Source organism: Haliotis rubra, unplaced genomic scaffold, assembly GCF_003918875.1.
Source record: "Haliotis rubra isolate DU_JTF1 unplaced genomic scaffold, ASM391887v1 Scf1230, whole genome shotgun sequence".
NCBI lineage: Eukaryota > Metazoa > Mollusca > Gastropoda > Lepetellida > Haliotidae > Haliotis > Haliotis rubra.
The window spans coordinates 715-72803 of NW_025765149.1; the positions used below are offsets into that span (position 1 = coordinate 715).

General features: G+C 42.1%; 3 protein-coding genes and 1 long non-coding RNA gene across 4 annotated transcripts; all 4 read right to left on the reverse strand.

Annotated features, from left to right (window-relative positions):
* Positions 1–13717: 13717 nt before the first annotated feature.
* Positions 13718–35522, reverse strand: LOC124266124 (hemicentin-1-like). The gene is made up of 6 exons (XM_046700937.1): positions 35221–35522; positions 34196–34472; positions 33343–33621; positions 17914–18195; positions 16984–17526; positions 13718–13866 (listed from the first exon to the last, which is right to left on the reverse strand). Exons 2-6 carry the CDS (start codon positions 34260–34262, stop codon positions 13718–13720), a joined length of 1320 nt encoding a protein of 439 aa, XP_046556893.1. The 5' UTR covers positions 34263–34472; positions 35221–35522.
* LOC124266123 lies at positions 30108–31660 on the reverse strand. The gene is made up of 4 exons (XR_006895637.1): positions 31622–31660; positions 31323–31341; positions 31151–31182; positions 30108–30670 (listed from the first exon to the last, which is right to left on the reverse strand). It is a non-coding gene; the product is annotated as an uncharacterized LOC124266123 (long non-coding RNA).
* A 5580-nt stretch (positions 35523–41102) lies between the features above and the next one.
* Positions 41103–45862, reverse strand: LOC124266122. Its single transcript, XM_046700936.1, has 4 exons — positions 45737–45862; positions 43701–43980; positions 42624–42773; positions 41103–42001 (listed from the first exon to the last, which is right to left on the reverse strand). The coding sequence occupies exons 2-4, from the start codon at positions 43903–43905 to the stop codon at positions 41685–41687; spliced, it is 672 nt and encodes a 223-aa protein (XP_046556892.1). The 5' UTR covers positions 43906–43980; positions 45737–45862; the 3' UTR covers positions 41103–41684.
* Positions 45863–48192: 2330 nt separating this feature from the next.
* LOC124266125 lies at positions 48193–50123 on the reverse strand. The gene is made up of 4 exons (XM_046700938.1): positions 49935–50123; positions 49310–49437; positions 49128–49209; positions 48193–48216 (listed from the first exon to the last, which is right to left on the reverse strand). Exons 1-4 carry the CDS (start codon positions 50121–50123, stop codon positions 48193–48195), a joined length of 423 nt encoding a protein of 140 aa, XP_046556894.1.
* Between the last annotated feature and the right edge of the window lie 21966 nt (positions 50124–72089).

The window sequence follows — 72089 nt, forward strand, 5'->3', positions numbered from 1 at the left end:
CGTAAGTTTAGGTTTTCGTATAGCATAACAGTAATAATTGATAGACCATTTCGCGATTTACCCTTATTGACGCTGAGCTTATACGATCCTGTATGCTTTGTTGCGTACGCGTCCTACATGCCGCCACGGAGAGTTACACCTGATTCTAATACCACCGGACACACATCTTAGGACCGAATGGTAGCCGGACTTCATCTTCGTCCACCTGTGCAGATAATGAGAATAGTCGCCATCAGCACGGCAAATGGGACACTTGTCTTGTACATGTTTCTTCGTCACACCATGCCCTGAAACCTTTGCTTGAACGTGTTTGAGTGAATAATAACCTAGCAAATCCGCCACGGCATTATGTATTCAGCGTGAGAACGTTACTATTGGAATCGGTATCCATCATAGGCGATCGGCATATGGCGGGTACGCCACAACATACCGTTAGATATGAACACATTATGGTGCCATGTCAGAGAATATCCCGCCGAAACAAAACCTCTGCTAACGCAACATGTTCCGGAGGCCTATACTGAATGGAACGTCACACGTCAGAATTGAGGAAATACTTCGTTCCCATGAGGATAAGATAAACATTTATGGAAATCTGAGACAGGAGGTCGTTCCGTCGCGCTTTTGGGTTGACGAAATGATTTCGTTTTGAAAGTGAATGCATACGCCATTAATATATGTGGAGTTGAACTACAGATGTAACTGGAAAGTTCAGTGCAGCCCCAGTCCATAGCGCAACGTCTCTTTGTTGTGGTGGATAACAAACTTCGGTATAACGATCGGCCTAAGCAGAGGCCAAGGTTTGGTAAGGTGCTTGGTTATGTGTGTATGCGTTCGTGCGTACAGCACGAGTATGCGGTGGAAATGGAAAGCGGAAAACGCACCTTTAACATTTGCAATGTCAATGCCATGCGGTTCGTTTTGTAGCAGAACAGTGAACGGAAATGAACACCTGTCCGGGTGAAGATAAGGATAGAATAGGTCTTCACTAACCAATGTTTATTGAAAGAGGCGTCTAACGGAATCGGGTGGTCAGGCTCGCTGACTCTGTTAACAGCCGTCATCGCATCCCAGCGCTGCGCAGATCGTCATTATACTGACCACCGATTCTACAACGTTTCGAGATTTAATGCTGCAAGTAAGAATAGGCGGATTTCATACAGCAAGATTATAGACCCCGTTCCACAAAACAATCTTAGCGCAAAGGTAGTGGTAAACTTATGCTTGTAAGAGGTGACTAACCGATCTCAATCGTCAGGCTTGGTTGACACATATTATCTTATCCCGTGTTCGAGCCATGCTTTACGCACGGATTGTCTGTCCAGGACTGATTATTAACAACAGACAGCCATATGGCTGGAATATTATTGAGTGCGGCGTTAAACAACAAACTAACCAATCTACAAATATCAGCCCAACTCAACCCTTTCCCAGATGAATCAGCTGGGCTGCATGTACGCGTTCTAATATTAGCAATGAATCCACGTTGTGCTGGGATTCGCGTTTATGTTCTCACCCAGAACTGTCGGTATCGAATGAATGAATGAATGAATGAACAATGAAATGGAAATAATAACAGTGAATGGATGGATGGATGGATGGATGGATGGATGGATCTCTATTTCCTCCAATAACTTTGGGGGAGTGACACATTCGTTACTCTGTTAACACAACATACTTACAGAAGTATTATAAAGAAAAATGAAGCTTTAGAAAGCCACATACTTACATGATTCTGGTGAGCATTAAGTCGCTGTATGTGGATCACTGTCTATAGATAGAGCAGTGATCTCAGGCTCTAGGAGCTTATAACACGTGATACACATCCAATGAATTTAGCCCGCGCCTACATTCTGGTACCAACTTAGTAAATGCCAATTTTGACTTTCATCTGCATTAATCGTCAGATGCTATATCAGCAACAGATGCTCATGGAGAATGTTTCTTTGCATCAGCTAAAGCTGTACAATATATTAGTTAGTGTTTCTTTATCATCATTGAACTCTTTATTGCTAATAATAAATGCTGGTGGCGTTTCTGGAAACATTCCAATTTTAAAAGTGCATACTCAGGTCTGGTAGAGATATATTATATAATACTCATATTCCAAAGTCTGCGGAACAAGTTTAATATGGATTCTAGCAGAATCTGGTTCAAATTCCAGGCGATCTTGCAGGAATGTGTGCCATCGAGTGTTTCATGTTCTGTTATCTTGGCTGCATAGTTTTGTTCCACGCCTCTTGGATGGAAACTGCTGGCAAAAGTGATCAATTGTATTCCATAATTCATATTTCTTGGTTACATTGGAGGAAGATCATGTGTTACAGTCTCTCAAATATTGAAAGTTTGGCAAAGAGAGATTTGTGACATTAGGTAAGATAATTAGTACAGTTTTACGTCTCTCGTTAGGTTTTATCAACCTCGCTCCCCTGGACGCTTTTAAACCCCACTCCAACGGCGACATGCTACAATCCTATAATATGCCAGTGGTTAACACATCAATGGGCTCTAACTAAACCACCATTAGTTGTCCATCTTTGGCTATATACAGCCGCTGAGTACCAGACAGGACCTTGTACATGACAGTCTTCGTTGGAACGGGAACCAGAAGGTGGTAAATTCCCAATGTTCCTTGGAGAACTGGAACCCATAACTGATAACCATATAGATTACCTCCCTTTAGGACAATACTACGTGTCCCGGGACATAGAAAGATATGGTTGTAGCTCTTGTTCTATTGAAGGTGACAATAGGGGAATATGATGACGATATCGTTTCCTGTTGTGTGATCGGCAGTGCCTCGAATAACTCAAACATCTTCTGCGATTGCGTATGGTTGTGGAAATGGGAATAGTTTCTTTGTCTGCTTTACTGTGTCCAATGTCAATAATAGGTTGTACTATAGATGAGGTTTTACACAAGAGGCAACAACGTGAGAACATCATGGAAAGCGAATATTGATGTGGGAGGGTGGGTGGATGAATCTACTCAACCATCCATACACCCTACTACGAAGCTGCTTGTCCATCGTAAATATCAACGAAAAATGCCACTGCAAAGAAGTCACTCGAGGCCATGACGGATGACATATTCAGTATCTTTTACTTTTATTTACTGTGCACCCGGTGCGCCCCTCGTTATGCAAGAATGTCGTCGGATAGCGCCATCTTCGTAACTCCTCAACATATTTCTTCTGATTGATCCTGTTTTGCTCTTCACCAGCAGTCCATGAAACACGAGATATATTTTCTCATGCTAACTTTGTAGCTGGATCTTCAACGGCCTGTAATGGGCCTCGATGCCATGGAAGCCCGTCCGTCACGTTGAAGGCTCGTATGGGTACAGTGTGAAGCCCATTTCCGATGTCCCCCGCCGTGATATTGCTGGAATTGCTAAAAGCGGCTTAAAAATCCTACTCACTCCACGGTTTGTAAGCGAGGTCGTACGCATCTGGCCTGCTGCAGTAAGGTTGTTGCCATGTAGTGGTGACATACTGTACACCGGAGAGTCCTCCAGAGTCTGAACTTGGGGAACTACTGAAATTGACAACGTGGAATTTGTTTCTGGGTATAGTCAAGACTGGTGTTCCTTATAGTTCCATCGTTATATATGCGTCTTCTGTATCATCGTGCTAACGGCATCCCGGTGCATGGATCGATCCACCCACTGATGTCTACTTCTGCTTGAGGGATCCTTGTTTTGGCCCAATGCCATTCCATGTTGATTCCCCACTGTTAGACTTCAAACCACACAATATTACATAGCAGACAAAAGTGCTAGAACACTGCAATGTCAGCAGGGTTTTAATGTAAACTCAGGGCAAAAGAAACGCTGGTTTTATAAACATTGACAATAAATTCTTAATCCACACCTACCTTCATGGCGAGATACATTGTAAAAAGCATTCTCCCAAACGTAACGGTCATTTCTTCTTTGGCCTCGTATTGAATCTCGCATCACGACTTTCGGGTGAAATGTGGGTTTTCGGGGTTTTCGAGAAAAAATGCATAAGGGAAATTCTGCAAGGATCGGTGATAAAATCATGCCCAGAATCCTTCCTAGCATTGAATGGTTTGGATTTCACCAACAAGAATGTCACGTTTGACGTCTGAGCAGCGAGAGAGAGCGATAGGGATGTTGTATGATGGGGCAAAACTCAGGCCAGAGTTGCACAAATCATGTGTTGCCACAAAACCACAATTGAGAGGGATGATGAAACGTCTCAGATATTGGTCGGACATCAGACAGACCATGAAGTGGAAGACCACGGGTAACCATGGCCAACGAAGACCGCCATTCTTCGTCTGCTGCACCTCCGTGACAGGTTCCTCATCAGACGTCATCAGCACGAGATGCTATACAACACCCCCGTCAGCAGGAGGACAGTGTATCCGACGTCTCCGCCATTTTGGTTTGAGAGCTTACCAACCCTTTAGGGGAATGACCTTGACCCGGGCAAATATCCACTCAACAGATTGAGGTGGGCTCGCATTGTGCAACGCTGGCAAAGACAAACATTGGGACAGAGTGTTTTCGGATGAAAGCAGGTTCCAGCTTTTACAGTGCTGACGGCCGAGTGCGAGTTTACCGGCGTAGAGGCGAACGAACGTCACGTTGCTGCGTCCAAGAAGTGCATCCTCGTGGCGGCGGAAGTGTGATGATTTGGGGCAGCGCATTTGTGGTGGTACTAAGACCGACCTGGTGGTTACAAATGGTACCCTCAACGCTGAATTGCCACATTAACCAGGTCTTGACCCAAGAACGCTATTCCAACAGGATAACGCCACTCCACACACTCTGCACGTGTTACCAGAGAGTATTTCAATGTCAACAACATACAAGTTCTTCCGTGTCCAGCCAGATCCCCTGACATGAATCCCATAGAACACCTCTGGGACCATCTTTGGAGACGGATTCTGGGCAACGTCAGCAACGTCCACATGATACAGACGTTGACGCAGGCACCGCAAAACAGCGGCGCTCACATCACTCCAGCCATTGTGAGGGGACTGGGTAACGTCTGTACGACATCGCGTCAGGGACTGCATACTTGCTATAGGTAGACATACTCGCTATTGATGATGGAATGCGTGACTTTAACTAATTTGTGTAATGGTAACATGAAATGGAAGTGAACGAATTATGGACAATCCAACACATGTTGTTAATGAATGCTCACTATTCCTTACAATGTCATCATGTGGTTGTTAAAGTCGGTCAACCTGATGTTAATTGTTGTGTTCGTGAAATACAATGATATCTGCTGACATACCTTGTGCATATGTTTTATTAGATGGTGCACCAGAAGCCAGCATTTCTTTGCCCCTCAGTTTATTTCTAGTTATTACCTTGTTTTAATAAGTATGCGGGAAATTTTGGGGCTTTTGATTAGTTTACTTTATGAGTAAAGGTGGTAGGATAAGTCCATGTTAGTGTTTCTTCTTTGGTTTTAACCCAAACTTTGTTTCTCACTGGTTTCTTCACTGTGAGTATCTCTTCAAATATCGTGCACGTGATACACGCAACACGTAAGAGATCAGCTACCACTGTGAGACATAGATCTTTGAAACAGGATTTTTACGTACGTAACATATGAAATCGTCAGCCAATATCTGTGTTTAGAATATTATTAAACTTGTAATGAACAGTGCTTTGGCTTCTTCATAGTTCAACTTTACATTTGTACAGGAAAGCGTTATCTCCTTGCATTTTATATGCGAATGTGAAAAACAGATAACTGGTGTGCATATCACCAATAAAACAAATCTGAAGTAGTATGAATGTCTACATTGGTAAAACGATCAGGAAATACAACTATATCCAGATAAAAGAGTGTACTTTGATAATTAAACGTCATAGAGCCTTTCTGCGAGCAAACATGTTGTATACACATAACGTACAGATGATAAAATGTTTTATCTTTTAAACAAATAGTGACAGTAGCCAATGTTACCGTGTGTACGGTTCTAGAACATGTGCTTCAAAGGTCACAGAATCTAATGTTCAAAGGCCATTCGTGGAGAAAGTAGCATGTTCACAGAATATGGAAATTTTAACCATAAATTGTATAATATTGTACACTTATCCTACTCACGGTATGCACCCTCCCTTCTTCTTCGACCCATATTTGGAAACGTGCTGTATTGTTGTTGAATCAAATCTTCGGCCTCTGTACCACATGACCTCTGCCCCACTCCGATAGCATGAACTGTCAATCATCTCTATAAGCGTGCAGATCGTTCAAATAATGACGTGACGTCCCTTTGAGCTCCTGTGAAATCAGTGATGTGGTGCAGGTAAGGTAATCCATCGCGTGAGATAAGTATACAATATACAATTTATGGGTAAAATTTCCAAATTTAAACTTATCCTATCTCACGGTATTCATTATCCCACGGTTGGATGGTGGTCCGCAGATTACCCTGTGTCAACTCTACAACCGTGAGGTTGTATAACACAAGGAGACCTGGAGAAAGCACCAACTCCTGACATGCTAACTCCGAACTTGTGATGGGTTGCTTCTAAGCGATAACCCTTGGCTTACACAGCACAAAACCTCTAGGGTGTGGGCGATCCCGAATTAATGACAAGCAAAAGGACAGTTTGGCAAGTAGGCCCTGCCTCTCCGCGATTTGTCAGATGACCCCAGTGAACTAAAGTCGAAGACCTTAATCTGACAGCCCCTGCTTCGAAACTATCCCCCACATACACACGCTGGAAGGCGACGAAAGGAGAACAGCCCGGTTGCTCAACTCGTTTAACGTTCAGTACCAACTCTAACTTATCTAAGGTGAAAGCACCTAGGAGCAGAACGCTTCGAAAATCATGTGGATAATTCGCTTATATGATTGCTCAGAGAGTAGAGGTCAACAAGTGGAGTGTCGACAACATCAGCATGTAGTACAAGACTGGCCTCACAGTCTATCGAGTCATGGGTATGACAGTACTAACACGCCCTAGTTCCAGCTAGGTGAGGTGATCTATGCCCAAATATAATCCATACCAACAAGACAGATAGGATCAATATCTTTCATTGATATAGAGAATGCAAGACTGACACGAAGGTAGGAACTGCATCTTATCTGCGTTTACGAGCGACGACAACTGCTGTGCCAGAACCAATAGACCTTCCACGTCAGAGACAGAGATCCCAAAGGTATTGTGAGGCGAAGACCGTGTCCAATCTCCAAAAACAACCCTCCATGATGGCGTGAAAGGAGCAGTTTCTGTGTAGCACCATCGTAGAGGTCAAGGCTCTCGTCTTATGAGGGTTGGCCATAGTAGGAGGAGGAAGGTCAGCATAGGCGTGGGCACGAAGGATGGCGGATCGTATCCAGAATGCCAGTGAGTGAGTGAGTTTGGTTTTACGCCGCTTTAAGCAATATTCAAGCAATATCACGGCTGGGGACACCAGAAATGAGCTTCACACATTGTACCCATGTGGGGAATCGAACCCGGGTCTTCGGCTTGACGAGCGAACGCTTTAACCATCAGGCTACCCCACCGCCCCGCCAGAATGCTAGTGTGGTACCAGATACCTCTGTAGATGAGGCAGTTAACAGAGGTATAAACAGTGTCTTGCGTAACCTACGACGGTTCTACACGCATAGCTAAAAGACAGTCCGTAGAGTCCGGACAGGACATAGGGAGAGATCCCCAATGTCGTCAGGACCCATAATAGTATACAGCGGCAGAAAGGCGAATAGTCTGTCCGGGCTGTCCAGGCAATTGGTTTTTGGGGACAAAATCCCACCTCAAACCAGGGAAGACTTTGGCATGACTGGTCCTCCCGAAGTGCAACCGGGGTGACATTCAGTCCGTGAAGCTTCAGATATGTGGGCAGCAGTCGCAAGAGCCAGGAGAAGAAGAAAGTCTTAAACGTGACATGCTTGAACCATGAGTCCTTCTCCGCCAGAGGTTCATATTCCTCTGACGTGAGATGATTAACAACAAACGAAAGGTCCCAGGTTGGTGGCCCTAACTTCAGGGATTGATCAGCAACTTAAGTTTGAGGAGAGACTGGAGCTCAGGGGCAGTTGACACCTTCACACCCATAGCCAGCGCAATAACTGTGTTAAGTGCGGCCAGGTAGAACCCTTCAATTTCTTGGAAGTTCTAGGATGCTGGAGGTACTCCGCAACAATCTGCGGCGATGCTGTAGTGGGAGATACAATACCCTTCGCCTTGCAGTACGCTTCAAAATTCTTCCATTTGTCATCATACAGTGACGCTGCTACGAGTAATCTGTATTAACAGGACTCAGTGAAGCGTCGTAAATATTCCTGAATATTAAGCTGGTATTAATGCCAAACCAAGTGGCTGTAGAGCTGATATCAACGTCGAAGGGTAGATTCAATGAATCGAATCATTCATCAAAGGTGAAGATCGGAAGGTAGATCACGGAGGAATCTTCAAGATCCGGGATCATCAATCCCAGCCGTAATTTAGAGGCCTGCACTACTGACATAGCTACTACTACCTCTATACAACCAGCAGAAACGACCCACTCTCTGGAAGTGCCAGACTGGATGAAAGCGTTGATACATAAGAGAGCGGCACATTGGAGTAAAGCGGCGCTCTGAATACGAGCGACGCACTAGTAGATAACATGGGATTGAATGAAAGCAGTGCCTTGAGACAAAGCGCTGTGCTTTGCTGAGGCGGCGCATTGGTTATTACAGACGAGCCAATCAAAACCTGAGGTGCGCCCTGAAGCGTCGAACTGAATAAAAGCACCGCATTGGACTGAACACTCTGTCTGTACACCTAGGCACCGCAGAAGCAGGAAGGCTAACTAACCCCAAACGAAGCTGAACATCGGTAGAAACTGTAGATTGAGATATCAACGCCAAAATTGTTGAAGGTAAACTCACAGTAGAAAAAGTCACTGTAGGTAATGTAGTTTGCGAACTAGCAAACAAAGTCCCGTAGACAGTAGGCGCGTAAAGGTAATCAGATGCTTCGGTGAATGCTGACAGTTCGGCGAACACTGTCGGATTGCGAATACTGTTGGAGCGGCGATCTAGTATGGTTCGGCTACCAGGATCAGTTCTGAGATCTAAGTTGGTTCGACGATCTGGATCGAAAGGTCATCTGTTACGGTACTGTGATCCGGTTCGGTCAAGTGATCTAAAGCACTGAATCAACCGGGACTGGTGCAGTCGTTTAAAACGCCGTACCATACAGTAAGCGTGTACTGACTAAAAAGCTGATCCAATGGAAAGCAGCGCACTTGGCTAATGAGTTGGACCGAACGAGAGAGGTGAACTGAAGTGAAACGGTGCACTGGCCTCTTCTTCACTATGTGAGAGCGACGCACTGGTACAAAGTGCCAGACCGACCTGAAACGTCGCTTTGGCCTGCAGTGACGAACCAAACAGAAGTGTACTGCAGTAGAGCCGCTCTGGAGCGTTGAATTGTGTGAGAGCGATGCACTGGAGTGAACCCTCCACTCATACAGACTGCGAAGTATGAAGTTCACTACCAAAGTGGGGGAGTCATCCTGTCCCGTCCTTGACTCGAAGTCTGGGGTCGGAATAACCAACGGAATTCTCGCCAAGGTAGGAATCTAATGCTGCATCAAGAAATCTTCATCTGGTGATAGTGATGAACGGCGAGCTGTTTGGTACGGACGATCTCGCTTCGAATGTTGAAATGAGGATGGACCCTCGGAAAGCCCCTGACGATCCCTGTCTGCCACTCTTCTTGTGCCCATTCCACGATAACAGAGAACGCTTCATCATCCAAATTTGGCACAATAAGAACAACGGTGAGGCCGGTCACACCATCCGATACAATCAACGCACAGTCTGTGAGGATCAGCGGCAGGAAAAAAAAAAACTTCTGTAATTTCACAGTGTTATCTCTTCCGGGAAGGTCGATTACTTTCCTCGTGATTCCTCGAGTGGTGACAGAGCAAAAGTAGTAACGAGTGGCAGACAGAGCATAACACAGGTCCACAGCAGTGGCAGACAGAGCATAACACAGGTCCACAGCAGTGGCAGACAGAGCATAACACAGGTCCACAGCAGTGGCAGACAGAGCATAACACAGGTCCACAGCAGTGGCAGACAGAGCATAACACAGGTCCACAGCAGTGGAACACAGGGGCAGACAGAGCATAACACAGGTCCACAGCAGTGGCAGACAGAGAGCACAGGTCCACACACAGGTCCACAGCAGTGGCAGACAGAGCATAACACAGGTCCACAGCAGTGGCAGACAGAGCATAACACAGGTCCACAGCAGTGGCAGACAGAGCATAACACAGGTCCACAGCAGTGGCAGACAGAGCATAACACAGGTCCACAGCAGTGGCAGACAGAGCATAACACAGGTCCACAGCAGTGGCAGACAGAGCATAACACACACAGGTCCACAGCAGTGGCAGACAGACAGCATAACACAGGTCCACAGCAGTGGCAGACAGGTCCACAGCATGGCAGACAGAGCATAACAGGTCCACAGCAGTGGCAGACAGAGCATAACACAGGTCCACAGCAGAGCATGGCAGACAGAGAGCATAACACAGGTCCACAGCAGTGGCAGACAGAGCATAACACAGGTCCACAGCAGTGGCAGACAGAGACAGAGGTCCACAGCATAACACAGGTCCACAGCAGTGGCAGACAGAGCATGGCAGACAGAGCATAACACACTTCCCAACACAGGTCCACAGCAGTGGCAGACAGAGCATAACACAGGTCCACAGCAGTGGCAGACAGAGCATAACACAGGTCCACAGCAGTGGCAGACAGAGCATAACACAGGTCCACAGCAGTGGGCGACAGAGCATAACACAGGTCCACAGCAGTGGCAGACAGAGCATAACACAGGTCCACAGCAGTGGCAGACAGAGCATAACACAGGTCCACAGCAGTAACACACAGGGTCCACAGCAGTGGCAGACAGAGCATAACACAGGTCCACAGCAGTGGGCGACAGGAAAGAGAATGACAGTAATGGGACGTCACGTGCATCTGAGCGACACGCTTGTAGAGATGATTCAGATTCACATTTGAGGGCAGAGGTCAGGTGGTACAGAGGCCGAAGGATTTGATTCAACCCAGCCTACAGCACGTTTCCACATATCGGTCAAAGAAGAAGAGAGAGGTGCATACCGTCAGATAGAATAAGTTTAAAAATAGACAATATTAAGACCCTCAGTATAGTTTTCTGTGTTGTCCATTTTCCACCCACCCTGAGCGTTCATTCTGACGTGCAAAATTATATACATTTTTCTTAAATTTCCCAAATGCAGTTAAAATGCCCTGATCATCATGTGGTAAATAATACTCTCATCTGAGGGCACTCCAGGTCAACTTGATCTCTCCTCGTCTGAATTCTTTAAAAAAATAATTCCTGTGCAAAGCCATTTTATCTATACTATCCACATAAAGAAACTGTGCATTGTCAAAATATTATCCCACTTGATAAGGACGATAACAATGTCAAAGGTACATATAAACTTTAATGGAGGGATCATGAGACCATAACAAGTCGGGAGAATTTCAATTGAAAAGTCAATCACAATGACGTCACGAGTCCACAAGCGGGACAGGGGTCAAACGACCATGTCACAAGCTCAATAACGGGTATGTCCACCATCGGCATTGAGAACAGCAGTACATCGACGAGGCATAGAGCCTATCAAACGTGCAAGGAAGGCTTGTGGGATGTCACGCCAGATTCTTACAAGTTCTGTTGCAAGGTCAAGGACGTTATCTGGCGGATGAGGAAGACGGCGTAGACGTCGATCCATCTCGTCCCAAACATGCTCTATCGGGGAGAGATCCGGTGAATTTGCAGGCCAAGGCAGTAAGTCAACGTTGTGGTGTTGCAAGAAATCCATAGCAACCCCCTTGCCGTATGAGGGCGGGCATTGTCCTGTTGGAATGTTAACCCAGGGCCATGACGTTGCAGAAAAGGAATTGCCACAGGTCGAAGAATCTGATCCCTGTAGCCCACACCAGTTAAGTTGCCCTGAACAATCACCAAAGGAGTTCTTTGGCGTGCTGTTATTCCACCCCAAATCATCACGGAACCACCACCAAAGGGATTCCTCTCCAAGACACAGGCCTGTGCATAACGTTTTCCCACGCGTCTATAGGCACGTTGACGTCCATCACTATGGGAAATGTTAAACCTGGACTCATCTGTGAAAACAACATTTCTCCACCAAAAGAAGGGTCTGCGGACATGATTTCGGCACCACATTCGGCGAGCTTGTCGATGACGTTGTGTCAGGATAGGCCGTATGGCGGGACGTCGTGGTCTGATCCCGTGATGACGTAAACGTTGTCGAACTGTGTTGGGGTGGATACGGTGAAGTCCTGGGATGGTTCGGCCAGTCATCACTGCAGTCTGAAACCTGTGGCGAAGATGGGTCTCCCTTATCCATCTGTCCTGTCTTGGCGTTGTTACACGTGGACGTCCAGAACGTGGCCAACGTCATTTGTGTTCTGGTAACGTCTCAACAGTGCAGAAATGGTGTTCCGGTGGCAGTGGAAATGTGCAGCCACTTGTCGTTGAGACATTCCCCCACGGACCATCCCAATGGTCTCACGACGTTGTGCAGACGTGAGCCCTGGCATGCTATGCGTTTCAATAGCCGTTTAATTTTTTTGAACGATCACAAGGGCAGGGCCTATTCCACAGAAGTTTGAAAGTATCATTTTCCATGACACCCTGGACATGTTCAGGGTCGTACCATGGATGGACCTCAGAGTCAAAGCCAGAGGCATGGTGAAGACGGTAATAAAAGCAGCGAGCCATGCCATCATGTCACTTAAGATATGCTGTTTGTGCCAAGGAAGGGCATCCACTGACAAGGTGTTGGACAGTCTCTGTATATTCATTACACAGTTGGCATTTCATGTTAATATTTTCTTTAAGAATCACATTAAGGCGATTGCGAGTGGGAAGTGACTGGTCCTGACCAGCAAAAAGGAAGCCCTCAGTTTCACATTTGAGACCAGCCGACTTCATCCAGGCGAAGGAGTCGGTGGGATAACTATTCTGTTCCACACACTGCATGTACACACGACGCAATGGCTTCTCAGAAAGCTTCTCCACAAAAGACCGACTCGAGGAGACGTGGTGAAGGACTTCACCTGGTCCACTCCCATTGCTGTACCGTCCAGCAGTATATCGCCATCAACATAATCAACCTCAAATTTCAGATTCTGTCCAACAACCTTGGCACGCTTAAAATAGCTGTGGAATAAATTGCTTTCACCATGAGTCTTGACATGCATTACCAGAGGATCATCCGATAAATAAATATGTGCAAAAGTACACAATACAATTCTATCATGAAGAGCCTCCACATTAATCCGACCCCGACCTCCAGAATTGATTGGCATGTATAAACGGTTAAGAGAGGAACGAGGGTGGTGGGCTCTGTTATCAGACATGATCCTTCTGGTCAGACGGTCAAGACTCTGGATGTCTTGTTTTGTCCAATCACCAACTCCAACAAAGAAACAAGTTCATTATTATTATTATTATTATCATTACTGTTATGAAATATTTGCATGGAGTGAATATTAAACACACACGGATTTTCAAAAAGAATATTCTAGAATACTGACTTGATGTCACAACGATTACATTTTAAAATTACACAATATTACACTTGCAAAAAAGAAAACCTCCTGCATTACACACATACTGTAGCTTAATAGATACAATGCTCGATCACAATTCATAAGGTACATTACGCGTTAAGGCCAAATGCTCTGCAGACAACTTTAGCGTCATTCATGTCAAACCCATCATCACAGACTGTGCCCCATTCTCCTCTATGGTAGATCTCCAGGCGACCAGCATAGGTTCCTGGTACAAGCCGAATCAAGGCAGGGTCGGCTACAGTCAAAACAAATACATCACTTCAGCAAAATATGGGTATTCTTCATGTGATTCTTCCACAGATTCTCGCGTCTCTCCCCATTTGGGATTCCGGGTTATATTTGACCGTCGGGTGGTGGATTATATGGATTATGTGCTATCGTAACCGTCGTGCAGTGGTGTTCATGATATCAATCACTGGTTTGTCGTCCCATAGCTAGGCAGCTCATCACGGTGGTGAACAGCAAACAGGCGAATCTAACGAGTCCCTATACACGCAGACGAGCCCATCAAATAATCGAAAAATCCAGTGATCAACAGCATGAGTATCGATCTGCGCAATTGGGAACCGATGACATGTGTCAACCAAGTCAGCGAGCCTGACAACCCGATCCCGTTAGTCGCCTCTTACGACAAGCATAGTGGCCTTTTGTGGCATGCATGGGTTGCTGAAGACCTATTCTACCCCGGATCTTCACGGGTCGTACTGACCAGGAATCGCCACGGGGGACATAACATCCATTTCTTGGACACAATATTGGTTTTCTATATAGAAACAATCCTAAATTCCACGACAGTTGAAAAAAAAGAATTTTAACCCGGAAAGTTTCAAATTGTATGATTCACAAATCCAACCGATTATGCTTTATGGGTTTGAAATTTGGGGATTTCAACGTCATGAATGTCTAGAGAACCTACACCTTTTAGCATGTAAAAGATCTTTAAATATAGCGCAAGCAACACCAACTTGTATGGTTTATGGAGAATGCGGTAGATATCCGATATATATAAATTCACGAATCAGATGGTTAAAATATTGGTTAAATCCTTGGAATGCACGAACAAAGAATTCCAAAACTAACTTATAGCATGCTTGTACATTTAGATGATAGGGGTAAGTCATGATGGGCGTCTCATATTAGAAATCTGTTATTTTCTCATGTGTTTGGATTTGTGTGGCTAAATCAAACAGTTGGTAATATTAACCTATTTCTTAAGCAATTTCAAGAACAATCTGTTAGCATGTATTATCAAGAATGGCATTCCTGTATAGACAATAGTTCAAAATATCAGTTGTATAGATCATAATATAAGAGCTTAATTCACACCAGAACTACAGTCCGTTTGATTTCATTTGAGACCGGTGCATTGCTCACTAACACGAAATCTAATAACTGCAGCAGAACGAAATTTAGCACAGTCACATGAAATCGACAGACCAACTCTGATGATTTGTCTCATAATTTTGGAAACCCGAGTAGAAAAGTTGTTAAACAAACGATCATAATAATAATTATCTGTTAAAATATCCTTCAACTGCCTTTGTTTCATTCTATCCTCAAAAATGAAAATGTAAAACGTAATCCAGCGCTTTATGTAAAACATTCTGTTATCCGTAGAAGCAATATCTTACCTGAACAGTAATTTCTTTTGTGAAATGTCTGTAACAAGTGCTGTATATATCCTTGTATTACTTGTATATAGGTCGGAGGCCTAATTACAATAAATATCTTTGACTTTGACAGTTACGAAGTTGTATGGCTAAGCGGTGGGCACGCTTGATTGTTCTTAGGGATGAAATGACGCTTAACCACACGTTCAAGATTATTGCGCATTTACACGTGCGTGCGTGCGTGCAAGTGTGTGTCCGTGTTTGCATTACAGTACACCCGCGAAGATAAGATGCGCACACGCACCTCGGACACTGTACACTGGCCCCCAGCAGACACCGAGCCAGGGTACCAACAAGCACCATCTTTAGCCTGTCTTTAGCGTGAAAGAAAGGCATCGAACCACCGACCTTTCGCTCTTTTCACTTTGTCCACTAGACTACGAAGATAGTCATTTTTAATTAACGTTAATACGGCCCATCTTTTTCGATTATATCTTCTCTTCGCTATCACCGACCTTCCGCTCTTTTCACTTTGTCCACTAGACTACGAAGATAGTCATTTTTAATTAACGTTAATACGGCCGATCTTTTTCGATTATATCTTCTCTTCACTATCCTGCTAGTTGATCTGATACAGACGCGCCATCCGAGAAGTACGTGCTACTTAGAGAAGGTTATCCTGTATAACCTTCTACTTTATGGGTAACGTTCACGCTGGTATATAGACAGTACATCATTCCCCCTATACAATGATGTATCTAGTGATTCCATGATACATCACAGCTGATCATGACTGCCTATATTGCAATAGTGAATCACCTGTATCGATGCGAGGAGGTGGCATCAACAGATAGATCATTTCATATCCTGTTTTGTCGTTCTGCTGACGTTTTATTGCTCTAGATGATTGAATATCAATTTTAAGCCAGACGTATTTTCTTTTATTGTATACGTATACAAATTACCGCTGATTAGGTTATGTACATGGATTTCAGTACAGCGGGTAGGTAAAATGTACGGCATTATGGGAAATGTGTGCAAAGTGTGAATTTCCTGCACATATATTGATTTTTTTTCATCATCACAAATATTTCGTAGGTATATTACTAAAAGACGTGAAACAATGATAAAAGAATTGTAAAATATACAGTCACAGACGAATTATATCGATCATCATCCGCATATCATAATACAATTTTGAAATACAATTATAAACATATAATCACAAACAATATATTCATACCAAATTCCAATCTCTATAATGATGATTCTGTTGGTAGTGTTGTAAACATAAATGATTTGTACACTTTATTGACTACATGTTGGTTGCCTTCACATTCATGTCATCATAAACAATATTTGATTCTAAACATGTTTACACCTAATGTTGAGTGAAAATCAGAATACCTAGCTATAGCAGGCACAGATGTATTGTCAACATGCAGTAACAAAACAATACGTTCTTGGATGATACACGCTCACTTAGTATCATTTATAAACAATTGTAATATTTTTAAAGAAAATTAAATCATATGTACGAGGGGCTGTTCTTCAAAACGTAACATCTTAAAGCAATTGTTAATTTCTATATGTTATTTCCTCAATTTTTAATGGAGTCACGGATGTATTATAACTGCAACAGGCATACACCCGCGATAACCTGCCATGTACATATTGGACATACCTTGGATCGCCTCCGTGGTGTAGTGGTTAGAGCGTCCGCCCGGAGAGTCATCACTCACAGAGAACATTCACGTTCGTTATACATGATCCTGTCCCTGTTTCCCTCCTTCCTGTGCGTTCCATGGTGTTCACAGCTGTACACAGGTAGACCCCAGCATCAGTAGTGGCAGCACTTTGGACGTGGTATGTTCCAGTTTTGCCCTTCTCTGCACTTAATCCACATTTCACTTCACATGAAGACTCTGGAATCCCACCCAGACGTGATGTATTCATAGAGCTTAAGACAAGCTTGAGTTCGTTCACTTCTGTTCCTGAGTTTATGGATGTATTAGATTCCATCCGAGAAAATCGTCCCTCCAAATCATCCCCTGAACCTTCATCTGTGTCTTCAGCATTATCAACCTGAATAATCTCCATTTCACCAGATCCAGACGGGGTGGAATATTTGTGTGCAGGCTCGGGGGAAATTGTGGAGGCTGGGGTAGATACCCTTGTCCACGTCACATCCTCAGGGAGGGGGGACGCTGACACTGCGCATGTCAGGTCAAACGATGATTTGAGAAGCACACTTACATCTTTCTGACAGAACACTTCAGGAGGATCTGAAACATGATACAGCAACTCTACTACAGTCTCCATGAACAACAGAATACACAAAAAACCATGATTTGGTGAGGAATCTTCCATCTGATCTGTTCGATGGGAAATCTGATTTATTCTCTGTAATAAAACAACATAAAACAATTTGAATAATTACTCCTGTCGGAAGGGGTTGGCCGTTAAACTATAAGGGTTTGATTTTTATTTTATTGATTACTTTAGAGGAATATCCATGCTATCGGTTGAACGTCATACATATTTCTCCAAAACTTAAACACTCACTGTCCGCCTACCAGCTGTTGTCTGGGCATGAACAATGACATACGGGGGAATTCTGACCCACATTTTCGGTGTCCCTCAAGTTCACCTAACAGACCAAATATACTTACAAAGTACATTTAATGAAATAAGTTGCATCCCATGACCTTCCACTAGACCAGCTTGTGAATCATTCATTATATTTGTAGCTGTGATGACATAGGTCCCGGCATCTGACCGCCCAATGTTGGTTATGGCAGGTGGATTCAAGGTCGTGGTAAAGTTGGAGTCCAGACCTTCCTTCCTCCACTTATACAGAAGAAGTGGAGGATTAGAGGAGAACGGGAAGGAGACGTTGGCAGAACTTGCTTCAAACACTGTAATTGTTCCAGACATCAGGGGCGGAGGGGGGTCTATAAAAAAAAATACATTTTACAGTAATGTTACGTCTCATATCGTAAAAAAATGTTGTTTTCTTTTAAAAATGGGATATAATTCCTCCCTGAATGGGAGATTACAAAACAGTAATGTATTGTTTGTTTGCATTAGGAAGACGCACAAAAATACACACATGTTTTTATTCATCTTTTTAGGTACAAACTCATGGCATCAGTATAACCTATGCGTTTGTATAAAGATCTTGGCGATATCTCATATTGACAAGTATATTATAAGAGGTGGCATTGCAACAAAATAAGCAAATTCTATGTTAATATCGATCAAACAATTATTGATGGCCATCAGACCAGAATCCAACAAATTTGGTAAAATTACAAGAAGAGATGGCATGTGTTCGCTCGATATTGTCAACTTTACCTATTTCCTCTCTGATCATATCGAAACCTGGCGCACATGTATATATTCGTATTTTAAAAAGAGTAAATTTGACAACTGTTATCAGGAGATAAAGGACACCGTTCCTTTTTCAGAAAATACAAATATGATTTTCTTAATGTGATATCGTTTCTTGTTCTTATCCAGTTGACAATTTGATTCCATATAATTCTAGATACTGGACCGTGTAAGAGATATGAAATCCGCTTTCTGGTGCAGTTTTACAAACTTGACATAACTTATTCTCTACATATCCCATCTTAAACAAGATTAGGTTTGTTGGCAAGATTCGATGCACTACAATTTCGGATGATGACTGTGTGCTGTTTTACACACAGACGACGTGAATCTACATTAGCTCTAGCTTAGTGGAATGTTGTTTCTTCTAACTGCTGATCATCATGTACATAGCTGCGGGTTATGTTTGCATATAGTGTGATTATTTAATCAATGTTGACTGTATAGTTAAGGCAAGTATGCTGGATATATTCCATAATTATATCAGCATAATAGGGTACATGGTGTCAGGTAATATTGCACAACATTACGGTGGGGGACGCCATGGAAGAGGTACGAACATTATACAAAAATAGGAAAAGAAGAAGAAGAAGAAGTTTATTCAGTATTTGAGGCCACATGACCAGGCCTACCAAAGAAAAAACCGAATTGCGAGGGAAAGCATAGAAATGTACACATTAAGACGCGAATGTGCATACAAACATAGCGATGCGGAATCGAAAGCATAGAAACTGCATAAAAATACGACGATCTGCAACTTTAAAGAATCGAGGACGCGTTCCGAAAGACTCGAAGTGCATCACGCCGACTGCACATGCGCAGTAACCCAAGCGGAAGCAAAACACGCCACATAGCTAATGCTGTCAAGGTAAGTTTTTTCTTGTATAACTCATAAACGAAATGTTATTTTAGCAACTCAAGTTGACTTGTTAATTCTATGACTATCCATATTTGTTTGACTCGCGACTACGTGTCATGTTAGTCGACAGATTATTAGAATATGGTTCGTGAAAGTATGCAGGCGGTGACATTGTTGAATTCGGCGGGTCGTTTGACCCGTGTTGTCACTGAGAAAGTAGACAGTTTTCTATTTTATGATATAGTCATTGGGCTTTTTGGGGTTGTAGTGTCCAGTCTACGTACTTAGAGTCTAGAAAATACATCATTTGCAACTTTTAGTGAAGTGTAGGCCCGCTTTCGGTACTTATTTTTTATAGTCTGTTTCCTATTATGTTCGTTATCTCGCTGGCTCAGTATCGCCTCAACTGAACATGATGGCTGCTGGCAAAGTCTCCACAAGATTTCGTAAGCAGTTTTTATTTGGGACTGACTTTGATTAGGCCTAACCCTCGGTTTTGGTTAAGTTTTGAATTAAGAAAGATGTATTTTCACATACATTTCACAATATTTGGGGTTTGACTTCACACATTGAGAGTGTATTTCAAAGGCAAGTCTATGGAGCTGTTGTTAATTACTTTACTTAGTTAAATAATTATCTAAGCAGTTAAAATAAGTGAATGGTAAAATTACCAATATAAAGTGATATGGGCATGATATTGTTATGAAACTAAATTTAGTGACCACGTTGAAGCAATTAGTAAAAAAGATGATGTGTATTTTCATACTGACACAGAAATTGTTAATGTTTGTGTATTTATTCTAGATAATGAAATCAACCCCTGGCTCAAAGAGGAAAGCTTCACCAGTACAGTCCAGTTCGGATAAGAAAAGAGTTCGTCCTGTGCACAGTACACCCAGAAGGATAGGAGGAAGAGTCTTATTTCCAACAGCTTCCCCAGTGAATAATACAAGAGAATGTGAAGGAGGCACAAGTGTTTCCATTGATACTTCTCTGGTTTGTGACAGAACGCATGATGGGGTGTCATTGTGTGCTGGTTGCGGAAAATCTACACTTGAAATTAGTTTTGTGTCAGACATTTCTATTCACTCTCATGGTGACTTGGAACAAGGCTATGTGTGTCCCAAATGTGGTACTGTCAATGATGTGAATGACCAAGGGGAAAATGAGGAAGAATCAGTAAGAAAGCTTCTAAAAAGTTGTTCCCCAAAACTGGCTGAAAATGGAAAAGCTGACATAGTGTTGAAGTTAATGGAAATTATCTGCAATGACAAATTTGATTTGGAAAGTTTAACTTTTGATTTATTTTTGGACACCATCAATGCCATTTCATCACAGTCTCTTACAGAAGTGAGATTTTCTGAGAAGAGTAAATTGTTTTGGAAGTTCTTCATTGACAAATTCGGGGGTGCGCCAATTAGAGCACTTTCGGGATGGAAGATGACAGGGAGCATTTTGTCAGGACAATCCAAACCTGGACGTCTTTCAGGGAAAGAATCTGATATGATTCTTGCCATTCCATCAGAAGAAGTGCTGAAATCATTTGATCCATATGGAGGAAACTGGCCAAGACAAATTCCACCGGGTATCAGCAGTGAAATTGTAGAAAGAGTCAAAGAAAAACATCATCAGACAAGTGTTTGTCTGGCATTTGATGGTAAAAAACTGGCCCCTGGATTAAAAAATGACAAAGGTGATGTCAATTTGCTTGGACATGAACCAAATGGAGAGTCAGTAGAAAAACTGCAAGAAAATCACAAGGCTGACCTTCTTTGTTTGACCAAGCTAGCCCAACCAGAAGATTTTTCCACAAATCTTAAAAATGCCTCAACAGTTCTTTCCAAGAAGAAGATGGAGCTTGATGGTGTTATCAAAAGGAAAATGTATTCCATTGAGAAATTAAAGAAGCAAGGAGGGGAAGACTACACCAAGTCACGGTTTGCATATGCAATCAGCATGTTGACGGCGCTATTATTAGAACTGCGAGACCTCAACAAGAGGAATGATGACTTGAGGGAAAGGATCATGGAAATTGGATCGTCTTTTAACCAATATATATGGCCATGTCAACACTTAATGCCTCTCAAATACTGCAGATCGTATGCATTTCTACCTGATGATGAAGATGATGAAGAAAATTTGAAACAAGGTTCAGACAAGTGGTTTGAGGCTCGTAAGGTTGCCTCTGCTACAGGAAGTAAGCTGTTTGAGGCAACAGGTTGTGCAGGTTTGAAACGGCAAAAGGAGTACTTCATGGAGAGAAATGGTAGAGAGCAAGCTCCAGTATCAGACCATGTGCAGAAAGCTATGGAACATGGACGAAAACATGAAGCATGTGCAATGACAACATTTTGTTACAAGGTACTACCAATTTTCTTTCCTGGTCACATTGTCAAGGAGGTTGGAGGAATTTCCTTCTCAACTGAAAATTTGTCTCTGATAATTTCACCAGATGGAGTCCTGAACGAAAAGAATACAAATGTTCCTGTGGCAGCAATCGAGATTAAATGTCCCTATTCTGGAGTCCTGCCAACTGATATTCCTGAAAGGTACTACCTCCAAGTGCAAGCTGAAATGGTGGCACTACATGTAGACAACTGTATCTTCATTACATGGACTGAAGAAACAACCCGTGTAATGCAAATTTCTTTTGACAATGATGTGTGGGAAATGACATTGGATATTCTTGCCTCAACGTTTGGAACAGACATTAAGACATGTCCGTCAAAGTTGACGCCATCAGTAAAAGCTCTCAAAGATCACATTAAGAGTGGAGTCAAGGCACATTGCAGCTTGATATGTGAAGTCAAGTCCCTACATGCTTGTGAACCAAACATGGACTATCAACCATCAAGGCAAAGATTAACAAATTCCAATCAAGATAAACTTCCACTTCATGAACAGGTGAATGAAATCTGTGAAGAAAGTTTGCTTATCATCCGCAAACAATTCCAAGCTACAAGACACAAAGCTACGGAAGTTGTTACTTTTGTGGCAGGTGACTTAGACAGGATGTGGTCCAAAGATCAAGTACATGGTGTACCCATTGGCTATTTCCTTCGAGGATACAGTCTACCAATCTGTGTCGTTGGAAATATTCTTGAAGAGTTTCTCCAGTATTGCCACAGACAAGGCATTCATATACCTGTTTCTTGCTTTGATGGACAGTTCATGAAACTTGTTCAGACTTGGAATGGACATCCACAGACCATCTTGGAGCTTCAAAAGCAGTTCTGGAACACGGTATGTAAACTCCCAAAGTCAAGGATCATAGGGGAATTCAAGACATGTAATCAAGCAGACACATCTGTTGGGAGCAATCCAACCACAAACAGAAGTGATACACAGAGAGACATCCTTAGCAGTTACTCTGTAAATATACCCCGAACAGCACAGAAGTTTCTCAGCCACAAAGAAATTTGTGACAAGGATAAGATGGGGAAATCAGCATCGAAAGAGAGTCTGGATATTGCCCAAGATTTAGAAGATATTCCACTTGAATTGCTTAGCATCAATGTGTCTACAGATAACCCACCGCTTGATTTACAGAAGTCAACATCACAACACAACAATGAACATAATGATGGCCAACCTGCTTCTCTTCTCTCAACAAATGAGTCAGAGGCAAAGCCTGCCTTGGTTCTGTCAAATGAAGACTTTAAAGAACTGAAAGATGACCTCTCAAAAATCAATGATAAATGGCGCTCAAGGTCAGTTGAATACTTGAAAGGATATTTTGTCAGTTGCTGTGAAATGTCAAAAATGAATGCCAAAGAGCTCAGTTCAATCCTCAAGTTCTTGCGTGATAGGAAGCTGCTGAAAGTGAGGATATCAGGATCTAAGCAAAAGATTTTGGAAGAATTAAAGTCGCTGCTTCATATATGTGGAGATGTACCATCCCAGAAATTCCGAAGGAGGTCTCCTGCAAAATTGAAATGCCTTTCCTTAAAATGTCTGCAGCAAAAGTCATATCCTAAAATGGCCCTTAATGTATCCTATGCTAATTGGAAATTTGGCGAGATACTGGACAATTGGCGTCGAGGAGCCAAAATAAAGCACAACATGGTAGTGCTAGGTTTATCCAAACCAGTTGAATGGTTCTACATACCGGAATGGCATTCTGATAGAAACCAACTGGAAACCAAGAAGATAGATCCACATCACCTCCTCACCAGACATCGATCAGCTTTGTGCAAGGGCAATCTTGGATCAGCAAAGAGATCGGAATTTGTCACAGTTGCGGAACAGGGAAATACACAGTTGAAGCTGGGAATGATTGAGGATCGCATAAACATGCAGAGCACGGACTTTTCTTTGATAACTTTCTCTGTTGAAGTGGAGAATGAACTAAGAGCCATGAAAGCTAACAAGTCTGCAGAAATGTGCAAAATGGTGAGTTAAAATGTATGTGGTTTTTTAAAAATTTGTAAATATTCAAGGAAGAATACTTTTCCCATGTATTACCTACTTTAACTATCAATCAACTATGCTTCTTCAGTACCATTCTGGGGAAACTTATTGCTCTACAAGACCAAGTCCACTTTGCTACCACTAAATGGTTCTGCAGAACCATAATAAAGTAGCCAACAAGAAATTCTTATTGTATAAATTTAATTTGTTAAATTAAACAAAAACCTCAAAATTGCAAAAAGTAATAAGATTTTGGTCTGTCAAATGGGTCTGATTGTCATACACTGATATGTGTACTCAATTTAGATTTAAGCACAAGACCAAACTCTGATAATTGGTACTGTTCTGTTCATCACAATTGTATCATTATTATCCATAAATGATATTATTTCAGATTCGTGACTGGTTCGAAGCTTGTGATCAACCAGGAATTCCAGCACTTGAAAGATGCAGAAATATGTGGAGGTAAGTACTTTCTTGACGATAGTAAATTGTTATTAACATCACTTGTAATCATTAAATGATTATGATCAAGTGCTAAATTTGTTCCTGGCCCTTGCTGATTTAGCATAAAAAAACAGAATTCTACTACTACTGGAAAGTTAGTTAACAATGATCACACTTTCCTAATGCTTACATCTGTAAATGAGAATGTAATTTCTTTCATTTAAGATACAGAGAAAAGCTGTTGTCCTTTGTGGATCTGCAGAGGTTTCCTCCCCCCGGAATGCATATAAAGGGATATCCAAAGCAATTATGGGAAGCAACAATTGCAAGCATTGACGTGGATCTGCAGCTTTATAGTCTGACTAAACGTCGAACCTACAATCAACGGGCAGTCAGCAGTCAGAATTGTGAAGCAATTTACTCCTCACTGGCCGCTCTTCCTGGTTCAAACAATGGAGTACCTACCTGTATTGGTCTGGAAACAAACATGGCAAAGTTGTGTGGGGAGAGTCTTGTGAGGCTAGACCCTGACAGGTAATTGATTGTCTCAACTAATTTGTACATGTGAAACAAGGGCATAAATTATAATCGAATCAATTGCGCTTCACCCTTTAAACTCCAACTTTAGCATTTTAACCCTTTAATTAATGAAATGATTATTTTCATAACTTTCTGTGTAGCTGATTTTCAAGAATCATAACTTAATAACAAATGGAATGATCCAGGATTGGCCAGGGGCTGATGATAAGCAAACCAGAAATATTACTGGATTGAAAATAATTGCATTATCATTACTAATTCCAGTTTTTAGCTGACATTAACCAGTTTGGCAAATTGAGTGTTCACAAATTAAGTCCAAAGGCATTTACTTTTGATAATGATTTCATTCCTTTATTAATCTTATTTGTTGTAGAGGATTCCCTCTCCGTATGTCTTCTGCTCCTGTGTACCCTGAACAAACTCTTGAGAAAGTCAACAAGCCACTCCCTGCTGCAAGACCTCCACCTTGCTTTATTGATGACATCAACATTGTTGTGAGTATAATAGTTGGACAGATCAAGTCCGTTCACAAAACAATATTTAGCTTTAGATATAGATATATAGATCAGCATTAACAGGAATGTCATAGCCTCTGTATCTTATTGTATTTGGGATTACGAATGTTATATGTAATGTGTTACATTTGTTACTTGGTATGTATATTACTTTTGGTATTTGGTTAAGCATATTTCAATAACATAATCTTACATTTCAGGATCATCCGTTTGACGACAAAAGTCGAAGACGCACTGCTCGTCACCATCTGCATGGACTATCCAACATCCATGAACCAGCTAAAGGAGTCTCTGGAGTGCGTCAACACCACAAAGTTGACGAGTCCCGAATAAATCCACTTGTGAGAATGGGCAAAGCTAAAGACACTGCTTTTTAAAAACTATTTTTCATGCAATAAGATTTGAGTGAATGCTTAATTGAAATTCAGTGCAGTACCATCCCTGGTTCACTTGTGATATAAGTGGAAATACTATTGAAAGTGCCAAAATCATCTCACCCCTAGGGCACATTTGTGGGAAAAGCTAACATAAGGTGGCCTGATGGTCTTGTTTTCAGAATGACAAACACCAAATGTTAATGAACTTGAAAGTTCTTCCAAGTTAAGTCATGTTATTTGATTTGTTTCATATTATAATGTCATGTAAATGAAAGAGCTGCTGCTGCTAGGATGTATTGTTATCTTGAATAAAATTGTTGAATGAACTTTTTCGTGTTGTCAATTGAAGTACATGTGGAAATAAGTTTCAAAACGTTTTTATTGATAAAGTAAAACTTGGCACTTGGACAATACAGTATACATTTATGGCACCGACTGGTGGTAAACAGTAATTCTGTTCAACAACATATAAATCACAGGCTATCACAAAAATAAAATACATGTATAAGATGTAAATAAAAAAATAACATATTTACACATCACAGTCTCTCTCTCTGGATGATCACAGGAACATATTTACACATCACAGTCTCTCTCTGGATGATCACAAGAACATATTTACACATCACAGTCTCTCTCTGGATGATCACAAGAACATATTTACACATCACAGTCTCTCTCTGGATGATCACAGGAACATATTTACACATCACAGTCTCTCTCTGGATGATCACAGGAACATATTTACACATCACAGTCACTGGAGAAAATGTTTAAATATACTATTTTTTTGCTGCACTGCATTGGATTAAAAGGTCTGGGTCTATTTCAACAATATCGAAATCTTCGTCCTCCTTTGGCCCTTGGCAGACCTCCTCATGCCTCCTTCTGGAGGTCTCCCACTTAAAGTCCTTGCCACATGAAGAACAGATTTCAATCTTGGTGGGTTTGTGCATCACACCATGCCTCATTAAGTCGGCCTTTCTGTTTGTGGCATAAGGACATAACTCGCACTGGTGTTTTTTCTCGCCATGAATTTCACGCATGTGCTTATTAATTGTTTTTTCATGAAAGTCTTTTCCACATAGCTGACACCTTTCTGTTTTCGTTTGATGAGAAATCTGATGTTTTGAATGTGAATCCTTGGTGTGAAATGTTTTTTCACAATATTCACATTTCAAAGTTGTGCCTTCATGTAAGGCATGGTGCCGCTTGAGTGCCGATGGACTTGCTAAAGCTTTTCCGCAAAGTTTGCAAGTTGCATACGGCTTTCCTTGATGCTTGGCCAGGTGCGCTTTGAGGAGGACTCGCGTATTAAACCCTTTACTACATTGGCTACATGCATAAGGAAACTCTTTTGTATGTTGCCGGGTGTGCATTTTCATTCCCATCTTTGTTGCTAGCACCTTGTCACAGTACTCGCACTCGAACCTCAAATGTTGAAGATCTGGTTGTGGTTCAGTCCATGTCTGTGATGTGGTTGGTGATTCAGGAATGGTAGTTAATTCATCACATGAACCTGGACTTGCAGGATCTGTCATTTCTTTCAGGAGCATTGCTGGAAAATCAAAAACAGATAATTAGGTCTCCATTAGAACATCTAAAAGTGAAACCTTATTCTAATTTTACAGTTATTTTAAAAAATTTAAATTAAAATTAGCCTCATAAAAAATTTTTGTTATCAGTTAGAATATCCAGTTCTTTATACATGATAAAAATATATTATATATCATCTTAGTAAAAAACCCGAAAAATAACAAAATTAATTTTGAAAAGACAGAAGTGCAGTATAGCAATCAATATATAGACCTACAGAAACATGCACTTGATATATTTTCCATAGACTTACATGTTAATTTAGTGAAGCAGAAATAATTTTCATTAAGGTGATTTCACATTTGACTATGATCGAAAGTAACTTCATGAAAATTGTTTTATTAATTAGTCAATGGAAATTACATGACAACGACCCGAGTCTGTGATTATATTCAAAATATATTTTACATATTTATACCATGAAAATATATAAGTTCGGATTAGATTTTTGTCAAATTATATATTGAAAATATATACAGTCAGTTATTCATTTGGGTACCCAGTTTTGGCCGTGTAAAACCATACTATCATGCTCCACCAAACCAAGAATCAGAATCGGTTGGCCGTATTTGATACGGACTATAGCGGTTCCACATGCTAATCACAAAATGACTTATATTCTTCGATGTAGCTGGCGAAATGATGTAATATTTTACAGTTTCGTTTTAGGAACCTGTATCTCTTTTTTCTAATTCATAAAATATCTTATAGCAAGACATATGAAGAATAAAAATCATTTTCACTTACCAACCGCAGGAGTCAAACTTTCATCCGCCATTTTGGAATTGGGCAGCGCATGCGCAGTCACATCGTGATGCACTTCGAGTCTTTCGGAACGCGTCCTCGATTCTTTAAAGTTGCAGATCGTCGTATTTTTATGCAGTTTCTATGCTTTCGATTCCGCATCGGTATGTTTGTATGCACATTCGCGTCTTAATGTGTACATTTCTATGCTTTTCCTCGCAATTCGGTTTTTTCTTTGGTAGGCCTGATGACCTTTAAAGAGTACAAACATATAAGAACAATATTGTGCGGATGGACAGAAAAAACCAATGTAATTAGTTCATTTTCATACAGGGAAAAAGGGGTTTGTATAATAAAGATTTGATGGGCTATATTTTCCCCTATACACACGACGTCATATAGATTGTTTGGAAACACATGGTCAAAAACACTGTAACAGTAAAACGGATAGCGCAGTCGCCTTTGGTGATGATATCCATGGTTCGAATCCCCAAATGTCAGGGGCGGTAGGGTAGCCTAGTGGTTAAAGCGTTCGCTCCGAAGACCCGATTCCCCACATGAGTACAATGTGTGAAGCCCATTTCTGGTGTCCCGGCCGTAATATTACTGTAATATTGCTAAAAGCGGCGTAAAACCATACTCACTTACTCACTCACTCACTCACTCATTCCCAATATGTCCGTACCCTACATACATACAGTCAAGAGGTTTCGGGGTTTTCCCTCACTAAGCTGATACAGAATGATGCAGATTCAATGCGTCATAGTGAGTTTAAGCCGGACTCAGGATCACTCGCACATGTATTCCCACGGAGATGTTTATCCTGTTACTTCAATGGTTCGTATAGATAAAGAACTCAATATTCGTAGATTTTACTATAATAAGACAATGAAAACAGTTCTAAGGTACATGTATGTGTAAGAAAATAGAATGCCCTTATTTGGAGCATGGTTCTCGGAAATCCACAGTGTTGACTTCCTGATTCCATTGTTACACTGACTACAAACTGTAAAGAGGGCCCTAGCCTGTATCCTCAAGCTCACATCAGATCTGTTCTATTTTCGTTTCTGCTTAAGTTTACAACCCCTTCCACTCTGAACCAGGCAGACATTTAAGTGTCACTATATATCATCAAACATTCAATTTAACAAGTACCGGTAAATCACTTAGAGTCTCACATTGTATAAGTTATAATATCAACATCCTTTATCCATTCAGGAAGCACACAAACTGATGACAGGCAAAGAGAGTTTAACTATGAATCTCCAATATGAAAATAGTTAGGTTTCATTTGTAATAATGTCTTAAAATATGAACCGGCGACAACAGTAACATTCACGTTCCTTCACCGTACATGGACTTTCGTGGTCTTCAAGCTAAATTGTTACGAAAAAGTTGTGATGGCGTTTCTCATTGTTTTTCTGCATACACAAACCCATTTAGAAAGTGGTTAAATTTAACACATGTTATATTTGGAATTACACTTTCTCAGTAAAGTACAGATTCTTGTACGTTTGTTTGGTTGAGTCCCTCCCGGGATTCGAACCCACACTCCCAGAATCAGGCACCTAATCGCAGCACACCAAGTCAGCCGCCACTTCTAAGAAAGTGTCCTCCCATTAAAACATGTGTTGTGAACGATGATGGGGATTATATCAGGTGTAAAAAACGTTTTTTGGAGGAAGTACTCTATGCATCATATATAGGCAAAATGCGCAAGACGTGAAACGGATGACGTAATCGTGGGTTTATTTCGGTTGATAGTCATCGATATAAGATTTGTTTCTGATTCTACTTCATGTACATGTACACTTCCGTGCAGGGTGTGGCTAATGGTTCATTTGTACACCCAGTGGAGTGTCCGGTAAATGACTCCAATACTGACTGACTGACTGACTGACTGAGTTTTGGTTTTACGCCGCTTTTAGCAATATTCCAGCAACATCACGGCGGGGGACACCAGAAATGGGCTTCACACATTATACCCATGTGGGGAATCGAACCCGGGTCTTCGGCGTGACGAGCCAACGCTTTAACCACTAGGCTACCCCACCGCCTTTGATTCAAATAAAATAATATAGACTCTTTAGACAGGATTCATTACAATGAAACAGTTATCATCAGAGACAACACATCTCTGAGCTGAGTCTGCAACTGTGTAATGGGTGAATTCACAAGATCATTTAGAAAGTGGTCAGATGTGGTCAGTGGGATTCGCACCAACACTCTAAGTCAGGCACCTGACCCACTCTGCCACAGCGACTTCCACTAAACTGAAAGCCGGACACTTGGTAGTCTAGATCCCATACTTTGTGTACCCCCCTGGCAAATGTTTATTGTGGAAGCCTCGTTGGCTGAGTGGGTTAGATGGCTAATTCCAAATACAACACATGTAACTGTGTAATGCGTGAAATGTGAGCAGCTGAACGTTATCAAACATGGAACTATAGTTGTATGGAATCAAGTGAGTACACAGTTGCGTCTGTTGACAATCGGTGTCAGAAGTAAGATCCACACAATCACATCTGTTTGTAGATAAGCGTGGTCCCTGTTGAGAGAAAAACATAACAGTTATCATGACGAGAACCCTTCGTTCACTCATGCCAAGATATATGACTGAATAACCCACTTCAAGACCTTATAATCGACGACAAAATACCGATGCTGACAGAGAAAGAATATCTTACAACACCCCAGCTTTTGTGGGAACTGAACGACATACACTCCGCTGGAATGTTTGTCAGCGTACTGTAGGTCGTTGTTCATAATGTTAACCTCTTGTTTGCCTTGTATTGCATCATGCCAGAACGGTATATTCAAGAGTGTTGGTGAACGCCGCTTAACAGTATCTCGGTTATATCACGGCCTGCGAGTCTGATATAGCATGAAAGGTTGCAGTAATGGCACTGCACACAGCGGTTTAACTGCTGGAACCGCTGTGACCCGTTCATCACGAATATCACCCTAAAGTATCAACGGACCAATGCCATAAAGTGATTACATTTGGAAAAAAGACGCTTATATTTACCTCCCGGGATTTCAGTCAGTGGTATGTCTCTGCTGTAATCACAGAAACAATTTTAGTAGATTCAATTTTGCTGTCAACGATGTATTGATTGGAGCTTAAGTAGAACAAGAAAAATAATAATATTCTCACATCAAATGCCAGGTTCTCATTCATGAAAGGCAGTCATACTTACTTCTTCTCGACGCTTTCATCTGCAATGAAAAAGTCGAAATTTGTTGTAGTTATTTTGAGACTACGTGTGTATTTATCTGTAAGAAAATACTATTGTATCACCACCGGATAACACGTCATGTGTGCCGATAATCAAATACCAGAGCTGTGTTTATATGCTTGGTATTGCCATCGCAACAGCTACTAAACGCTCCACAGTGTAAGAACACTGTAATTTATCTGCTCTTACTATAAGCTTGCACCTGTTTTCTACACTGATTTCAGTTATATTTAAGAAATCGAACATATTTCTATACACACCGTGATGACTTTTTCCTTGGATCGCCTCTTCATGCAGATGACCGTTACCACTAGGACGACCACGAAAACACCGCCGATGATGAAGATGATGTGAAGTTGAAGGGGATGATGGCTTTTTGGGGTATGATTTGGACATCCCACTGTGTCACGTGCTATTTAGAATTTGTAAAATGTGGACATCAGTATCTTTCTTCACAATGTCCAAGTTTCTGAAATTGGGTTGATAGTGAGTGAGTGAGTGAGTGAGTGAGTGAGTGAGTGAGCATTTATCGTCACATCGGCAATATTTCAGCCATATCGTGACGGGGACAATTTATTGTTATATTATAGATAAATAAAATTAGAAATTAAAAGTCTGTTGTCGAAGAACAGTAAAACTACTATTATATCACAGATATTAAAGTTAAAACTAGCATGCTATCATAAAACGATATTATTAAATAGAAGAATGCAGTTTAGAAATGGGCTACATATAGTTTTAGGTAGATCACCATGCTGGAGACCATAGGCAAGGCTTGTGAGATTTCATGGTGGAAAGTGATTCGGGTCATAGACGTCTACCGCCTTGGTGAAGCTATGAGCACCGGTATAATGCTGAGAAACCTAGACACAATTGTCAACGCGTGGTATACGCGTCGACTGGGGAATTAGCTCATGTTTAAGATGAAGTGTACGTACAATACGTTGACAAGACGAAGGAATGCGTTGAGCTCAAACTTGTTTAGTTACATGACAAACAAATACACAAGACATAAAAGAGGTGAGCGGAGTACCTGCTCAACCCCAGGGCGTTTCCTACGAGCGGCATTATCCTGCTCGTGGTCGTTCCTACACGGGCAGTCGGAATACATGAGTCGTCCTCTGTTTTTCACTCTACATGTAGATGTGAGCATATATATACAGTTTTGGACAACAATGGACAGATGACGACTCAACAATAGACAGATAGAAAAACAATAGCACTTCCTTGACCAGTTGATGTGATGGCAGACACGGCCAAGGGGGATGACCAATTAGGGCAAAAAATGCCATATACAATTATAATTAATGACAGTGACAGAGTGGTACAGGGTGGTTAACAAGACAATGCACCCTGTGGTAGTGATAAGAATTAAGACTGCAGATTGAATAATTACAATTAAGTCTGAATTAGTCACTATAACACAATATTCAGTGGCAGGAGGGGCCAAGGTGGCGCATCTCTGCTCAGCCGAATCCAGCGACTTCGACGAGTGTACCCTTAACCCCTCAAGACCTTGCACCTATATCCATACAGTTTTCTCTAGTTGCCCGGTGACATGTGATGAATTTAGCATAGGTGCTATATTCTATTGGGAACAGTATCTGGTTAATGCATACTTCCACCACCATAACACTTTATGTCTATTATCATCATACATCTCTCTGTCACTCCCATCACGTTTCCAATGGACATTCTCCCTTCTGAATCTCAAGGCAACACTGAGTGTGTCATACACTGCATAAGAAGGTCTCGGAATCATCATAAGTATACACGAAATTGACAATTATTCCCTATCGATATGCATGTCGACCTGTGGCATAATATCCATCTTACATTGACATAATGGTATCTAGAACAGGCAGGTGTACTTATGTGTACTTCACTTGTGACCTCTTTTCCTCTTACCAGATTACTGATCAACTGAAGTAATTTCAACCTTAAAATCGAAGCATATACAATGATGTATGACAGTACTCACACACGACTTTCACTCGGACTGCGCATGATCCAGTCCCTGTCCGGATTTGACCATTATAATCTGTCATACTGTTTGTAGCTGTGCATATATACACACCACCGTCTGTCATTTGGACATCGTCGATTGTGAACTTGTCTCCGGTCATTAACGTCTTGTCTGATGCTTCCCGTCGCCAACGTATGATACTGGGGGCCGGGAAGGCGTCTACAGAACACCCGAGGCTGACAGATGTGTTCTGGATGACAACGTACTCATCCTGGCAAGACAGCACCGGAGAATCTGCAGAGATTGTACTGAAGGTTCAGTGTTGATGAAAGAGCAAACAAGCAGCATGGTACCAATACACCAATAAAGTAGTGTCATCCGTACTATTCATAAAAAATCTGGAACCAACGTATCCAAAATTTCATAATGAGACACAAACCACTTCTTATGTACGACAAATATTGCATTTGGGAATACACTTTTCTCTGTAAAGTACAGATTCTAGTACGTTTTGGGGATGAGTCCACACTCTCAGTGTAATACACCTACTCGCCACCACACAAAGTCAGCAACCTAACCCTGTCAGCCATCTACTGACTGACTAACTGAGTTTGGTTTTACGCCGCTTTTAGCAATATTCCAGCAACATCACGGCGGGGGACACCAGAAATGGGCTTCACACATTGTGCCCATGTGGGGATTTGAACCCGGGTCTTCGGCGTGACGAGCCAACGCTTTATCCATTAGGCTACCCCACCGCCCCGTCAGCCATCGAAGCACCCACTATTCATAAAGAATGGGTCAAAGAGAGATACCAACTTCATCCTACATACGGTAGTCACACAAGGAACATGAGTTGATAACGTACATAGAACATTAATCTGCACCAGCTGGACCCCGTGTCCCTCCGTCAGTCCACCAGAAGTCAGGTTCATGGAGTTAGTGACTGGGACGATATACTTCCAGCATCAGATCTCCTGATGTTCGATATAATAGGGGAGTGATAGAGGACACCTCTCGCTCATCCACTTCCCTCTTCCATGTATAGACGTGTGGAGGAGGGTTGGAACCTGGAGGCAAACTCAGGATAACGCTGGTGCCCTCGAACATGTCCTTTGTACCCCTCAGCAAAGGCGGCGGGGGATCTAAATGGATCAAGTGTAGGAGTGAGTGAGTTACGATTTTAAGTGACATGGGCAATATTTCAACCATATCGTGACTAAAAGCAAGTTATAATTTCATAATAAGTAAAAGTAAATGATAACACCCTGTCACCAAGGGACAGTAAAATAACTAGTTTATCACAGATTTCAGTTTAAAACTAGTAATGAACTCTAAAACCTTTAGCTATATGACAATACAAGATAAAAAAAGGCTAAATTGTAAGAAGGAACAAGTTCAGCAGAAACTAAGGTTTGAAAACCTGACGCATCGGTAACAAACATATTATCCGATGCAACGCAACTTATGCTTCACACGAAGAAACCTTTTCCTTATTGATAACCAATCTCTTAATGTGGGTCGATTGCATGATTCCGGCTATAGCAAAAGTTGAATATGAGGAGTCACTATTAAACCTTGATGACACCAGGAAGTCAATATTGAGAATTGTACGGGACAATATTTTTGTCACCGATGCCAGGTTTTGAAATCTTCACGTGTGTACCAGAATGCTTTCCTTAGACCTTGACGACTACAACCTCAGTCAAACAACGTGTGAGCAAGAGTCATATTTGCTGCTGGCATTGTTTGGAAGACCTGTGGCTCATGTTTGAACGAAGTTGTTTGCATTGATCATTTCTACATTGCAATAGTGAAACATGGTAAATAATATACCATATCAAATATTGAAACATAAATTATTTCTGTATAATATGTGGAGTCATCACTCACACAGAACATTCACGTTCGTTATACATGATCCTGTCCCTGTTTCCCCCCTTCCTGTGCCTTCCACGGTGTTCACAGCTGTACACTGATAGACCCCAGCATCAGTAGTGGCAGCACTTTGGACGTGGTATGTTCCAGTTTTGCCCTTCTCTGCACTTAATCCACATTTCACTTCACATGAAGACTCTGGAATCCCACCCAGACGTGATGTATTCATAGAGCTTAGTTCGTTCACTTCTGTTCCTGAGTTTATGGATGTATTAGATGGCATCCGAGAAAATCGTCCCTCCAAATCATCCCCTGTACTTATCAACCTGAATGATCTCCATTTCACCAGATCCAGACGGGGTGGAATATTTGTGTGCAGGCTCGGGGGAGATTGTGGAGGCTGGGGTAGATACCCTTGTCCACGTCACATCATCAGGGAGGGGGGACGCTGACACTGCGCATGTCAGGTCAAACGATGATTTGAGAAGCACACTTACATCTTTCTGACAGAACACTTCAGGAGGATCTGAAACATGATACAGTAACTCTAGTACTATACAGTCTCCATGAACAACAGACTATACAAAAACCACCATTATTTAGTAATGAACCTGTCATCTGATCTGTTCGATGGGCAATCTGATTTATTCTCTGTAATAAAACAACATAAAACAATTTGAATGATTACTCCTGTCGGAAGGGGTTGGCCGTTAAACTATAAGGGTTCGATTTCTATTTTATTGATTACTTTAGAGGAATATCCATGCTATCTGTTGAACGTCATACTTATTTCTAAAAAACTTATACACTCACTGCCCGCGCACCAGCTGTTGTCTGGGAATGAACAATGACATACTGGGGAATTCTGACCCACATTTCCGGTGTCCCTCAAGTTCACCTAACAGACCAAATATACTTACAAAGTACATTTAATGAAATAAGGTGCATCCCATGACCTTCCACTAGACCAGCTTGTGAATCATTCATTATATTTGTAGCTGTGATGACATAGGTCCCGGCATCTGACCGCCCAATGTTGGTTATGGCAGGTGGATTCAAGGTCGTGGTAAAGTTGGAGTCAAGACCTTCCTTCCTCCACTTATACAGAAGAGGTGGAGGATTAGAGGAGAACGGGAAGGAGACGTTGGCAGAACTTGCTTCAAACACTGTAATTGTTCCAGACATCAGGGGCGGAGGGGGGTCTATAAAAAAAATACATTTTACAGTAATGTTACACGGAGTCTCATATCATGAAAAATGTTGTTTTCTTTTAAAAATTGGATATAATTCCTCCCTGAATGGGCGATTACAAAACAGTAATGTATTGTTTGTTTGCATTAGGAAGACGTACAAAAATACACATATGTTTTTATTCATCTTTTTAGGTACAAAATCATGGCATCAATATAACCTATGCGTTTGTAGAAAGATCTTGGCGATATCTCATATTGACGAGCATATTATAACAGATGGCATTGCAACAAAATAAGCAAATTCTATGTTAATATCGATCAAACAATTATTGATGGCAATCAGACCAGAATCCAACAAATTTGGTAAAATTACAAGAAGAGATGGCATGTGTTCTCTCGATATTGTCAACTTTACCTATTTCCTTTCTGATCATATCGAAACCTGGAGCACATGTATATATTCGTATTTTAAAAAGAGTAAATTTGACAACTGTTATCAGGAGATAAAGGACACCGTTCCTTTTTCAGAAAATACAAATATGATTTTCTTAATGTGATATCGTTTCTTGTTCTTATCCAGTTGACAATTTGATTCCATATAATTCTAGATACTGGACCGTGTAAGAGATATGAAATCCGCTTTCTGGTGCAGTTTTACAAACTTAAGATATAACTTATTCTCTACATATCCCTTCTTAAACAAGATTAGGTTTGTTGGCAAGATTCGATGCACTACAATTTCGGATGATGACTGTGTGCTGTTAAACACACAGACGACGTGACTCTACATTAGCTCTAGCTTAGTGGAATGTTGTTTCTTCTAACTGCTGATCATCATGTACATAGCTGCAGATTATGTTTGCATATAGTGTGATCATTTAATCAATGTTGACTGTATAGTTAAGGCAAGTATGCTGGATATATTCCATAATTATATCAGCATAATAGGGTACATTGTGTCAGGTAATATTGCACAACATTACGGTGGAGGACGCCATGGAAGAGGTACGAACATTATACAAAAATAGGAAAAGAAGAAGAAGAAGAAGTTTATTCAGTATTTGAAGCTACATAGCCAAGAGTACAAACATATAAGAACAATATTGTGCGGATGGACAGAAAAAACAATGTAATTAGTTCATTTTCATACAGGGAAAAAGGTTTTTGTATAATAGAGATATGATGGGCTATATTTTCCCCTATACACACGACGTCATATAGATTGTTTGGAAACAATGGAAGGACGTAAGATGAACATGGATGTACGTCCTAGACCATCACTTCTTCCATGAAAGAACGTAAAATGAACATGGATGTACGTCCTAGACCATCACTTCATCCATGGAAGGACGTAAGATGAACATGGATGTACGTCCTAGACCATCACTTCATCCACGGAAGGACGTAAGATGAACCTGGATGTACGTCCTAGACCATCACTACATCCATAGACGGACGTAAGATGAACACGGATGTACGTCCTAGACCATCACTTCATTCATAGAAAGACGTAAGATGAACATAGATTTACATCCTAGACCATCACTTCATCTATGGAAGAACGTAAGATGAACATGGATGTACGTCCTAGACCATCACTTCATCCATGGAAGAACGTAAGATGAACATGGATGTACGTCCTAGACCATCACTTCACCCATGGAAGAACGTAAGATGAACATGGATGTACGTCCTAGACAATCACTTCATCCATGGAAAGACGTAAGATGAACATGGATGTACGTCCTAGACCATCACTTCATTAATAGAAGGACGTAAGATGAACATGGATGTACGTCCTAGACCATCACTTCATCCATGGAAGGACGTAAAATGGACACGGATGTACGTCCTAGACCATCACTTCATCCATGGAAGAACGTAAGATGAACATGGATTTACGTCCTAGACCATCACTTCATCCATAGAAAGACGTAAGATGAACATGGATGTACGTCCTAGACCATCACTTCATTAATAGAAGGACGTACGATGAACATGGATGTACGCCCTAGACCATCACTTCATCCATAGAGGGACGTAATATGAACATGGATGTACGTCCTAGACCATCACTTCATCCATGGAAGGACGTAAAATGGACACGGATGTACGTCCTAGACCATCACTTCATCCATGGAAGAACGTAAGATGAACATGGATTTACGTCCTAGACCATCACTTCATCCATAGAAGGACGCAAGATGAACACGGATGTACGTCCTAGACCATCATTTCATCTATGGAAGAACGTAAGATGAACATGGATGTACGTCCTAGACCATCACTTCATCCATGGAAGAACGTAAGATGAACATGGATGTACGCCCTAGACCATCACTTCATCCATGGAAGAACGTAAGATGAACATGGATGTACGTCCTAGACCATCACTTCATCCATAGAAAGACGTAAGATGAACATGGATGTACGTCCTAGACCATCACTTCATTCATAGAAGGACGTAATATGATAGTGGATGTACGTCCTAGACCATCACTTTATCCATAGAAAGACGTAAGATGAACATGGATGTACGTCCTAGACCATCACTTCATCCATAGAAAGACGTAAGATGAACATGGATGTACGTCCTAGACCATCACTTCATTAATAGAAGGACGTACGATGAACATGGATGTACGCCCTAGACCATCACTTCATCCATAGAGGGACGTAATATGAACATGGATGTACGTCCTAGACCATCACTTCATCCATGGAAGGACGTAAAATGGACACGGATGTACGTCCTAGACCATCACTTCATCCATGGAAGAACGTAAGATGAACATGGATTTACGTCCTAGACCATCACTTCATCCATAGAAGGACGCAAGATGAACACGGATGTACGTCCTAGACCATCATTTCATCTATGGAAGAACGTAAGATGAACATGGATGTACGTCCTAGACCATCACTTCATCCATGGAAGAACGTAAGATGAACATGGATGTACGCCCTAGACCATCACTTCATCCATGGAAGAACGTAAGATGAACATGGATGTACGTCCTAGACCATCACTTCATCCATAGAAAGACGTAAGATGAACATGGATGTACGTCCTAGACCATCACTTCATTCATAGAAGGACGTAATATGATAGTGGATGTACGTCCTAGACCATCACTTTATCCATAGAAAGACGTAAGATGAACATGGATGTACGTCCTAGACCATCACTTCATCCATAGAAAGACGTAAGATGAACATGGATGTACGTCCTAGACCATCACTTCATCCATGGAAGGACGTAAGATGAACATGGATGTACATCCTAGACCATCATTTCATCCATGGAAGGACGTAAAATGGACACGGATGTACGTCCTAGACCATCACTTCATCCATGGAAGGACGTAAGATGAACATGGATGTACGTCCTAGAGCATCACTTCATCCATGGAAGAACGTAAGATGAACATGGATTTACGTCCTAGACCATTACGTCATTCATAGAGGGACGTAAGATGAACATGGATGTACGTCCTAGTCCATCACTTCATCCATGGAAGGACGTAAAATGAACACGGATGTACGACCCAGACCATCACTCGATTATGTACAGACCGCTGCCATATAGCTGGAATATTGTCGAGTGCGGCGTAAAAATAGACTCCCTCACTCACTTCTTGTCAGGGAACTACGTTGTCAGAACATTTCCATAATTTTGTCACTGAATGGAAAATATACGCGAACAATCAAATAACCTGAGACAAAGGTATACAGGTCTGTGTGGCTCCAGCCACCGATGATCATTGGTTCAATTTGTTCGGCATGTAATCAATGGTGGCCTGGAAAAACTAGTGATTGACAATCTGACAAACAATCCACACCGTTGGAGAGAGCCTACAAGTCAGACCACCAACCCATGTCGCCTCTACCGGTAAGCAGGACATCTTGCGACCCTACTCTAACCTGGAAACTCACGGGGCGGTTGTACTCTGTGATTATCACCGATTGTGTTTCTACGTTTGTCATCTCCATCACCCATCTTGTGAAGCTCACCTGTGTAACTTCGGGCTTTCATCCCATGAGTGCCAGACCGCAATATGACTGATTCAAAGCAGGGTACGGAGAAAGAAGAACAGAGGAGTTGGTTTATAGCTTTATTCTGTACAGATAGGTCAGCGGCTCCTCGCGTGTTGAGTGAAATGTGATGTGCAATTCATCATCAGTAATAAGCAGGGGTACATAGATTCATATATCTATCACAAAACACGAAGGCAATAATATACATCGAATACACTGAAAGCACGCACATAGAAACGAAGACATAGACAAATCTTCACTCGTGTGTATACGCTATTTTTCTCCTTTAAATATATATTCATCACATATTCATCAACATACTGTAAATCACGAATTTTTTGCGTCATGATATTTTTGCGATTTGTCCAATTCTCAAAAATGTCATTCACTATCAAATGGTTTTCAAACTAAAACACACACAAGACAACGTGAGTGAGCGAGCAAGCATCGACTTTCGCACTTAAGATACGATGCCATAGCATGCAATGGTTATTGAACGTAACCACACAATCGATTAGCCGTCTCTTACGACATGCATAAAAAGGGTGACGATACATTTTGAAAAGAAGCTTTAAAACCATTTTAAATTTAGGCGTAAGACGATGATGTAAAGCCATAATAGACAACACACTCATTAGGTCCACTCGTTTGTCAATATACACACCATGTTCTGTTTAATAAATGTCTATAAACATGAGGAAACACACATGAAAGTACAAGAAATGTTGCAATGTCAAATGGAAACATCCGACTATACACTTGCATCTCTATCTGCCCATCATGGTGTTTTCTGTTTTCGCATCCCACAGTAAATCTAATGACCTATTTCCGAGTATTGTTGCCAGGTCATATAATGCTGACCTGATGAATCGTTGCTTCCTTTTAAGTGATGACGAGGTTTACAAGTTTTCTGGAAACTGCCAACGCACTGTACAGGATCGTATTCATTTGAACTATAAATCTCCAGATGTCTCACACATGAGACATGTTATATAGGATCAACAATGCCATTGTCTAACATTAATAAAAATACCCTTCCTATATTATTTAATAATCAACGATCCCTCAGAAATTCCGTGTTGGGAAACCCGCTCACGGAGACAGTGGTGTTCTGTGTGTAATGTTCGGAATAAACACATTTGTTAACAGTATAAATAGGAAAGTAACAGAAAATAAACAGAACAACCCTCCCAAATGCTTCCCTTTTCACGAATGCAAGTCCAATGTCGACACATCGAATTTGCTGATTTACAAATTTACATATTCATTAGAATGAGTTTCCATGACAACGTCATCGTTACCATAATAACACGTATTCTCGCCTTCCTGTACAGTAACATTGCCATAGTAACCTGACTGGTTCTCAGTGAACACATTTCCATAATGTTGGGTGTCAGCTGTTACCACGTTACCATAGCAACCATCACCGTCCCCGTGGACCTGCCTGTAGTGATGCTGCACCTGGTTGTCAGGGCTGGGTTTATCGTAGTCTTTCTTGTTATTTCCACCGGTGTGTATGCTGTGACTGTCACCGCTCCCATCCACTTCCACGGGTACATCATCCCCTGAAACACACGTGATGGAGCAACTGTAGCAAGGATACTGATGCAGGTGCTTGACAGTTGTGTGTTATAGAAGGCGCCCTTCTGATGTAACCGGATTACTGTTCAAAGCGGTTTGGAACCCAACTCACTCTCTCAGTACTGGATATTCGTAGCCGTCATAGGTTAAACACTTTGTGGATCTGCTTCTCTTTGAGCTTCCCATCCACATCAAACAGACACGCCGGGACTAAATCCTTTCCCTAATTTCTTCACCAACTCACTCACTCACTCCTCGGGCTTCCATTCCACATCAAACGACAACACCGTGTCAATCCACATCAAACAACAACGCCGTGTCAAAACATTTTCACTCACTCACTTACTCACCAACGCTTACTTACTCACTCACCAACTCTCTCACTCACCCACCTGTTCAATCACTCAACAACTCTCTCACTCACCCACCCGTTCAATCACTCAACAACTCTCTCACTCACCAAATCTCTCACTCACCCACCCGTTCAATCACTCAACAACTCTCTCACTCACCCACCCGTTCAATCACTCACCAACCCTCACACTTACTAACTCAATCATCCACAACTTCACTCACTCACTCACCCACTACTTGACAATAACGTACCTTTACATTTAGACCTCCTCCGAATGCATTTGACAACATCCACGACGACAAAAGCGAGAACGACGGTCCCAAGGCTAGCAGCTATGAAGTGGATTTTGTAGAGAGCAAAGATGGAAGTTGTTTCTGGGGCTGCTCCGTCTGACATATTGACTGTACAAGAAAACAAGATATACAGTTTATAGGAATATTACAAAGATTACTGCTATATATACGTTTTGGTAAATTTGGACTTGATGTACAGAAGTTGATCTCGAGATTTTACGATAAAGTGAAGAATGGGTAACTTATATAACTAGTGCAGGTAATGTGTGTTGTTCATGCGTGCGTGCATGTGTACCTGTGTGTGTGCACGTGCACGTACGTGCTTGATTAACATGAACCGTATCGTGACTTCATACACTGCTCTGCCGAGGGAACGAACTGTGCACGTGCCTATCAACGGCGGAATTCGCGTTCTTAAAATTAATAGTGCACTGAGATCATCAAGGAACAAATAACGCATTCACGTGACCCAGTGAATAGTTGCATAGTTGGCAATAATACGAATACTAGAACCCAGCATTCGATTCTGAACTAAGGGCCGGTGGGTTAGCCTAGTGGTTAAGGCGTTCCCTCGTCACACCGGAAACCCGGGTTCGATTCCCCACATGACTACAATGTTTGCAGCCTATTTTTAGTGTCAACCGCCGTGATATTTCTAGAATATTGCGAAAAAGCGGTGTAAAACTAAACTCACCCACTCTAAAGCGTTCTAAAAATTTATGGTGGTGAGTTCGAATCTGTGTTCCTAGATTTTTCAGCAGCAAAACCGTTCCTATAAATTCAATCAACATGGTAAATATTTAAATGCTTTAAACGCATGGCAGAAACCAAAGATTGTGGGTCCGAATCCCCGTCATCTCCGTGACTAGGTTTGTCAGCAGTGTACCCGTGCTTCTGGGTTTCAGCAAACTGGTAATTGTTACAAACTGAAACACTTCGGCATTTCTTCCTGTTGACAGATCGTGATTGAATTGAATAATTACAACTTGTTTTAATCACTCACTCACTCACTCACACATCAGAAGCGTTTCCTACCTTTGACGATGACATGTATGATGCATGAATCCTCCTTCTTGTCGCTTCTGCCGGTGTAGCCTCTGATGGTGTTGGACGCCGTACAGGTGTAGTTGCCTCCGTCCGACAGCTGTGCATGGGGGGATACGGAGGGAGGAACCAGTCTGTGGTAGCGCTTCATGGCTTCCTTCTCTGGACCAGGTGATGACTGCACGGGGGTAAGCATCTACGTGACACTCCAACACAGCCGTGGTGTTCTCTACAGCTGTGTAGTTACTGGGGCACATCACCCGAGCACCATCTTCAACAAACACAATTCCATCACCAATAGGCTTTGTTGGTTTGTTTCTAGTTTTAACGCCACACCCAGCAATATTCCAGCTATATGGCGACGATCTGTAAATAATCGAGCCTAGACCAGACAGTCTAGTGATCAACATCATGATAAAACGGAATTGGGATACGATATGTGTCACCCAGATCAGCGAGTCTGTTAGTCGCCTGACAATGGTCACTTAATGAGTGAGTGAGTGAGCATGGTTTTACGCCGCTGTTAGCAATGTTCCAGCAATGTCAGGGACCGCCGCTATCTGGTTAAGAGAATCACTATTACATAAGAAATGACACTCTCAATCAGAAGCGTGCACACGTTTAGACACACCTAATTGTAAAATACAATGCCAGCTATCGTCGCCTATCGTCGGCATATGACGCTCTCTGTAATAATTGTGTCTGGACCAGACAATCTTGTGATTAACACCCTGAACATAGATCTACGCAAGTAAGATACGAGGGCATCTAGCAGTCAAGTCAGCGAGTCTGACCTCCCGATCCCGTTAGTCGCCTCTAAGGGCAAGTAAGGGTTGCGGAAGACCATCAGAAATGGACTTCACATGATGTACCCATGTTTGGGAATCGAATCCGGATCTTCAACGTGTCAAGCGAACGCTTTAACCACTAGGCTACCTCACCGCCCCTATCGCCAAATGAGCTGGAGCATATTGCCTAATGCCCCACTTAACCCAATCAACGATTCAAATACTAACAGCAGAGTGAATGCTGTTTTACGCTGCAGACGATGTATACATCACGCCAGCTGTAAATATCATGTCTAGACAAGGCACCTTGAATTCATGGACATAATGTCATGAGGATGCGAAGGAAAGATAAAAGTAAACTTTTTTGTTTTGTTTTTGTCTTTAGAAAAAAAAAATGTTTTATTCACTTCAGTTGGATACAAACGTCAATTATGCGAGCTTAAAGTGAGAGACAACATGCATAGAAAGAAACACTCATATATTCAATTACATTATGTGCTGGGACTAGTAGACTATATGCAAGATCGTGGAATCACAATGACATGCAAGTACTGCATCCTCGTAAGATGAAGTCATAACAGTGACAATGCTGGTGATATTACATCCCATTTTCTATTAAATGAATCCGTGTTGATATTTTTCGAACAAATATTCTAATTTGATACACATCTTTTAAAACAAACCCTTTATGTTCATTACATATATATGGCGTTTGGCCAATGAAATGGTTGAGTTGGTGGTTGCTATTGCCCTCAAAGTAAAATATCTATAGTAGAAAGTTCATATGTTATGTTCAAAAGTCTATAAACAAGATTGATGAATTCTTCCCAAACAGTCTAATAGTTGGAATTCAATATATACATGATAGGTGTTCTCACTTACCGAACCACACGATGAACATTAATCATTATCAACCAGTTTCATTTTAAACAACTCCCTTTTTGTATAAATGGCTTCATATATAAATTTATATTGAAACTCTAGGAGTTTTGTGTCTTTGTTAGATTGTCTATACTTTGTAGAAATATAGTCTTCCCATTTAAATGATCACTCAATTCGCTGTCCCATTTATCATTTTCAGATATGAAATTATCATAAAATAATCTCGAGCCTTTACTGGGGTTGCTCAAATCATTCCAAGGGGAACATATTGACAGTTTTGATTTATTTGGATGTTTTGTCGTCCGTATAACCTCTTTCTATTTTTTGGGAAAAAGTTGATAATAAAAGTATACTTACATGATACCAGCAAGCGGACAAGCTGCACGCCTGTGCCAATCCTTCCTTCTTTGCGAATGTTGTCAAACATTGTGTTCTTCATGACAACCAGATAATCTCCAGAATGGGATTGATTCACTTGACGAAGACGACAGTCAGAGGTTATCCACTGTGACGTCACACCGACCTTCTTCCACTTAAAGATCCAAGGGGGCGGGTTGCCACTAATCCCATGACAGATGCTGACGTCCTCACCCCTGAACACACGATGCGTCCTCTCACTGAACGCTTCGGGAGGATCTAAACACACAGAAAACTCATAGATTTGTAGAGCAGTCGGAAGTTTACCTTCATGGAAGCAATGACTATTTTCATTTCATTTCATTTTATACTTGACCACGGTACAAGAATCTGTATCGAAACGTCGCACTCATGAATCATAGAAGTTGTTATCCATAATGTTTGCTCTATAATGAATATTTTCAGCACAAAATACGACTCTGATTGTGACGATGTGTACATAAGACAGACGTCACACAGTGGCTATTCCATGGCCCATTTGCTAGTCTTGTCGTGTTATTTATCGCTATACATACCTCCTGGAACTATTTTGCAGGACGTAAAAACCTGGAAAATGTGTGCTTTGAAAGAACAATCATTGTGAAATTGATCGATTCTTGTTTTCTTATTCAGTTATTTTGAATTTCGATTAAAATGGTATTTTCATGAGTTCAGCAAAACCCCAACCCATTCTCTGGGCCTACTCCCTCCCTCCCTTCCCCATCTCCTGAATATCAAATGTCCCGACCTAAGAGAACTGATGCCTGATACAACATACATACAGTAAAGTACGGTTGTGACGAACGTAAAAGCATCACGACGTTCAGATAGTTCGTTATAACCGTAGTTATCTACATTTCGATTGAAATATACAGGACGTGGCATGGACAATAAGTTCGTTATATCCGTCAGTTTGTTAATACTGTGTTCGTCATAACCGTAGTTGTCTACATTGAGAATGAAATATACAGCACTTGGCATGGACAAGAATTTCGTCGTATTCGTCAGTTTGTTAAGACTGTGTTCGTCATAACCGTAGTTGTCTACATTGAGAATAAAATATACAGCACTTGGCATGGACAATAAGTTCGTTATATCCGTCAGTTTGTTAAGACAGTGTTTGTCATAACCGTAGTTATCTACATTGAGAATGAAATATACAGCACTTGGCATGGACAATAAGTTCGTTATATCCGTCCGTTTGTTAAGACTGTCTTCGTCATGACCGTAGTGTACTTTACGTGTATTCAGGCGTTGTACTCACACTGTACACTAACGGCTACAGCTGCACTCCCGTATTCGACATTGGAGCTATTCCGTACAGTGCACATCAGATTTCCATCGTCGAACCTGTGTCTGTTTGCTGTCAGTAAGATGCTTGATTTCCAGCCGATAGTTCGTGTCCCGATGGACCATTTGTACCTCCATGTCGAATTGTCTTGACCATCCTTTATCGTACAAGAGATTTTGGCTGGAGTTTTCTCTATTATCTTTATAGGTGCAACTTCTGGTTGGATTATGACAACTGAAAATACAACCATGACACGTGACCAGACAAAGACGTGAGCACACGTCGGTGGTGTCTAGCGAGAACACCATTAGGTGTATCCTTGCGACAACCATTGGTTGCAAACAGGCGGGATGTCGGACTACAGTTGGTCCCAAACAGCCAATGCTGCTAGGATGCGACATAATGGTTAGGGTGGTCAATTCCATCAACTGGTTGACGGTTGACGGCAGTGAACCAAGCACTGGTTCGTATACACGCTTACCTGACCACCCGATACCGTTAGTCGCCGTTTGCGATATTTATGGGTTGCTAAAGAGTCTAAGACCTATTGGACAAGTATATACTCTGAATACGGTATAAAAGAACAAATAATTGACATAACGAGATATTTCGGTTCATAAAAGTAATTTAGCTAGCAAAGCCACACAATCAGACTTTCGTAAGCAGCTGCTAATTCAGGCTACAACTTGACTGGGCTAACTGTTGCGATGAACGGGCACGCAGACAATGCCCTCCCACCATTTTGGATGTAAGCTGGCTAACAACAAGAATAAGTATAAGTATAAGTATAAGTATAAGTATAATTGAACAACTAACAGGACATGGAATGTTAGGATTAAGTAAAACAAATACGACATGTTATAAACAACTGTTTTCAAAGATATGCATGTAGATTTTACTCAGTAACATAGAAATCCTTTACACTTTTAAGAAAATTATTACAAAAGCGCCATGGAAAACGAACCCAAACGAAAACAGAGACTTGTGAATGTAACCATATACTACACATTCCAACGATAAGGTGGTAAAACTTACTTTGCTCCGAATAAACAGATGTGATCAGAGCTACTGTGCACACAGTCACCCTGTCCATTGTCAGACTGTCATGTGGGCTCATAGTCATTGTTTAAGCTTCTTCCGTTACACGACGCTGAACCGGGAACAATACGTACATCTCATTAAACATCCTAGATAATGGCAGTAGCTGGTAAATGTACATTGCTGGAATGCACTGTTAGGCCAGTGTCTCTCCTAATATTTTGTCACCGAGACTGCAAGGTGATTCTCCCAACTTGACGGTCCAAATACTAGAAGATTGTCCCAACGTGACAGTCCATATACAAGAAGATTCTCCGAACTTGACAGGCCACACACAAGGAGATTCTCCCCACTTGACAGTCCACATACAAGGAGATTCTCCCAACTTGACAGTCCACATACAAGAAGATTCCCCAACTTGACAGTCCACCTACAAGGAGATTCTCCCCACTTGACAGGCCACATACAAGAAGATTCCCCAACTTGACAGTCCACATACAAGAAGATTCCCCAACTTGACAGTCCACATACAAGGAGATTCTCCCAACTTGACAGGCCACATACAAGAAGATTCTCCCAACTTGACAGGCCATATACAAGAAGATTCTCCCAAGTTGACAGGCCACATACAAGGAGATTCTCCCCACTTGACAGGCCACATACAAGAAGATTCTCCCAACTTGACAGTCCCAAAACAAGAAGATTCTCCCCCAACTTGACAGGCCACATACAAGACGATTCTCCCAACTTGACAGTCCACATACAAGATCTCCAACTTGACAGGCCACATACAAGAAGATTCTACCAACTTGACAGGCCACATACAAGAAGATTCTACCAACTTGACAGGCCACATACAAGAAGATTCTCCCAACTTGACAGTCCACATACAAGAAGATTCTCCCAACTTGACAGTCCACATACAAGAAGATTCTCCCAACTTGACAGTCCACATACAAGAAGATTCTCCCATCTTGACAGTCCACATACAAGAACATTCTCCCAACTTGACAGTCCACATACAAGAAGATTCTCCCAACTTGACTGTCCACATACAAGGAGATTCTCCCAACTTGACTGTCCACATACAAGAAGATTCTCCCAACTTGACAGTCCACATACAAAGATTCTCCCAACTTGACAGTCCACATACAAGAAGATTCTCCCAACTTGACAGTCCACATACAAGATTCTCCCAACTTGACTGTCCACATACATGAAGATTCTCCCAACTTGACAGTCCACATACAAGAAGATTCTCCCATCTTGACAGTCCACATACAAGAAGATTCTCCCAACTTGACAGTCCACATACAAGAAGATTCTCCCCCAACTTGACAGGCCACATACAAGACGATTCTCCCAACTTGACAGTCCACATACAAGATCTCCAACTTGACAGGCCACATGCAAGAAGATTCTACCAACTTGACAGGCCACATACAAGAAGATTCTACCAACTTGACAGGCCACATACAAGAAGATTCTCCCAACTTGACAGTCCACATACAAGAAGATTCTTCCAACTTGACAAGCCACATACAAGAAGATTCTCCCAACTCGACAGTCCACATACAAGAAGATACTCCCCCAACTCGACAGTCCACATACAAGATCCCCCAACTTGACAGTCCACATACAAGAAGATTCTCCCAACTTGACAGTCCACATACAAGAAAATTCTCCCAACTTGACAGTCCACATACAAGATTCCCCAACTTGACAGTCCACATACAAGAAGATTCTCCCAACTCGACAGTCCACATACAAGAAGATTCTCCCAACTTGACAGTCCACATACAAGATTCCCCAACTTGACAGTCCACATACAAGAAGATTCTCCCAACTTGACAGTCCACATACAAGAAGATTCTCCCAACTCGACAGTCCACATACAAGAAGATTCTCCCAACTTGACAGTCCACATACAAGAAGATTCTCCCAACTTGACAGTCCACATACAAGATTCCCCAACTTGACAGTCCACATACAAGATTCTCCCAACTTGACAGTCCCCATACAAGAAGATTCTCCCAACTTCACAGTCCACATACAAGATTCCCCAACTTCACAGTCCACATACAAGAAGATTCTCCCAACTTGACAGTCCACATACAAGAAGATTCGTCCCGTTGTTGTAGTTTTTTCATGAGGTAATACTCTGGCTACAGTACTAAAACACATTTATCTTTATGATATAGTGAGTGAGTCACAATCCAATATTAGATAATACTTGTGAATGCGTGAGTGAATCTTAACCAGTATCCCACCGAGTTAGTCAAGGTGTTAAGCCGAACACGCATTTCTTGTCCTGACTACTTATTGCGATAAACAACACACACCCAGAAGTAAGAATAGTTAAGTGTACGAGGCAACAGACCAGCTGATTCTATACCCTTCAATGTTGTCTGTGGAACATATACTACCCATCAAAAGTTTGGACTTACCTAAAGCACTCACTATATGTTATACATATATATGGCTACGTCAAAGATGAATTTCTCCACTAACTTGGGGGAACCAACTGCAAACCTTATGCAGATGAATTGCACGAGGATCATGCATTAAATTGCTGAACTGGTGATAATAATGTTTTCAACGTTACGGATTTGTTTTACAATACGAGTAGTAGAGGTAATGATTGTCCTGGACCAAGTCCAACAAAAGCCTCTGCAAAGCCTTATTCCCCAAATAAGGCTTTGGTCGGACCCTTAGCTCTTGCTACCATTACCCCTACTATGAAAAATTAGTAAAATGTCCCCCGGCAGCCACAATTCCCCAAGGGAGAAATAGAAATGTATTGCGCTTCCTCCCAAGGGGAATTGTGTCTCTCACCATGAGAGAACCTCACATCACACGAAGTTGTGACGGTGGGATACGAACTCCACATGTACAGCTTGCGCAGACTATACATAATGGGGTCGCACCACTCAACCGACTGAGCTACCGCGGACTTAGCTGAAGTAGGTCAGTTTAACGGGTCTATCCTGAGATCACGCGCACCCACGCATCACGTGACAGCGGACTTAACTGAAGTAGGTCAATTTAACGGGTAGATCACGCGCACCCACACATCACGTGCTGTTGCCTGGAGGTAACACTACGATCAATAGTCCTCTGCCTGGCCTATACCTCAAGTAATACAAGGTAGGTTCATCCACTTTATCTATGTTGTATAGCTCTATGTGCCGCTATGACACTATGTCACGTTGACCTCGATGAAACAGTTTAATGTGAATCGCCTATGATCTCTTTGGTGTTCGTAATAAAGGCTTGCTGGGCTTTTTGTATCCCCTGTTCTATGTACTTTTTTTTCTCGTCCTCGCTTATAGCAGACTTACGAGACTTGGATCGAATCTCTTGTTTCATTTTGTCATATTTTGTGAGTTCAGAGAGGATCAAACGAAACTCCTCCTCTGAGATTTTGTTGTCAGTGAGTGCCGCTGAAATACGGTCGCTTACCGTGTTCAGCTTTGCTTCAGCTAGAATTCTAATTTCATCATGCTTCAATGCTTTACGATGCAGTCTGCGTGATGCAAACTTAAGCACCAACCCTTACACCCCTGTCACCCCAGCTGTTATTTCAAGGCCTAGCACTATAGGTGCTGCCACGATGGTAGCTAACAACCCAACACATGCCACCCCTAGCCCCATGCTGGTTGTCATAAGGGTGGTATCAACACCGTCCACGGCATTGAAAGCTCTATGATACTTCTTATATAGTGCTTTCCGCTTGTCGCGGTCTTGTTTTAGTTGACGTTTTACATCGCATAACTGTCTCAAGCGGAACCCGTCTACGGTTTCCAGGGTCTTCGCTACTTCATCTATACCTGGGTACAGCCCCATCCTATAATATATATTACGAAAGATATTTTAATTGGGCTTCAGTTAATAACCGATCAACGTACCTGAAATTTATAAGGCCTACGTTCTCAGGTAGGTGAATAGAGGAAAGGTCAATAGGTAAAATTGGGGATATGTTAAGTGCACAGTCGTTTGAAGGGCGCAGCAACTTCTCACTGGGGGCCGAGTCCCGTTGTATGATGATAGTACAAGGCCCGTATAAAACTAAATTATCACTATATAATTCTAGTTTCAACCCAGATAAAAGGGTCCATGGGGGTATATAGGTGTTTTGTAAAAAGAGATCTATGATTAATGTGGAGCCTGGGGCCATAAACCTAGAAAATGGTAGGTCAGAGTATATCTTAAATGATAACCGTGCATCCTCAGTTGCATCTAACATGTAACCGAGGCGATCTGGGAATTGGGAAATTCTAATATTTTGATGGCCGTCGGGTTTAAACCCCCCGAGTAAGATACCACTGTTCTTAATTTCAGCGATATCCCTAGTGATAAGTCCGCCATTACGAAAAGAAACGTAAGGTGTGGTGAGGGTTATGTTGAGCAACCATTTGGGTTCTATAAAGTGTTTGTGTAGGAGAAAATCGGCTATTTTCATCCGCGTATACACGTTGTCTTTCAAGTGTAGGACGTACGAGGTTTCTTCCTCACCAGGCTGGTCGAATCCCTCCGTGTCCCCTAAATCGCTAAGTGTAGTGTTGGGGTGAAACCAAGACATTGCTATAATACTATTATGATATAATTTCCAACTGGTTTTCTGATAATAGTTCAGGGGTGAAGTGCACCCCCATGAAGTGTATGTTGTCGGGTAGGAATATCTTGGTTAGTGATATAGTGTCTTCCACGATCACATTGACTCCCTGTAGACTGGTTTTGAGTCGGCACCCACCGCGACGTAAACGTTGCAAACGTGATACTGTTGTTGTTTCCCCCACCGGAGTTTGACCCCCTTCACGATTTCGACATCATCCCGCGATGGTTCCCCTAGGTAGACTTGGATGATAAGTGTTGAGTTCGCCGGTAGACTCTCCAGGATCTTGACCACGCCTTCGAATTCAGCCACCAACTGCAATACCACGTTTTGCATGCCCGCTTTACTCGATAGCATGTGGGCTGCCATACTGGCGAGTGGGCTGATGACTACGCTACGTCTCTGAGTCGGGATGTAAGCCACGAGCAGGGTTCCGTTGTTCACGACTTTGTTTAGGTGGTTGTCTTTGTTATCCGTGAACACGTAGGGGGAGCCGAGCTTAATATTGAGAAACCAGTCGGCTTTATCGGGTAATAACACCCACTTGTCATCATCGGTGAAGACGAGTGTATATGGCTTATTTTTGGTGATAGCCGTCACGTTGCTCTCAACATCGTCTAAGTCGAACAGTTTGCCCCCGAACGATGGGTATATTATCCAGTTATCATCACCGGTGTTGACAAGGGTGTACTTAGTGTTGACTGCCGCTCTTGTGGTATCTACTATATCACTTAGGTTGCTAGTACCACCGGAGGGGACTTCAACCCGTTTGTAAATACTGTTTTTAAGCTGCAAGGCGTACAATTTACCATCTACTCCGGGGTCGTCGAATCCGCGTGTGTCCCCGAGGTCGGAGATCCCCACATTGATGCATTTTTTCAACTTCATTCCGGGCCTTGTGCGCTGGTCATTTTATGTGCAGCGTTATGCTGAGGTACCCTATATTCACGAGATTATGATTTATATCTAACACCGATATTATCAACTCAGGGATGTTGCCCTGGGTTAACCTCTTATACTGCCGCGGTGAAAACGACTCGGTTCTGCCGTCGTTGTATTTCTCAGTTTTCACCGGTACGGCTCTCAGTATAGTGGAAGGGTGACCCCCTTGAATGTTGTCCGTTGTGCTAACCTGGCTGAGATGAATGCACAGCTCTCGGTACGGTACTAGGTCGGGTAACTTCGTGCCTGTGGCGGTAGTCGTTGGTTTTATCTCGTCAGGCTGTATACCGAGTGTCCTCGCCAATGGTCGACCGAGCCTCAAGGAGTTTCTTCCGTTGTTGATTAACACCACTGTACCGTTTGAGTCGTTCATCTTGAGTTCGGCTCCAGGGGTTTGAAGACCTCGTCGCTAGAGAGCACACGCTGTAGTAACCATCAATTATCTTGTTGCTAGCGCCACTCTACGAACAGTTTATTGTTGCTAGCGTTGATGTTAGTCCATCGTGGTAGGTAGGTGATATCGCACGAGTGCGACTTCGAGTTGACCCGACGTGTTATCGATCGCGTGCGTCAGCTGAACGGCCTCGCCGCTCGTTATTCCTGGAAGTGTTATGTACATGTTAGAGTATATATGCTCATTATATAAAAGTTTTAAAATGTACTCCCCTGGTGTGTTTTACCCTAAACTGAACGTAGATTTCCCCCACATGAAGATCGTGGTCGCTGCCGGGTTGTATTTCGACACCCAGTTCATAGATGTGTTTGATAAGTATAAGTTTTCGGTGACTAACGCTAAGGTAGTTCACGCTTGGTTCAACAACCCGATGCAGTTCTGGCAAAATCAACTCAACTTCGCCGTGTGGTGCGCTACAACGGGGTGTGGTGTGACATTGACCGACGTTCGGCGTGGTCGCTGAGTCAGTCTGTGTTCACGTTTCCCGTGTACTACCAGGTCAGGCGTATCCTCAAAGAGATCAGCGCCCCGCTCCCACAGGAAAAGGCGTGGAATGCAGTAAACAACCAGTACGATAGACGGGCCTACGAACGTATTTGCAACGAATTCGAACTAAACACGAAGACGGATTGGCGTTTGCCGGGACCGAACCACGGGCTGGGTATCCCCATCGTTCACAACATGCACCTCGTGGATGCCAGTGAGAAGTTGAAAGAATGGGGATACAAGTCATATCATATCACAACAAACGAGTGGGATGACCGTTACATGGCTTTCGACAACAGCAAGGATTACCGAGTCTGGAGGTTCGAGCAGGGGGCAGCGGATGACTGGAAAAAGTTCATACTGGACACGTCGAGAGGGTTCACTCGTGCCGGGGTAATCAGGTTGAACGACTCGATTCGAACGTACGTGTGGGCGCTGTTGGGTGCGCAGACGCAAACGCGTTCCAATATCCTAGGCAAGGGGACTGCTTACGACGCTCAGAAACAGTTCGTTGTCAACGTTGAGGATGCTATCAATGCTCCAGTTGATCTCCCGAGTGCCATCAAACGTTACCAAGACGTGTTGGAATATGCCAGGTCGAAAGTCGACTACGTGTTCGACGTGGGGTTGTACATGGCTCCGAGCGATATGCAACTGAGAGTAAAAAAAGTGGTGGGTTACAACAACGAAATAGTCATAGCCACGGCGGGTCAAAAGTTGGGTGTCAACCTCGATGTCAACGTCCCCCACATCCCACCACCCACGACCGGTGAAACGGGTATAGTGGCACCACCCCCGGAGCCTAGGGCTCAACAAATACCCCCTGTGGGGTCACCCCCACACACACAGCAGCACATTGATCGCAAAACAGCCCTGGTGGTTGGTGGGGTAGCTTTGGGACTTATTTGGTTAAAAATTCCTTAGCCGCTACGTACACCAAACCCACCACAGCTACGATGGCTGCCCACAGGTTTTGACTAAGCCACGTGGCAGTTTTAGCCAGAGCGCTCAGCAACCACGAGACGATGCTACCCAGGATGCCGGGCAGGGCTTCGGCGGCCTTACCATCCAGTTTAGCCAGGGCCTCCCCGAGTTTTTTTATCCAGTCTTTGACACCCCCACTTGGTTTGTCACCACTTGGAGGTGTGGGGGTACCGCCGGCAGGCGTTAATGACACCACCAGGGTTGATATGATGAAGCCCAATGCAGTCAGAATGCTGGCGATGGTGATCCCTTGCTCCCGGAACAGGATTCGGATCCTGTCAGCTAACGTGGTGTCTTGGTGGAGGACTCGATCAATGGTTTCCCGCACACGGCTGACCTGGGATCGAAGCTGGTCTCGGAAGGAGGATGCCGTTTCCAGCCGGGTCTTCCTTTCCTCTTCCAAATTACGTATTCGTTCCTCGATGGTGGCTTTCAGAGACTCGTCCTCCGTTTCACCGAGTTTGGTCTTTTCATGGGCGATATGGTCGTCTATCGCGTCCAGTTTCCCCGTGTTGTTCATGAGATGGCTCGCCGAATGGTTTGCATGGCCATGTCCAGCCCCGCAGTTCCCCGAGCGGTAAATTCGAACCCGGGTAAGGGTTTGTCATGGTAGGTGGCCAACAGCTTTTCAATGTTATCAGTCATGTCTTGATCCGATGTGGCACCCCTGATATCTTGCAGATCTTGAAGGGAAGGGCTTTAGGCCGTGCGCCCCCGTGAATCTATGAAGCCTAGTTCATCGCGGATAAAGTCACCCCATGGCGACTGCCGAGTGTTGATAAAGCAAGCGGTTCTCTAGTGGGCTTATTCATGAGATCGATCTATCGGGTGAGCCCTCAATCGCAGCGTGCCCCTTGCCATCGACAAAAACTTGGAATATTCTCGCCCCAACGGCTAATGTAATTTCTATCCTCTTTTAAACCATCGTAAAACCCGCTGACGGCCTGCTTCAACGAGTTCGTTGCCTTGCGAGAATGAGGTTTCATCATCCTCGAATGTTAGGGCACTATCATCCCACATATCATCCATAGGTATTTCTTCATGACCGCCTTCAGCCATTATTTAGTATTAAAACTTATATATTTCATTTATATAACAATGTACGGTAGAAAACTAGATCCTTTCAGAAGATCGAGAGAGCCACTAGGTGTCAAAGCCGTCAAGGCCAGTCGGTGACCATCACCAACAACCCCAGCAAGATAGACCAGAATCAAAACGCTGCTGGTTAGATTTCCAAACCTTGGCGCGAATGACCTCATTGTACCAGGCACTGTTCGACTGGCGTTCAACCTCACGCTGACCTCCGACAAGCGACAAACGCGAGCTAGTGCGGAACGTAGGTCGAGCTATCATCAAGAAAACCACCATCAAGATCACCGGTAACGAGGTGCTGAGTATCGACGACAGCGACGTGTTTCACTGCTACGGGGACCTCTGGAAAAGCGAGGGAGAACGCGTCAATGACGTGTACCAGGGCATCAGCAAATCGACCAGGTCGCGCATTGGGTATGCCTTCACGGCAGACCAGTTATCTAAGATCACGGACGGTGAAAAGGCCATCGCTCAAGCGTACGGGAACAGGTTCTGCGTGCCGCTCGACTTCGAGTTGCTCACGGAACACGCGCCGTTTTACCAGGCCGCGCTGGGTGATAGGCTTGAATACGAGCTCACGTTTAACGACTACAGCAAAGTAGTGCGTACGCCGAACGGCGATGAGGCTAGTTACACCATAGACAACATCTCTCTGGAGTTCGACATGGTCACTAACCCGGAGCTAGCCAGGCAGGTTCGAAACCAGTACTCGGGGAATGTGGCCATCCTGTACGATCGCATACTGAGGCATAGATCCATCGTGCGGGATAAGAGCGACACTGTGTGGAATATCAACCTGAACGTGCGGCGCTGATCGATGAAAGGCATCCTGATCGTCCCGTGGAGGATTACGAGCCGTTCGGAGAGGGACAGCGAAGTTTTCAACCCGAGATTGAAAAGGTGGAAGTGACCATCGAGGGCGTGCCCAACCAGCTGTTCAGTCATGGTATGAGGGCGTACCAGCAGTGGGATGAGATAAAAAAAGCTGCCGAGCAAAAACATCCATACATAGCCAAAGACCTGGACCTATCATCCGTGCAAATCGGGTGAATACTTAACCAACAAGTACGCGCTGTGGTTGGACATGCGATCCACGGATGACGATAAACTGCATGGTAGCGGTCGCCGCGATAGACAATGGCAGTGAGGGGATTACTATCCAGATTACCAAGAAGGCCTCAACCCGCTGGCAAGTTGAAATTATATCTGTATCGTAATTATGGACGCGCAACTTAATATAGACAATGGGAGATTCGTGCAAGCCATCTACTGATTTGCCTACTGATTTACCACGCGACCCACACTGCGCCATAGTGTGCGGGCAGACTGGCTGTGGGAAGACCGTTTTCGTGTTGGATATGTTGGAGGGTACTACAGGGATGTGTTCGACCACATCGTTATCATGTGCCCTACTCTGGCATGAATAAAACGTACACGGAAAAGACCTTGGGTGATGACGGACCCGGACGTACACAGAGTCGATCCGGGAACACGTCTGCAGGACTGGTTGAAAGCTTACCATATGAAATTTAAAGGGGAGTCGACGTTGTTTATACTGGATGACTGCAGCGCTAATCGCGAGATAACAAAAAAGGGAGACATGCTATCGTACCTGGCCTTCTCCGGCCGACACGCAAATCACAGCGTCTGGGTGCTAACGCAGAAGTTCAACTCGGTGTTGAAAGACCTCAGGGAGCAGACGCGATGGGTGGCCTTATTTCACTGCAAGGACAGGGATTCGTTCGAGGAGTGTTTGAGAGAGAACGATGTGATGAGCAAATTAGAACGGGAACGGGTGAAGAAACAGCTCGCTGAAACTAAACACGCTAAGCTTGTGCTCAAGACCGACCAACCCGTGGCCTATAGGGTGTTTTAGCTAAGCAATGCTAAGTAAAGTTAAGCAAATGCTAAGCAAAGCTAAGCAAAGCTAAGCAAATGCTAAGCATTTAGTTATAGCTATGGTATTTGAAGTGTTCGTCGTGTGCAACTTAACCTTCATTTCTCTGTGTTTTGCCTGCATCGGGTATTATATTATTAAAACTAAAACTTACTTATCACATTATAAGATGGAGTGTGAGGAATTGCTTGAACAATTGTTGGTACCCCCAATCACCACAGGTGGACGATGATAAGCGAGAGAAACTGGTGGCGTTGGCTGTTGGTGGCAAAGCCAAACATTACTTTGGGAGTACACTCCGGATAAAATTCACAAAATGTCAGCCGAAGAAATCGATAAACTGTACGCCAGATACGAGGCTAGACTAGGCGCAGAAATGACAAAGACAATAGGATCGGCTATGACTCAGATATACACTGGTATTGCGTCGTACTTCCTTCCCATCCCCCCGGAGCGCCGACTTTACCTGTGGGAAGACCTCGAGAAAGACCCTTTTGTCGAACAGGCCTTGAGCTCTATTAGCTGCGATCTGTACCACAAATACAGTATGTTGTTAGCCCCGGTGACGGCGGCGATTATCACGGCAAAGCATTGTCAATTTGAGAGGAAAAATAATAATAATAGTATAGATGGATGCTGCACAGACCCAGACCCCTTCTGAGGAGACCCCCACGTTGGGGAAACCCCAACTGGAGGTGAACCCTCCCGAGCAGACCCCACCCCAACAACTGGAGGAAACCCCCACGTTGGGGGAACCCCAACCCCCTACAGTCACCAGGCAGAAGAATCCTAAGAGAGTAGCTGCCGGTAAAAAACGGATGTGTAACCAACATAAAATTATCAAGGTGACCCACCCGTCTCGACTATTGTTGGTTGTATGCGCAACTGCTGCCGTGGCTATCTCGTGGTTATATACACGGCACAGGAATCCCAAGGATTCCGGGGAGGAACCCCCGCAATTAAAGGTCAACCCGCATATCATGCAATAAAATATATATATTTTTATATCATATACATAATGTCTGAGGGGGAAAACGTTCGTCAACGACGCATACCACGCCACCGTGGTCGCCAGTCTAGCTGTAGGGTACGCTCGGTTGACCAAAATGGTGCTTAAACAACCGACTATCAAGCTAGATTTCAACCTGCAGGATATGGGTATGCTCATAATGAACCTTTGGTATGGCGATGGCTACAAAAGACATCCTAGTAAAACAAGGGATAATACCTGAAGATATTATGAAATAAATATAGGATGGCCACGATAGCTATGATGGTCGGTGGTGCGTTAGTAAATGCCCTGGCATTTTCCCGGAGTAATTTCCTCTTTCGAAACTATGAGAGTCACACGCGGCTGAAATACAAGCCGAAGAAAACGCACGACCTCGCTATTGAAAAATTACAGGCTGCACAATCCGAGTACGCTAAAAAACGCCTCCAGAGGATCGATTACATTAACGAACAACTCAGGCGTGAAAACCATGCCGTTCAAACATTCCATGATGTCGACGACGCAGCGAGAGAATACTTCTTATCAACTGGTAAACGATTGGAGCCACTCAATAAACCCACACTCTCTCAGTACTACACACCATCCAAGGAACAAATGGACCGTGAACTGGCCTTCATAGCGCTGGGTATAGCGGCGACTGCGTTGGTTGCGAAACAATTAGACTAAGTACTCATATAAGTATGCTAAACATGAGACCTGCTCCATACCGATGTGAATACATACTTATGGGGAAGAACGAACCCTGTGATAAGAGATGTAGGACAGAGGGGTACTGTTGTTTCCACATGGGAAGCCCGAACTACACGTGTTCTGTGTGTGGTATCGGGGTGAAAGGACACTACTGCTTATGTAAAGCTCACGGAGCGAACGTAGTCAGACATCACCTCATCTACGAGAATAAAAAGGCCTACATAAAAGAATGTAGGCGACTTCTCAAGATAACAGTGTAGTGACCCAATAAGAGATTATACACACATACGTATAGCTATGTTTGTGGAAATTGACCCCAGGGAAAGTATACCCGGCATCGAATCTCTGGTTAAAAACATACTCAAAGATGAACTGAACTTATGGGGACGCGTCAGATTTTACAATATTGGAAGTGGTATGGATTAAAGAGGGTGTTAAGTATACTCACCCCTTCACATGTGAGGGTGACATCACGACTCAACACCAGATAAATTGTTTTACAAGTATACAAGAATACCTACACAACTTCAAGGAATACTATATCCAACAGTGTAAGTACTGCATTGAAACGGCCTCACTATATTTTTTAGGAGTTACCTCCCTTTACTGTGGTCCAATTAGACATTAATTCTCTTAGGTGTGTACGCAATTATGACCACTATACGTGAGCTTAAGCAAATCGCCAGACAGAGAGGTGTGATAGGGTATTCTAGAATGCGGAAGCCAGCCTTGTTGAGATTACTAGGTTTAGAAGCCCCTCCCACGGTAAAACAATTAAAAGCTCAAGCAAAACAGCTTGGGTTCACGGGTTATTCAAACCTGGGGAGAGCCGGGTTAAACGTATTGTTATCACATGCCCCCGTAGCAAATCCCACTGTAAAACAATTGAAAGCAGAAGTTCGTGATTTGGGGTTAGGTGGGTATTCCCGTATGAATAAACCACAGCTTGTAGAACTGTTACGGCAGAATAGAGCTATCGACCTACAGTTCGTGCGCACTGAGCGCGCTGTAGGTAACTATTTGAGAGGTTGGCGCATGCATGTTGATAGGAACATAGACATTACAGATATTAAGCCACCACAGCAAAAATAACTTAGTTTCCGTTTTTGCGGAAACCTAACGGATACTGGGTAATGTAGGTTTCCGCTAGGTTTCAGTATCCGGAAACAGACAATGCGAGTTTCCGCATAGTTTACAAAACTGAAACTAACAAATCTAGGTTTCCGTCAAGTTTCTACAACTGAAACTATCATTATGCGTTTCCATTTAGTTTCAGTTCGCTGAAACATTCAAAGAGAAATGACTTTGTTTCCGCTATTGCGGAAACCTATTGGATACTGGGTAATGTAGGTTTCCGCTAGGTTTCTGTTGGTTTCAGCTTAGATGAAATGGCAAACTTATAATTAGCTTTGTGCTGTTCCATTGGGGGACTATATTTACTTACTGTTACATTTGCAAGATAATTTCTGTTTACAGAATCCAGTTAGGGTCAATGCAGGAAGCAAAAGTACTGTTCGTGCCGTAGTCCCTAGTATGTTGATCAACCTTCAGGTGTTGGCAATCTATAGCTCATTTTATACTGTACCGGTAAAGTGTTTATGGTTACATGCCAGTTTTTAGTGTACATTTGTGATAGATTAGTTATTTTACTGTCCTTCGAAGACAGGTAAGTATATAAGTTTGTTTTTATTTCATGTACACATTTACAAATTTAGAGTTACGACTTTCATAGTCACGATATGGCTACCGATGTGACTATGCAACTCACTCACTACCATTCTGCATAACTTGTGAATGTACAATTTATTACATTGTACGCGAAAAACAACAAACACAGTGACACATGCACTGTTATGATTCATCTGTTTCATTATTGTGAATAGCTCACATTTCAACAGTACTCAACAATGTGTATGTAATGTATGTATGTATGTATGTATGTATGTATGTATGTATGTATGTATGTATGTATGTATGTATGTATGTATGTATGTATGTATGTATGTATGTATGTATGTATGTATGTATGTATGTATGTATGTATGTATGTATGTATGTATGTATGTATGTATGTATGTATGTATGTACATATGTATGTATGTATGTACATATGTATGTATGTATGTATGTACATATGTATGTATGTATGTACATATGTATGTATGTATGTATAGGGAATTTTCAGCATTGGAGAAAACAAATTCTGTATGAATATGCAAATACAAATATGTCAAAACCCTACAACATTTTATGCATATGATGAAATGAGGTCTACCAGTGCAGGCATAACATATTTGCTGTGGTATTTATAAAACAGATTTCAAATTCAAATTCAAATGTTTATTGTATGAAAGGTCATGGGCCCATATACATATACATGAAGTGTACATTTGAAGCTGTCTCAATGTATCTTAACATATACACACTAACAATCTCACACAGTAAAGACTTGGCATCTTGCTTACAACCATGAAGCTTCTGTTGCACTCACACTGAGCAGCCAACAATCCTCTGATGTGGTACATGTGACGCAGAGCCTTGAGTTGAGCCTGAGTTTTGCCACACAGAAAGGGGAAATATAACCAAGTTGATTACAACAAGGCTTGAACCAGTCCACAACCGCAAACAGATGGTGTATGCTCTACTTAAGATTTGTGGGTGAATATGAAGAGTCCTGGTTGATGTCTGGCACAACATCGTTGCCATCCTTATCATCCCACACAGACTCTTCATCATCCTGCAAATACAATACATACAATGCTTAGTAAAACTGCAAAAACAGCCAAAGTAACACATTTATACATATCCATAAACATGCACAGTGGTACATCTGATCACAATGAAATTATATAATTAGAACGACTAATTTGTATATGTAACCAAAATATTTTTTTCACAATCACAAAGGAAAGATATGTAGTATACATGTATATTGTATCTTCCATTTGACATGTCACTTATTTTATTGATTGGTACCAGAAAATAGTAGCCAACCCAGTATTCAGAAGCAAATTGTTGTAATATTTATTACTGTTACTGTACTCATATTCAAGGTAACATCTACTACCAAATCGCCAATTGAAATCGAAGCATAGGTAAAACGGTACATACATATTTTAAATAGATACGAATTATGTTTAAACACTAAATGTAACACATAATTATATATGTGATCTTATTCAAATTGAAATGACCAACTCAACTGAGAAAAGCATACAAAACCTAACATTTCCCATGAATGAAAAATCGTGGGTATTTCTTAGTTTTATCAACTCTCTAAGGAAACATTCCCAGCAATATAGTAACATAAAATATTATTTTTTTATGTGACCTTTAATTTAATTTAAAAACTGTAAAATGTGTAACACAACTTATTCACTTTCAGTTACAGTTACATATCTGGTATACAATAATTACACTCTTGCTCGACAACGGTATAAGAATCCATACCGAAACGTCGCATCATATATAATAAAGTTGTTATCCATAAACTCTCTTACTTTCTTATTTGTCACCAACTTCTAAATGCCAATCAAACAAATTACAATAATTAAATATATTCATTATTGATATATGATGGATAGCAATGGGATAGATCAAACTGAAGTCGTTAAATGAAACCTATGAAGTGAAGTATTTTGGGACTAACCTGATGAGAAACTGCCGTCCATTCCAGACGATTCCTTGTTTCCTTGAAACAAACGACTGGCAGTGCGGACAGAAAACTGGGTCTTTTTCTTGGAACTGAAAAACATATCAACATATCTTAACTTATGAAAGTGTAATCCCATATATAACATATGTTAAACTTATGGTTACACTGGAATCCACGCACTGTTACATTTTGAGTGATTATATTTTTCACAAAGATAAAGAAATTTATTCTATGTATCTATTTAGTGTTTACTTGTTTTTGACTAAATGCTGATGAATAAAAAATATTGTTTTAAGATTTCCTTTAATGAAATTAGGAGCATGGTATGGTGTAACTATAAATGATTACCAAGCCAAGCCTCTTGTCAATCTCCAACAAGTCAGTGGATCCACAATACGTATCTGTAAATCAAATAATTGAAACAAAGATTCTTTTAGAAATGTTATACGTGACTTGTGTCAATGCATTGTAAGGCTAAGAGGTTTAATAATTGATTACATAAATTATTACACAAAGCTATGAGTGTAAAGTATATGTTATAATTGTTTTAATGGTAATAAAATGATAAAAAAGATGTACTGGTATAATTGGATAAATACCGCCATATAGCTGGAATATTGCCGAGTGCGGCGTAATACTAAACTCGCTCACGTAGATATATTGAGCTGACATCACATATAATTAGATAAGTAAACTTATAATACAGGGAATGGTATACGTAGATCTAGGTGTAGAACTGAAAAGAATGAACATGATATAAGCATGTCTAATACATGTGCATGTTTTGAGCTCAATAGGTAAATTACTTACCTGATGAAGTTTTACGTCCAGCAGAACGTATATTGCCTACTCCTGACAGGGTTTTGAAAAATCACCTATTTGCCACTAACACAATCTCTCATGAGTAGGACTCATGGAGCTCGATGAGGACTTTTAAAGTAACGTGAATATGTTTTCAGATTTATTCACTTCTCTAGGCCTACATGTTGATGCTTGACACTGAGGAGGAGCAATTAGTGCCCATAATGCGATGAGAAGACCCTTAAGCCCATACAAGCCCACTGTTGGGTACTCACATTCAATCTGCTCATTTCCACCTTTCACGGTCCCCTTTGATGTCGGCAATGTAAACAAATAAAACAATGGCGACCGGATCACGTCCACGCGAGACTACCTAAATCATTATAAAAACACACAGCTGACATTTTATGTGTATAGTGTATGTTTATTTTGTTGTATAACGCGGAAAGATATTGTCAAACTGTAATGTTAGATTTAGATTGAAAAACAACAACAAAGTGTTTTTCCCGTGAGCCTTTGCGAGTCGCGATTTTCAAAGCCGCCTCAGTTTTCCTCAAAGCACTGAAAGAGAGAATTCGCTACCTGGAAAAGAAAGATGGAAATGGCTGCGAAAAACTCGCAGTACCACGACCCTGTCAGGTAAGACCAATTTGTTTTGTTGTCAAATAACGTTTTATGAATTATTTACTTTACGTACAGATAATCCGGATTGGTAAACAAGCTAATCTATCGAATTACAGCCAGTGGCCATAGGTATTCGCCACTATGCATTATTCGACTTACATGTTAATTTGGTGCAGCTAGAAATATGTCTTGAATTTATTTGATATCCGTTTGATATTGTTCATATTTTGCACATGGGTTCTGAATCATCTCAGCTTCAAAGACATAATTTCCGTATAATTTATTTTCAATTCAATGCGTGTCATGGTTATGGCAATTTTTAACATGGCGGTCTATGGGGAAAGAATACGCAATGTTGTATATATGTTGCTCATGTAACTACAATGCGGAAAATTATGTATCTGTGACCAAGATTATTTCCTAACAGCCTGCATAATTTGACAACCAAATATGGAAAACTGAATTAATGAAAATTACATAGCTACACTAAAATAGCATGCAAGTCTATGAGAATTTTGCCGACTGACGTATATTTAAGTCCCCTGACTGTATAAACAGTTTTGCACGAACTATTTTCAAAGGTTGGTGAAGTAAAATAAGTGTCTATCGAAAAATATACTACAATTTTGAAAAATATAGCAAATAGATTGTATATTAATTGATTTGTTTTATCCATTTAGGCTGTTGAGAGGAAACGTGTCACGACCACTCCTGGAAGAAAAGATCACCCTCTCTAACTGAAGGTATGTGTTTATGGTACTATGAAACATAGACGTAATTTCACTTTGAATATTTTATTATTATGCTTCCCTAGATACATTTTCACAAAATGAACCATACTCAAGTTACATTTGCAAATGGATTTGAATAACCGGTAACTTAATCATGATTTCAAATTGGACCAAATAAACTTCACACCTGTGTGAAATGGCAGTAAAACTGACCGTAAAAACAATACCGTAATTACTCCAAGGTTATGTCACATGAGATAACTGAACTTCATTCATCAGGATGTTTATGTCAGGCCGTTCACTTACTCATTGCATAACCTTAAAGTGATAAATCTGTAGTTTGCTTGTTGGTATAAATGTCGCTGCAATTGTTTGGGGGTTTGTTAAACCTCAAATGAATGAATGGAGAAATGCAAAGAAAAGTAACGTGTTATTGTTTATTTTTTTCAGCTGATGATGAGTCTGCAGACTGTATAACGAATGACCAAGGATGGTCAGCTGAAACATGTGTGAAGGTAATTTTGACCTATCTGTAGTGACTTTCATTATAAGTAGTAAATTATTTCCAATTCATAGAGTAGAGACAAAGGTTTATGGATGTCAACTCCTTTATTATGTGAAAACATGTTTCAGAGTGAATGCTTACCCCTTCGTCAGGTGTAAGCATTCACTCCGAAACATTGTGTTTTCACATAATAAAGACCTTGACATCCGGAAACATTCGCGTCTTGTATTATTCACTTCTAAATACACCTCAAAGACGTAATGGTGTAAACATACAGTCACTACTGGGTGAATATACTTGTGCCTTCAACAATACAACTGCCTGACTGAGTTTGGTTTTACGCCGCTTTTAGCAATATTCCAGCAACATCACGGAGGTGGACACCACAACGTTGATGAAAATCTATTACTAGTACCATTATTACTACATAGAAAATGCAATAAATGTTCAGATATTATATATAACATATTACTACCTCTGGTCTGGGAAGCATGTAACTCCAGAGCAAAGTTTGTATAGATTCTGTGTCCTCTTTAGAAAATAAGATATTACATTCGGTCAATGAAGTGTGATGAATTGCATAATTTGAGTTTTGAGAAAACTAGTGCAAAGTGTGATTGTTCAATTTAGTTCTCTTTTATTCAAACTTACTTGTGGATTACTCATTTTAAATCATCCTTGGCATTGTCAGTTTCTTGTTGATTGATGTTTGTGTAATTAATCAAAATAACCTAGTAATTCGTTATAACATGCCATTTTCAGAAACTTGCACAACGCCCAAACAGACTTGCATCTATTGATTGGCCAGATAGACGATAGAAAAAGGTAGCGACAACACTCACCATAGACATGACATCACCAGTCGTGAGTGACGAAGATGACGTCAATTAGTTGCATTCCGTCCCCTTTGTCTGTGAGTCCAGCAAGCTTATGGCATACACGACGACACTGGACTTGGAAAGAATCTACACCTCCACTGCTCTCGTCAAGGCCAACAGGAGGACGAGGATGAGACATCCAACCAAAGTAACAGAGGGATCTCCGCCCAGGGATGCCCCTTACAGGGCCCACTGACCAGCTCTTGCAATTTAATTGAATTTATTTTCAATTTCATAATGTAATTTTTATTTTATTTTTGTATTGTAAGCTGTATGTTGTTATTGTATATCATAGGGGATGTTTGGCGATAGTTGTGACATAGAGTGTGGCTGAATGCCAAGGCGTGCAAATAAATGTCCGATGCAACTATGTTTTATCACTGTGTTAAGTTGTATGTTATTGTTATTTTTCATCATTAGCCTGATTTTAGAAATAAATTTTCGTATCTAACATGCTATTTCAAGATAATAAGTGAATGAAAGTTTAACTGATGAAAATTACAACTTTGTTATAAATGATATATGATTTCTAAAACTGGATTGAGTTATGCCAACATGTTTTGCCCTGTTCTTTAGTGCTATATTACTAGTTATATGTATGATCTTTATTTGCCTTAAATGCTAATCCATACCATGTTGAGAAAATAAAACAATGAATCTTATTATATATTCTGTTTTTCTTTTAGTAAATGTCATGATAATAACAAATTGCTTATATTGTTTTTGAACAAGAGTTTATGATATAAATAAAGAAGAATGTTTACATTTAGCTCTTTGAAACGCATATGAAAACCCGTGAACCTGAAATTGAAACGGGTAACTGAAACTATGCGGAAACCTTGTCGGATGTTGGGAACTGAAACTATGCGGAAACTATGTCGGATTGCTGGGAACTGAAACTATGCGGAAACTATGTCGGATTGTTGGTAACTGAAACTATGCGGAAACCTGTTGGAGTCTTAATAACTGAAACCTTGCGGAAACCTGATGGATTCAAAGTTAACTGAAACTCAACGGAAACTTCTTGGAGTGTGGGTAACGGATACCTTGCGGAAACCTGTTGGAGTGTGGGTAACGGAAACCTTGCGGAAACCCTTGGAAAGTGGGTAATTGTAAGTTTCCGTTATTGCGGAAACTCAATGTAAAAGAACGGAAACTCACTGGATTCTAGGTGGAAACTTAAGTTTCAGTCCACTTTCTACCAGGTTTCCGCATTGCGGAAACCGAGTTATTTTTGCTGTGCACTGATAGCTGATAAAATAAATCAGGAACTAAACAGTCTGGGAAGTATCAAGTTTCAGATCACAGTTAAAATGTCACTCGATAAGCAGGTAGGGGGAGGGGTCACTGAGTACGTTCAGCCTTACTTCAGAGGTAGGCAAGAGGTTGTCACGCATACAGAGACCATTAACGCATCGATCGATACCAGTTTTCAGCAGATACGAGAATACCTAGAACGCTACACACACTTGGGGTCCGGGTGGGCTGTAGATAAAATCGATAATGTCTATCTAGACATAGCTAACTACGTGCCGTTCAGAGGTGGGTCATACCTAGACTTGCCTCCCTACTATAGGAAAAAACATGCCATAGTAAACGTTAAGAATAGAGGAGACGATTGCCTGAGGGTAGCTATCAGGTCAGCCTTGTTTCCAGCTGACACTCATTCAGACAGGCTTTCTAGCTATCCCCAAGATGATAGGCTCAACTGGGATGGTATAGATGAACCAACCCCCATATCCCAGATCACTAAAGTAGAAAAACAGAATAATCTAGCTATAAATGTCTTTGGGCACGAAGGTAACACAACAATAGTACACAGGGTCAGCCCATCGTTGGGGAAACCCCAACTGGGGGAACCCCACCAAGTTATCAATATATTCATGATCCAACGAGGTGAAAAGTATCACTACACGTGGATAAAACATCTCAGCCGGTTGTTGCACGACCAGTCGAAGCACGTTGGGAAAAAACACTTTTGTGTGCGATGCCTGCACGGTTTCAGCCGAGCTGATTTATTAGAATCCCACCGGGAGGATTGCCAAGGTGTGGGGCAGACGGCCATACGCGTTGACATGCCTAAGGAAGGTGACAATATCCTAAAATTCGACAACCACAAGGACCAAATGTCTGTGCCTTATATCATATACGCCGACTTTGAAGCCTTGGTCAAACCTGTTACCAGCGGGGCTCCCACAGGCGGGGTTGTTGGGGTACCCCAACCACACTCAAAAACACAGGAGCATGAAGCCTGTGGGTTTGGATACGTTGTCGTCCGTTGTGACGGGGAAACGAAAGCTCCGGTAGTGTATAGGGGCCCTGACGCGGCTGAAAGGTTTCTAAAGTGTTTGCAGGAGGAAGAAAAAATTATTAGGAACGCGTTGTATAGAGTCGCTCCCATGCGTATGACCCAAGCCGACAGGCTAGCTCACGCCTGTAGCACTAATTGTCACGTGTGTGACTCACAACTTAACGGTGATTCGGTGAGAGATCACTGTCACGTAACCGGTAAGTATAGAGGCGCTGCTCACAGCGCGTGTAATCTCAAGCTTAGAATCAACCCTAAGACAATAAACATTCCCGTTGTCTTTCACAACTTGAGAGGGTACGACTCTCACTTAATCATGCAGGCCATCGCGAAAATCGATGGTAATATAACGTGCATTCCCAACAACATGGAGAGATACATCTCCTTCAGCTTAAACGGCCTTAGGTTCATAGATTCAGTACAATTCTTATTGTCTTCATTAGACAGTCTGGTCAAGGCCAACGATACCTTCCCTATTACCGATCGATACACAGACTCCGAGAATAGACCCCTGCTTATGAGGAAGGGTGTGTACCCCTATGAGTACATGGATAGTTGGCCTAAGTTCACCGAGACCAGACTACCCCCCATCAGAGAATTTTACAGCAATCTGACCGACTCGGAAATATCCCAAGACGATTACTCACACGCTATTAATGTATGGAATAAACTGGGTTGTAAGAACCTGGGTGACTATCACGACCTGTATTTGAGGACGGATGTACTGCTGTTAGCCGACGTGTTTGAGACGTTTAGGCGGACGTGTTTCAAGCAGTATAAACTCGACCCCGCATGGTATTACACCAGCCCAGGTCTGTCGTGGGATGCCTTGCTTAAAAAGACCGGAGTTAAGTTGGAATTGCTTACAGATTACGACATGCACCTATTCATTGAGAAAGGCTTGCGAGGTGGGATCTCCATGGCAACCAAACGATACGCGAAAGCAAATAATCAATACGTGAAGGGCTACGACCCTAGCAAGCCAACCAATCACATTCTCTACCTCGACGCCAACAACCTGTACGGCTGGGCCATGAGCCAGTATCTACCCACAGGGGGATTCGAATGGGCGTCACATGAGGTCGATGTTATGAGCATCGCGTCAGATTCTAACAAAGGTTATATCCTCGAGGTTGACTTGGAGTACCCCAAGGCATTACACACATCACACAACAGCTACCCCCTGGCCCCCGAACGTATGAGGGTTAACCCAGACTGGATGTCTGAGTACCAACATAACTTATTAGGTGGGCGGGTGGCAGACGTTGAAAAACTCGTGCCTAACTTAATGAATAAGACCAAGTACATCGTTCACTATCGCAACCTACAGCTGTACCTGTCGTTGGGTATGAGGCTGACTAAAATACACAGGGTGCTCGTGTTCGACCAGAGCCCATGGATGGAGCCCTACATCAGAATGAACACAGACCTCCGAAAGCTTGCCACCAGTGACTTTGAGAAAAATCTCTACAAGCTCATGAACAACTCGGTGTTCGGTAAGACTATGGAGAACCTGAGGAAACGCGTGACTGTGAAGCTGGTTCGGTCGAATGAGGAAGACAAGCTCAGAAGACTGATAGCCAGTCCGGCATTCAACCGTAGCAAAATATTCACCGATGACCTAGTTGCCCTACACATGAAGAAAAGCCACATAAAATTCAACCGGCCTGTTTACGTGGGGATGAGCATTCTTGATTTATCCAAACACCTGATGTACGACTTTTACTACAACGAGCTCAAGAAACAGTACGACGACAGGTGTGAAGTGTTGTACACTGACACGGATTCCCTGCTGATGGAGATTCGAACCGAGGACGTGTACGAGGACATGAAAAAACACCTCGATTTGTACGACACCAGCGACTACCCCAAGGACCATGCCATACACAGCACGGTAAATAAAAAGGTCCTAGGTAAGATGAATTACGAGTGTGCTGGCACGCCCATAGCCGAGTACATAGGTTTGAGACCTAAGATGTACTCCATACTGAAAGCCGACAATAGTGAGATCCGGAAGGCTAAGGGTGTTAAGAAGTACGTGGTTAAACAACACATCAAACACGCCAGATTCAAGGAAGCCCTGTTCAAGACCCGTACCTTTAGACATATAAAATGAACACACTTAGAAGTGATGGCCATAAGATATACGGACTGACAATAAACAAGACGTCCCTGTCGCCTATGGATACTAAACGTTGGATAGCTATTGATGGGATAAACACGTACGCGTACGGGCATGAGAAAATTGAACCAAGAACATAGGTATAAATAAATACCCTGTCGGGGCGACATGTCACGGAACCAGAAAAAG

Excerpts from the sequence above, each read along its gene's own strand:
- LOC124266124 (XM_046700937.1), bottom strand. The coding sequence starts at position 34,262 with ATGAACCTGACTTCTGGTGGACTGACGGAGGGACACGGGGTCCAGCTG. Across the intron at positions 18,196-33,342 it reads AGTCCGAGTGAAAGTCGTGT|ACCCCCCTCCGCCCCTGATG; the intron begins GTGAGTACTGTC and ends TTTTTTTTATAG. Across the intron at positions 13,867-16,983 it reads AACGAACGTGAATGTTCTCT|CCGACCCTGCCTTGATTCGG; the intron begins GTGAGTGATGAC and ends TTTTGACTGTAG.
- LOC124266122 (XM_046700936.1), bottom strand. The coding sequence starts at position 43,905 with ATGCTTACCCCCGTGCAGTCATCACCTGGTCCAGAGAAGGAAGCCATG. Across the intron at positions 42,774-43,700 it reads CATACATGTCATCGTCAAAG|TCAATATGTCAGACGGAGCA; the intron begins GTAGGAAACGCT and ends TTTCTTGTACAG. Across the intron at positions 42,002-42,623 it reads GAGGAGGTCTAAATGTAAAG|GGGATGATGTACCCGTGGAA; the intron begins GTACGTTATTGT and ends CGTGTGTTTCAG.
- LOC124266125 (XM_046700938.1), bottom strand. The coding sequence starts at position 50,123 with ATGGGGACTGTCAAGTTGGGAGAATCTTGTATGTGGACTGTCAAGTTG. Across the intron at positions 49,438-49,934 it reads CAAGTTGGGAGAATCTTCTT|TTGGGGGAGAATCTTCTTGT; the intron begins GTATGTGGACTG and ends TGGCCTGTCAAG. Across the intron at positions 48,217-49,127 it reads CAAGTTGGGAGAATCTTCTT|CGTCGTGTAACGGAAGAAGC; the intron begins GTATGTGGACTG and ends TTCCCGGTTCAG.